The 72089-nt window shown below is 36.3% G+C and overlaps 1 protein-coding gene and 1 pseudogene across 2 annotated transcripts; both read left to right on the top strand.

Annotated features, from left to right (window-relative positions):
• Positions 1-22980: 22980 nt before the first annotated feature.
• HSF2 (heat shock transcription factor 2) lies at positions 22981-54677 on the top strand. 2 transcript variants are annotated; one of them, XM_037844344.1, is made up of 13 exons: positions 22981-23153; positions 35181-35289; positions 35445-35572; positions 36447-36571; positions 39033-39108; positions 42014-42075; positions 42961-43048; positions 44483-44631; positions 45039-45278; positions 45945-46050; positions 50301-50354; positions 53106-53190; positions 53636-54677. In XM_037844344.1, the coding sequence occupies exons 1-13, from the start codon at positions 23061-23063 to the stop codon at positions 53926-53928; spliced, it is 1608 nt and encodes a 535-aa protein (XP_037700272.1). In that variant the 5' UTR covers positions 22981-23060; the 3' UTR covers positions 53929-54677. The 2 variants fall into 2 exon arrangements, with proteins under 2 accessions (XP_037700272.1, XP_037700273.1); XM_037844345.1 differs by lacking the exon at positions 50301-50354.
• Positions 54678-62113: 7436 nt separating this feature from the next.
• LOC119540503 lies at positions 62114-69724 on the top strand (annotated as a pseudogene).
• The last annotated feature ends 2365 nt before the right edge of the window (positions 69725-72089 follow it).

The raw sequence follows: 72089 nt of genomic DNA, 5'->3' as shown, positions 1-72089 counted from the left end.
TTTGAATGTAAGTGGCATGAACCCTGACAAAGGTAAGAGTACAGGGGCAAAAGCTGGCAGGTGGAAGAGAAGGTAGGAGAACTAAAGGGAAGAGCAGAGGCAGGGCCAATGTTTTACAGAATGGAATCAAAAGCACTCATAGTTTCGGGAAAGAAGAAATCAAGGCAGTGCAAAATTTAAAATGGAATTAAAGCCACAGCATATATTTTTGACAGAAGTATATTGGGAGATGGAGGAATGCTGGAAAGCGTGGTAAAAATTAGCCAAATCTTCATCTATCAAAGCAAGTAGTCAATAAAGAATATCTGAAATTGATAAACCTAGAAATGGGTATATATAAGCACATTTTAGAGATATTTTCAAGATTTACTAGTTGTGTAACATTAGCCAAGTTACTTAACTGCATTCTGCTTCAGTTTCTTCATCTGTAAAATGAGAACAATGATACATACTTCATGGTGCTTGTGGTGGGGATTAAATGAGTTAATCTATCACATGTATATATATATATACTCTCTTATAATAGTGTCTTAAATATTGTGAGTGCCACATACAAATAAACAAATAGATATGTGATACCTCCTGGTGAATAATACTGGTGGCAAAGAGAAAAGGAACCAGAGGGCTCTTAATTTTCTTTATTTAATCTTATTATATTTCTTTTAATAAGGGATAAGTATTCCTTTGTTAACAAAAACAGACATATAAAATAATTTGAAAATCATACTTTAACATTGAATAAAGTCAACCCCAAAGCCTAGAGATGCTAAAGTTAGATTTTATTCAACTAATTTTTAAGCTCTGCTATAAAACTAGGAAAAGACTATAAAAAGTCAATTAGGAGAACTTTCAGGGAAGAGTAGGGAGCTACTCCTCCTCCAAAAACAGCTAGTGGACAGGCAGAAACTGCCTGAAACAATGGTTCTGGGGCTTCAGAGACAGGAGAGCACGTACAGCATTCAGAAAAGAGTAGGGTAAGGAGACTGAGAAACTGCAACAAATAAACAGTAAGTGAATCACTCTGCAGCAGTGGCCAGTGCCCATCCTCCACCACTGATGCAACCAGTCTCAGCAATCTGTAGCTGACTGCTGTGCATAGAGAGGGGAGTGGGGGTCTTCCTCCCCAGGAAAAGAGGGGACATGTCAGGAGACAAGCATGGCTCTGATCAGCAAGTTTGGAACACTGGGTCCAGGGTCTGAGTTGCATTTCTAGCCTGCCCCAAGATGATTCCCCGAGCACATTATTTCAACAGTACCCCCACCAGGCATTAAGACTGTGGAAGTTGAAAAAACACACTCCCTTCTTAGGGCTGAGGGGAATAGCTTGCTGAAGAGTGCCATCTGCAGGGCAGTCCAGGAAAGCACAGCTTTGAGAAGCCGACCACAAAAGGCCATTTGGCATCTTTCCTAATGCTCTCCCCAGAGCCCTTTGTAACTGATCTGCATCCCCTTCATGGGCCCCTGGTGCTGTTTTGATCAGTAAAGCATGGGTGTAATTCTAAAGATCTAGAATGAGTTGAACCAAATGTCAAAGAAGAGATTTAACACAAAGCCAGTCAACTATCAAATCCTAGGTAAGAGAGAGAAACTTACCATCAGAGTAAAATCATCAGGAAAATCAGATGCCTAGATTTCAGCAAAAAATTACAAGCCATTTCAAGAAAAAGGAAGATATGGCCCAGTCAAGGGAACAAATTAAGAAGTCAGAGGAGACACAGAATTTGAAACAACTAATCAAAGATGTCCAAACAAATCTCCTAAATCAGTTCAAAGAGATGAAGGAAAATATGGCTAGAGATAAAGCATATTAAGAAGACAGTAGGTGAGCATAAAGAAGAATTTGAAAACATGCAAAGGAAAAATAACAGAACTTATGGGAATAAACAGCAGAATAAAAGAGATAAAAAATATATATACTAGAGGCTAGAGGCATACAATAGCAGATTTGAGCAGGCAGAAGAAAGAATCAGTGAACTAGGATACCTGTAAACAAGCAGGAGAACAGATATAGAAAAGAATGGAAAAAATTGAGCAGAGACTCAGGGAACTGAATGGCAGCATGAAACACACAAGCATATGTGTCATGATGTCCCAGAAAGAGAGGAGAAGGAAAGGGGGCAGAAAGCATATTTGAGGAAATAATGGCTGAAAATTTCCCAACTCTTATGAAAGACCTAAATATATATGTGTATATATGTATGTATGTGTGTGTGTGTATATATATATATATATACATATATATATATCTGCAAGAAGTGCAATGTACTCCAAACAGAATACATCTTGACAGACTTACTCCAAGATACATACTAATCAGAATGTCAAATGCCAAAGATAAAGAGAGAATTCTGAAAGCAGCAAGAGAGAAGCAATACAACACATAGAAGGGATGCTCAGTAAGACTAGGTTCCAATTTCTCATCAGAAAACATAGAGGGAAGAAGGCAGTGGTATGATATATTTAAGGTACTGAAAGAGAAAAACTGTCAGCCAAGGATTTTTCATCTGGCAAAACTGTCCTTCAAAAAATGAGGGAGAGTTTAAAATATTCACAGATAAACAGAAACTGAGAGAGTTTGTAAACTACATCTGAAGTACATCCAGTGATGTACTTTTGCTGAGAATGAGCATTTCTAGTGCTTGCAGAGTAGAAATTAGGAAATTAACCATTTTAAACCCCATTTTGAGTCCTTTGATGATGAGATTTGGGTTTCTTCAATAGACATTTCTCTTACATGTGATATTTTTCTTCTTTTATTTATTTAAGGCAACCAAAATATGCATTTACAAGTCACAGCAGTAACAGGATGTGAACAGCAGACGGAGCTGGAGGCACAGGCTAGCCGGTGAACGTCTGTAAAGCTCAAGTTTCACTACAGACTAACCCAACATGCCTTTTGTCAGAGGCACGGAAATGCAAAACTCCGCAGGGTGCAAGTGTGCCAAGCACTTTGATCTAAATAATTGCTAGATTTCTGGATTCCCAAAAGTATTAGGAAAATGACAAACTATCCTTTATGGAGCTCATTTTGCCAAATACTTTTACTTGGACCAATATAATCAGAAAAAAAAAGTATTGTCCATTCATTTTGAAAATATGTAGGAAACTGCCATCATCAAATATTCCTCCATCTTCATGATTCTTCTATGAGTACCGTCAACCATTCAACCATTGCTAAGAGTCTGGGCTCCTTATATGAAGACTTTCCAAGGGGGAGGGGATGGGATGGGGGAAGGAAATAGGCCAAAACAAATCACTTCATGTGTTACTTTTACTAAGAAGGACATCTGAGGACTCAATTTCAGACTTGTTGCTACAAATGGGTTGTTTTTCAGTTCCGTTCACTACTCTCTTCTTTGTTGTTCCATGTTTTCTCATTTCTTTTTTTTTTAATCTATTTCCTTTTCCTTGTATTTTATTTGCTTTTCATTTTTCTTTAATTTCCACAACCCCTTCTCCCAAATAGTTCCTAAATGCTCTTTCCTCTTTTGTTTACCATTTATTCCAATCACACTTATTCAACTGCCTTTCTTTTTTAGTGCTGTTTGATTTCTTTTTAATAATTTCTTCCTTTTTTTTCCCTTGTTCTTCATTTTTTTCTTCCATCCATGTTTTCCTTCTTCTAAGGGAATGCCATCTAAGCTGTCTAAACCACAATCTCAAAAATTTTTTTCTCTCCCTCTTTTCACGTTTATTGAGAAAGCTACCACTTCCACTTTTGTGAAATGGAAACAACAGTATCTTTGGCTGCATCCATTGATTTACCTGTTTTACAAATGCTGACTGAATGCCTGCTATATGCAAGAGAGGAACCAGGTGCTGTGGTTGGGGGATAGCAACAAGGAGAGAATGGCAGGGGTGGGTGGGTAAAGATTAAAAAAACATGATTCCTTTCTCTGTTACCCATACTATAATAAGAAATAGATGGTATATGTGAGAAATGAAGGCAGTATATGATCAGTACCATAAGAAAAATATAATAATTTTCTCTGGGGGCATGAGACTAACTTGAAGGCTGTTTATAAGGAGTGAGGGGTTTTGTGGGATGGATAAAATATCAATAAGTATAAATAGGGGATAAAAAAATATCCTAGGTATAGAGAACAAGAGGAATAATACATTGAAGCAGAACACAGGTAATTATTTAGTCGTACTGAAACATGGGGTACATGTGGAAGAAAGCTAGAGATTTTGTGCATTATTGATCAAACATTAAGAATGGTTTCTCTGCAATATTCATACTACATTCTGCCTTTTGGTAAACATCTTCCAAGTCTTCTGTAGGCTTGTTGTAGAATATCACAGTTACTAACCCTCACCCTTTCTTTTGCTCCTTTATAAAAAATGATATAAAATAGTACCTAATTCAAAGGAATTTGTTGAGAATTAAATAGTTAATAAATTTAAACTACTTAGGATTGTTCACGGCACATATTAAGGGCTATATGAGTTTTGTTGTTGTTGTTGTTGTTATATTAAGGGTTAATTGAGAATCATTACTGAGACTTCTTTATACTAGAGTTGCGGTTCTTGGGTCTTGGAATTTGCTTGGATGTTTTCAGTTTCAATGTTATTCATTAAATATGCTTTCTTCACATGACAGAGATTAATGGTGATTATTGACTATTCTTCTGTCTTTCCAAATCTTATATATCCTTCAAAGACCAATTCCAATGCTCTATATTCTTTCCATGAAGTTTTTACTAATCTTTCCAACTCACTCTAATTTTTATGTTTCATTGTACTTCTCGGCAGTGTTACCACAGATATCAGTTAATTACTGTCTAATTATTCTGTGTATTTTCATTTTGTATCTTCATTAGACCTAAGTTCCTTTGTGACAGGGACCACAGAATTTATATACTTGCTTGGTTTGATTATGGAACTAATGTGGTTGTGACAATTGTTAGGCACTGAAAGAAATATTAGCTAAACTAAAGCAATGCATCCTGTATCTTAGAAATGAATAAGCAAATAGTATGAAAGGGCAGCATACACGTTTTTAGTAGAATGTGAGAATTGTAAATAAGCTAAGAACTGCTCAAGAAAATAAACAGGCTGATTTAACAGTGTCAGGAAACATTTACTGGAAGCTACTATTACATATCTATTTATCCACAAGGCATTGGATTATTTAATTAAATTTTCACAATAACCTTGTGAGGTTAAGTGCTGTTTAACATTCTACAAATGAGTAAAATTCAGAGAGGTCCATGGTCACACTGCAATTAAAGACAGAGCTAAGGTCCAAACCCATATCTACAGGACTCCAAGCCTGTGCTCTTCCAAAGCATCTTCTATTGATATAAATAAGATATACTGGAGAAATCATTTTCATTTTTGGCCTATACAGGTGTACTACATGAACAGAACAATTATTGAGAAACCAAGTAAGAATAAGAAAAATCAAAATGCATTGTTTCCAGAGTTATCCAAGGAAATCTCTCAAATGTCAAAAAATTGGCTGATTGGAATTTGGAATGCTACAAAATTGCTGTAAAGTCCCAAAACATACTAATACTGAAATGTTTCAATGGTGAAACAAATGTTTCTTACCAATAGTATGGAAAATCTTGGACTACTGTTTATTAAGGTAATCAAAGTTCATAATAAGAATTAAAGTATATGGATTTTTATTTCATGTTTTTAAGGATCAACCTAAATCCTTTCTAAACCCTTGTGAGTGGGCCATTTCTTTGTTAACCTGGAGTAGCATTATTGCATCATTAAAGAGTCTGCCTTTATGCCAACTCCTTTAGCCAGCTCTGGTTCCTAACTTAGTTGACAGAATGGTGCATAAAAATCTGCCCCTCTCATTCATGCATTTGTTAATTTATTCAACAAAATATTTATTGAGCACCTCTTTTGTGTCAGGCACTTTTCTAGGATCTTGGGATACATTGGTGAAAAAAGGATCCTTGACCTGAAGGATAAAATTGAAGCTGGGATGGTTGCAATTTTACATAGGCCATAGGTCTCATAGGAAAGATGACACTGGAGCAAAGACTTAGAAGAGAGGAGGCAGCTAGCTCTGAAGATATCTAGGGAAAGAGCATTCCAGGCAGAGGAAGCAATCAGGTCACAGGCCCTAAGACAAAGTGTTCCTAATATGCTTGAGGAACAATGAGTCGTCAAGTGTCCCTGGAAAGGAAAGAGGGTAGTGAGAAATGAGCTCCAAGAAATATGGGTGGGCGGGGAAGGAGCAGGAGCAAGCTCGTGGGCGCTGGCAATCATTGAAAGGGTTTTGGCTTTTACTAGGAGGGAGATGGGGAGACTTTGGAGAGTTTTGAACATAGGAGTGACATGTCCTGATGTATATTTGCAGTTAAAAATAAATAGCGTAAAGCTACATAATGGCTTATTAAAGCACAATTTAAAAGTAGAAGGCATAAGAGTTGAATTTCCCATTATTCCATCTGTTTATATTGCCTATTATTTGGGTTAAACAGAACTTGTTTCAAGCAGTTTGCCCTTGTTTAAATATGTGATGAGAAACATAATACTGTAACTTAACTTGAGCCATAAACACATTTTACTATTGGCTTGTATTAATATTTATCAAACATGTTTTTGTGAATAAAACTAAAACCTAAATAAGTTTAGGTTAAACCAGTTTAGGTATAAGTATTTTGTGTTTTAGTGATGGATATAGGTAGGGAAAATGTACTGATTATGCTGTTGTGTTGAGAGACCAACCAGTGCATTTAAAAACTTGTGGTTACTGTGTTTACATCATAATTAATGAATGTACAAGCATGATTTATAGTTTGGCTTTAAGAACTGTTCTGGTATCAAGTTTATAGAAAAGGTATAGAAGAAACTGAAGTTTGGGTTATATTTTTATATTTGTAAAGTAAAAGTCTGATTAAAACAGTCACTGTTCTTTTTTATTTTATTGTCATTTCAATTAAAAAAATTAAAACAGAAAAAAAAGTAGAAGGCAAAGAAAAAAAATGGTTTGATAACATCCAAAATTTCAATGATCAATTTTTCTTCTGTTTTAATTATTACACCTTCTTTAAATCTTTTGTAGTCATGACAAATATCATGGAGCTAACCTTAATTTTAATATAAAGATATAATTCTCTTTTCACCTAGGCTTAGAGTTAATGCTTCATTGTCAGCTTTGGCTATTAATATAGAAAAGATATTAAAGACTATTAAGAACGTATTTATCAGTTTATCTGGCCATTATAAATGAACCAGGTTAATAAATGTTTTAAAGTTGCTTTAATATGCAAAGTAATTGGACTTTTGGAACCACCTGAGAATTTAGTATAGTTGAAGGTCTTGGACCTCCGGCTAAGAGGACTTAGCAGACTCAGCTGCAGGAACTCCAGCACCCTAAATGTGTAAGGGAGGAAGAGTTAACAGGCAGAACCAGGATTAGGAAAAAGAACACATGTGCAGGCCAGATGGGCGCGAGATGGTCAGTGGATCTACTCACAGTATTGGATGGGTGTGGTGAACTTTCCTGGGCCAACACTGAGACCTTTGAAAGGCAAGACAAGAAATAGTTGAGTTGCTGCAATGCTCACCCAGCATCAGCACCCAAATGGTCTATCTGGTCAAAGCAAGACACAGGGATGAACACCCAAATCTCTAACTAAGCAGTAAGCAAAGCAGGAAAACCAAAACATTTTTTTACGTATTTGTTCTGTTTTTGTTAATTGCAGATTTTGATACTTTCAGAAAGCATCAAAGCTCATCATGGAAAAAAGCAGAACTTTATTGCACTTTCTTTTACTTACTAGAATAGAGAATTGTTTTTATTTGGGGGAAAAGGTACCATTTTCTTTTCAATGTTTACCAGGCTCTAAAAGTCTTAACCTACCTGTGGCGGATTCCAGCTTAGGCTGGAGGCACAGCCCCCAGGAGGGGGATGATGGAAGCAGCCCAGCACCTGGGTGTGTAATGGAAGCAGGGGCTCAGCACCCAGCGTGTGAATCATAAAGTCCATTTACTAGGTCTAGACATACAAGGAGAGTTGGTAGAGAAGGCTACCACTTTGGACTTGGGGGTACCCAGCACTGCCACCAGGTACATGAGATACCACCAGAATTGGGATGCCAGGTTTGGTTAGGATTCCTTCAGAATCCTTGTAGGGTCAATCCTGAACAAAGTAGTGGAAAATCATAGGCTTTGAAGTGGGAAGTTCTGAATTAAAGCGTTATTTATATAACATGCTGATTGTGAATCTATGAGAAAGTGATGAAATCTCACTGGGCATCCAATAATTATCTCAGAAAATACTACATCCCCTTCTATTCTCTTCACACACCTGAATAGAGCTCAAAGAGACAATTACTGACAATTATTAAACTCATTGAACAGTAAACCAGAACTAGATAGAAGTGACATGAATATCTTCAGCCACTGTCTGCAAAGTCATATGTAATAAAACCTACAGTTTCCTGGTTTTGCATATTAGTTTTATGAAAATGCCAAAGAATAAAGGTATCTCCCTTCATTTCTATCCAAGAGCCAAAATTCACCCTAAGCACCAAATATCACTCTTCTTTGCAGGCTTAAACATTTGCTATTACCATAGAAGCAGGATGTTGACATTTCTGGTTGCCAGGGGTGTTGTAGCATTGGATGTGTATATAGTAGCATTCTGTTAGCTCAAATGTGTGGCTTTTTAATCAGTGGGACTTTCTTTTTATTTGCTAGTACAATAAAGGGCAAGTACTGATTTACCATGCAAATCATATATGAAAATCTGAACTCACTAACCCGGGAAAATGAAAGCACCAGTACTTACAGATTTATGTTTAGGATATTTTTTGTAACATCATAGTAGAAAAAATAAAAGTCTCAAAGCAAAATTGTTGACCATCAGTATCATAATGGCTGAACTGGTGCATATACATCATGGAATACCATGGAGCCGTTAAAGGGAGTAAATTAGAGCTATGCTATTTGAATGGAAAGAATTTCCATCAAGTATTTTCAGGTGATAAAAAGCAAAATGCATAAAAATGTGTATTTAAAAATAATGCCAATAAACCCTCTAGATGTATGTGAATACATATATAATAAAGTATAGGATTGTCAATTATGGAAAGAATTTGGAAGGATGGCACCAGGTAGTCAAAATGAGTTACCTTGTGTGGATATAAGGTAGGGGGATAGTATATGAGTCAAGTGGATCAAGAGAATAAATGGTACAGAACCCGGTGTAGGCAATGGGAGTTCTCCACAAAGTGGTGAGTGAGAGGTCCTTGTCAGCTGTATGTTTTTAATAACATATCTTGAAATATATCCATAGCCACTAATGCCTGCAAGATCACATGCAATAGAACCACAGCCCAGCACTGAACATGAGCTCCCCAGCCAACAGTTCAAGTGACCTTGAACTCAGAGTTCAATGTATGGATCTGTTTTGCCAGATTTACACTCTTGAGAACCACTCTAAGCCAATTTGGTTACTCACAATGCTTAAGTTATTTTGATAGCCTCAAAGAATGAGAGCAAGTTGAAGATTATAGGTATTCCCCTCCATAACCAGGTAGAATGCTACAATGAAAATAAGACTCAGTTTAAATTCTCACATACAAATGTGTATTAGGAAGATTTAAAAAAAGGCATTCAACCTATTCTATAAACTTGATGACATGCATAGCATAGAAGATGTTCCAGTATTCCAACAGCAGGTTTCAGATAATTTTCAAGACAGAGTAGGTGACAAAATCTACTGTAGGTAGCAGTACTGACTTACACTCTAACAAGAGGTGTCTCTGTCATGAGGCCAGCACTTTAGAGGGCCCTGAATATCATAAATGCACATAAAATTTATTTATTAAGTGACCTGGTTTGCTAATGCTGTCATTATGCAAAATACCACAAATGGATTGGCTTTTATAAAGGGGATTTATTAAGTTACAAATTTACAGTTCTAAGACCATAAAAGTGTCCAAAATAAGGCATCAGTAAGAAGATACCTTCACTGAAGAATGGCCAATGGCATCCTGAAAACCTGTTAGCTGGGAAGGCACAAGGCTGGCATCTGCTGATCCCGGGTTGTGTTCAGTTCCTCTCTCAGCTCCTGTGCATTCTTGGTTCTTTTTCCCAGGATGTTTCTCTCTAAGTGCCTGGAGGTCCTGTCTTAGCATATCCCGGGGCACAATCTGGGGTTCATCTCTTAGCTAAACGTCCTTCTGACTGCATCTCCAAGCATCTCTAAGCATCAGCGTCAGCTCCCAAGTGTCTCTGAGCATCAGCTTTCAATAGCTGTCTTCAAATGTCTCTCTGAGCTCCTTCTGTTTGTGAGCTCTTTTATAGAACTCCAGTGATTAAATCAAGACCCACCCTGAATGGGTGGAGTCCATATTTCAATGGAAATAATTTAATCAAACATTTCACCCACAGTTGATTTAGTCACATAACCATGGGAACAATCAGAACTTTAATGTGTGCCCTCACAAGACTGCATTAAAGAACATGGCTTTTGGGGGATATAATATATCCAAACTGACACATTAAGGAACAAATGGGCAATTCTATCACTGTGCTGGCATAGCGGGGCCTGTAACCGTAGACACCACTTGAGAGACTGAAAATATCCGGGCTCCCAGAAAATGCTTTCCTATGTCCTTGAAATACAAGGTACCCACAAGGGTACGTACAACATGGGTTGTACTACCTCCCATGTCAGAGACAGAAGCTGCTGCAGAATTTGTTTCAAAACAGACTTAATAAGATTTTATTAAATTTTCAAGATGTTAAATTTTAAATGTCAAATTTGTTAATTTTTATTTTAAGTTTTGAAATTTATTAATTATAATTTATATTTTAAATTGTAATTTATTATATAATTCTGAATATTCATAACTTTAAAACAGAAAAATATAACTAATTGTCCTATTTTTACATTTATTTTAAATCACATTTTTCTAAAACATTTTCTAATTTGATTTTTAAATATGGCTTCATTTTGAATAGAATTACAATTTTAATTCTCCGATATTTACCATCAGTAGAACACAAATTATGTGAAAATCTTAACTGTAGTAACATAACTGGTGATTTTGATGAAATTAGGCAAGAAAAATAATTTTATGGGATGAACTATAATGACATGAATTATATATGTCTTCATTTTATTACTTATCTAAAACATCACTGCCCATCAACAGAACACCTAGACAATAATCAAATTTGGTTTTGGATATTTTGCCAACTTGTCTTACAAAAGCTATGGTTTTACATATATCTTTCAATTTTGTTATTATGAACATATATTTGTCAAAGCAAGAAGATAGAAGACAAAGTTTGTTAACTTCATTTGCAAACTATAAATGTTTGGAAACACAGTATTTGGGTCTTCATTTATACTTTTGCCTCGGGTCACCCAAATGCGGAGCACTGGCCTGGAAAGCACTCTGAATACAGAAACTAAGAGAGTCCTAAGTTTAGGACACCTACCGAAGGCCAGGAGCTACTGGCTTGGGAGATCTGGATACCCAGTTTTGTCCAGAGCTGGAAAGCCTATATACTGTTTCTAGTCAATTCACATATCCTGAATCCTTTCCATTTCCACTCTCCTAATTATCAAAACATCTGGTGCTGATAAAAAAAATTTGAGATCAAGTCTCCAGAGAGTAGGCTATTTATTAGTCTTGTAAATGCTAACTAACCACCCCTAGAATAGGCATTCCCAATTGGGGTATTTCAAATGCTAACTACCCTTGGGAGGTAGACAGACTGCACTTTTTTAAATAGTAGTATTTTTAAGTAAATGATAGCAAACAAAATCATCACACATTAGTGCTTTATAAACCAGGAGATGCGCCATTAATTATCAATGCCGTAATGTAGTCTAGCAAGTCTTTGATTCAGACAATGCCAGACCTTTCTCTGAAAGGTCAGAGTCATTCAGTTCTGTCCTACGTCGTCTCTACATCATCTCTGGAGGAAGGCAGCTTGAACCTCTATTTGTTCTCCACTGTATGGCACTGCACTGTGAGCCCACAAACAAGGAAAGACATTCTTCCAGATAGTTTCTATACATTGCTAATAGGACTTAACTCACTAAACTTTAAAGAGGTTAGAAGTGTTCCAATCATTGCCACTGCTCCTTAGACATCTCTCAGACCATGGCACACACTGTGGCAGTGGCTACCTCCGCACTGAAGCCTTCTCCAGTTTAAGATGATATTCAAGCTATGGTAGGTTTCTGTACTCAAGCCATATAACCAAACTCATTTCAACTTTGTAGGGGCTCAGATCTCCGTTACCAATTGATTTGAACAAAATGATCACTTGAAACCAGTATCTTGGAAGATGAACTTCAAACATCTTCTATCTTGGCCACCATTTCTACTTGGAACAAGACCAGCCCAGGAGAAATGGAAACATGATGCTGCTCTAGTGGAAATGACAGAAGTCTTAAATCCCAGCCCATTTCACTAATCCACTATGTTTTTCTAATGCTTCCTGTCCTTCAAGTATTCTGGCCTTGAGTTTTCTTTCCTCTGCATGCATCTGATCCTTCAGAAGACCTTGACTGTAGGGTACAGAGATTACCTCTATTTATCAGGGGGGTGCCTGTGAAAGAGTACCTCCACTCTGCTTCCAGAAAAGCTAAAACTGCCTTAAAGTTTTTAGATGCCTCATCTACATTAGCTGCTATGCAATTACTTGGCTTAGTTGATAAGCCCCTACTCCCTGTCCAACATCAATACCTAAATAGAATAGGCTAGAGTTAGGGTGATCAACTGTCTTAGTTTGCCAGGGCTACTATGACAAATACCACAGAAGGGGTTGGCATCAATGACAGGGAATTTATTGTCACAGTTTTGGATGCTAGAAGTCCAGAATCAAGGTATCGCCAGGCTGTGCTTTCTCCCAGAGTCTGTACCATACTTGTGTTGGCTTGCCAGCAATCCTTGGCATTCCTTGGCTTGTGTTCCATTTTGCTGATGCTTCCAGGAGGCAAAATACCAGAAATGGATTGGCTTTCATAAAGGGGGCTTAGTTAGTTACACAGTTACAGCCTTAAGGCCATAAAGTGTCCAAGGTAATGCAATTGGGTACCTTCACTGGAAGATGGCCAATGGCATCTGGAAAACTTCTGTTAGCTGGGAAGGCATGAGGCTGGTATCTGCTCCAGAGTTCTGGTTTCAAAATGGCTTTCTCCCAGGACATTCTTCTCTAGGCTTCAGCTTTTCTCCAAAATGTCACTCTCAGTTGCTCTTGGGGCATTTGTCCTCTCTTAGCTTCTCTGGATCAAGAGTCTGCTGTCAAAGGCCGTATCCAAAATGTCTCTGTAAGTTGCAGCTCCTCTCTCAGCTCCTGTGTGTTCTTCAAAGTATCCCTCATGGCTGTAGCAAGCTCACTCCTTCTGTCTGAGCTTAGATAGTGCTCTAGTAAACTAATCAAGGCCCACGCTGAATTGGCAGGGCCACACCTCCATGGAAATCATCCAATTAGAGTTATCACCTACAGTTGGGTGGGTTGCTTCTCCATGGAAACACTCAAAGAATTACAATCTAACCAACACTGATATGTCTGCCCACACAAGATTGCATCAAAGATAATGGCACTTTGGGGGACACAATACATTCAAACTGGCACAGCTTGTAAATGCATCTCTGCCTCCATCACATGGTGATATATCATCTTCTCTGGCTCCCACTAACTGTCCAAATTTCCTCTGCTTATAAGGACTTCAGTCATATTGGATTATAGCCCACCCTCATTCCATCTGGCCATGCCTTAACTAATAATGTTCAAAGATCCTGTTTACAAATGGGTTCACACCCACAAGATGGTGGGTGTATGTGTGTATCTGTTTGGGGGGGTGGTTTAGGACTTGAATATGCCTTTTTGTGGGACAAAACCACATAACCACCAACACCAGACATCTCAGTTTGCCTGAGACTGAGGGATTGCCTGGGGCACAGGAGTTTCAGTACTAATACAACGAGAGTCCTGGAAACCAGGATGCAATTGGTCACCCTAGTTGTGAGACCTAGTTGTACAAATTTGACATAGGATGGAAATTTCATTTGCAGCTGTTGCAGCCCAAGCCTGGTCTGAGTGGTACTGACACATTTCCCAAGTACAAAGCTTCTCTTCCCAGTTCTTCTTCCACTCAGGGTCTAGCTTCTTCTTTGAGCTTCTGGAGAGGATTTAAGAAAGCAGCTTTCACTGTCTTCCACCTCTTTACTTATTCAAAAGTCTACCTAAGCAGAGTCTAAACTTGCATGTAATGGTGACTTAGAGTCTCCCCCTGAGTACCTCTTTGTTGCTCAGATGTGGCCCTCTCTCTCTCTCTAACTGAGCCTTCTCGACAGGTGAACTCGCTGCCCTCCCCCCTACGTGGGACCTGACTCCCAGGGTTGCAAATCTCCCGGGCAATGCAGAATATGACTCCCGGGGATGAATGTGGACCCGGCATCGTGGGACTGAGAGTATCTTCTTGACTAAAAGGGGGATGCAAAATGAGACGAAATAGTTTCAGTGGCTGAGATATTTCAAATGGAGTCGAGAGGTCACTCTGGTGGACATTCTTATGCACTATATAGATAACACCTCTTAGGCTTTAATGTATTGGAATAGCTAGAAGTAAATACCTGAAACTACCAAACTCCAACCCAGCAGTCTGGACTCCTGAAGACAATTATATAATAATGTAGATTACAAGGGGTGACAGTGTGATTGTGAAGACCTTGTGGATCACACCCCCTTTATCTAGTGTATGGATGAGTGGAGGAATGGGGATAAAAACTAAAGGACAAATGGGGTGGGATGGGGGGATGATTTGGGTGTTCTTTTTTCACTTTTATTTTTTATTCTTGTTCTGGTTCTTTCTGATGTAAGGAAAATGTTCAGAGATGGATTGTGGTGATGAACGCATAACTATGTTATCATACTGTGGACAGTGGATTGTATACCATGGATGATTGTATGGTGTGTGAATGTATTTCAATAAAACTGAATTTAATTAAAAAAAAAAGTCTACCTAAACATCCCTAAGCACTTTGACACTATCACTAAAGAGTTTGATTCACAAACATAAATAACCTCAAACCTGGACCTCCTATAGCAATCTATCGATGTTTGTCATTTCCAAGATTCTGATATTTTCTCTTCTAATAGCTGCTAAGTCATATGCCTTTCAGTTGAGCTCCCTTAAGCTCTCCTTTTCTTCATTTTCTTCCCCTATAAGTTACAAAGTTTATATGGACTGACTTTTAATAAGTTGTAAGGGGTTTTCTTATTAGGCAGAGTTTATTTTATCCTAAGGGTTTCAAAAAACTGAAATTATTCATTCAACAAATACTTATTGAGCAACTCCTTTGTTATTAATTGCGCTTAGTGCTAAGGATAAAAAAGTGAACACTGCACACATATTCTGTCTGTCTAGTGAGGGTTGCTGAGAAGTAAATGAGCAAGAGCAGTGGAGTAAATACTATGAAAGATCAAATTCCACAAGATATGGGAGCATATGGGAGGAATAACCAATCCAGTCTTGGGGAGATGAAAAGAATAGTTAGCACTTATCTGTTCATATAGTCATTGATTAATTCAACAAACACTTACTGAGTGTCTAATGTTGTGCCAAACTCTCTGAGAGCCATTGTATATGAGTAGATGGGAATAAGCATGAATATGACATGGTCTTCATGCTGAGGATTCATGATTTAGCATAAGAAAACACACGTAAAAAATCATTACTATATGATGCGATAAGTTGTCCCCAAAAAGGTGACCTCTGTATGAAACTGTGAAGGTTAAGAAAGAACTTGGGATGGAAAGGGGCAGAATAGTAGGCAAGGCCAGACGACAGAAAATCATTTATACCATGCTAAGGGATTTGTATTTATTCTGGAAATTATGGGAAGCCACTGAAAGGTTTTAAGTGAGGAAGTGACCTTTTCAGACTTAGAGAAAGATATCTGTAGAGATTGGGAGGGTAGACTGGAGGAAGAAGCAATTTATTCGATCCTCACAACATCTTGTTAAGTAATTACAGCAGATATTTTTAACATTTTATAGATAAGGGACAAGAGCTCAGAGATGTTAAGTGGCCTGCCTAAGTTCCCCTAACTCATTCCAAAATTGAGGAAAGTGAACACCTTGTCCAGATAGGAATACAGGTAGAAAGTTCTATGCAGTTCACCATTGGCTTCAATCATCCTATCCTTGAACTATCTATTAGTAGCTAGTTTCAATTATCCCTGGAATGTCTAGATTTTATTAAGAGATGAGGGGTAACAGCAAATCTGTACATGCTAGCAAGAGAAGGTCAGTTTACTAATTTTTCCTCTCTAACAGTGGTTCTTGCAGTGTTGTCCCAGGGTCAGCAGCATCTGTGTTACCTGGGAACTTGTTAAACAACCAAATTATCAGGTTGTACCAAATCAGAAAATAAATCTTGAAAAGCTGATTCTGGTTCCACTGCTGATTCTAAGTTTTACATAACTGATTGCACAGAAGTTGTTGCAATCTGAATCAGCTGCTTTGAAGCAACAAACTGCTCTATAATATGTTTTTCTATTTCTTGGGCAGAGGCCTGGGTCACTCATGTTTTCTAATGTTATTCTAAATCTTCTAGATCTTAAACTCCATGCAAATGATCCAAAGAAATATTACAATGTTGTTGTTTTTTTTTCCTTTGGAGTCAACAGGAGATAACTCACTTTAAGAAACTGATATTTTTATCCTCTAATATTGTGAACATTTCAAATCTGTTGGCACCAGCTCAGAACTGCTTCTTCTGATGTTTGTGGGATATTTTAGGTGGCAAATATTTGTGAGGTAAAAAGCTTCACTTGCTTTTCTTCCCCTCTCAGTTTTATAAATAAGTACAAACAAGCCAATAAATTATTATTTTCTTTTTCCTAAAAATGTGTCTAATCAATAATTAAAGTTTTCAGATTAAGCTCACAGAAAAAGAAAATAGTAGGTAGTTTCAATTATTCCTGGAATGTCTAGATTTTGTTAAGAGGTGAGGGGTAACAGCAAGTCTGTACATGCTAGCAAAAGAAGGTCAGTTTACTAATTTTTCCTCTCTAACAGTGTGGTTCTTGTAGTGTTGTCCCAGGGTCAGCAGCATCTGTGTCACCTGGGAACTTGTTAAAAAAGCAAATAATCAGGTTGTACCAAATCAGAAACTTTGAGGGAGGAAGAGAGACCTAAAGGTGATCCTGATGTACGATAAAGTGGGAGGCCCACTGGTGTAAAGAAAAAAAAAAATATATGCTTTAAACTAAGAAACATATGGCTTCAATTCCTACCCCAACCATGTGGGTTTGGACATATCACATCATTTAATTCCCCAGAGCCATGGTTTCCTTATCTGGTTAATAACTTATCCTCTTAGTTGGCCTTATGAATATTACAAAAACTACCTGATAAATGGCATTTGTTAATTTATTTATTGGCTGTCTGCGGTCTCCAAATGATTCAGATTCACGCTTAAATTGGAGAACCACTCATCTAGAAGATGTTACAGTTTTGCAGTGTGAAGTGAACACACGAGGTCTTTTGTTTAAAAATTAAGACTTTTGAGATGGAAGAAGAAGGCAGCACAGAGAGGAGTGGAAGCTAGTTTGTCCCCCCTGGAACAAGTAATAAATAACCAGGAACAACTAGTAAATAATCTGGAATAAATGGAGGGGGACAAAAGTGACTGTCCACTCATCACACACCAACCTGAATTGTGAGGAATGCCCAAGATCACAGCATAAAATCTGTAAGTAAAAACTGCGGATCCAAGCCAGGAGCCCCCTCCCCCCATGGCCCGAATTGCAAAGCCTCATGGTGCTAGAGAGAAGCTCTCTCCCAGCAAGTGAATATAGCTCAGCTGAGCTCCAACTGGGGTTTTAATTGACAAGCATGGACTGCCCAATACAAGCTATGAATCCCCTACAAGCGGAAAGAGGCTTTTGGTTACAACTCACATTGGAGAGCCAGAGGGTGTCCATGAACTGGCCCTGAAGGGGATTCTGTCCCTTTTTTGGCTCAGTGGAGGAAGCCTCCATCAATTTCAGTTCCCAGCGCTCTGATCCGGACAAGGGTGGAGACAACACCGGCAGAGACTATTCAAATGCTAATGACCTCTCCCTGGGGGGAGGTATCTTCCCTAAGAGGAGAGAGGTGGGGCCCAGCTCTACTAGCTGCCCTCCATTCATAACCAGACCCCAGAGCATGGCGGAAAATAGCCACAGTCCACACCTCCTTACACCAGTCTGGAGCTACAGCCTGACAGGCGCCACCTGCTGGGCAGAAAAGTGTGATGACTTGAGGCCTCACAGGGCATACCAATCTTCTAAGACACACCCTCAGAGAGACACCATACTATGGCCTTCTTCTAAGACTTGCACCCATTCTGGTCTGGGAAAACCTCATTGGGGTAACCAAGGAAACCAGATGCCTAGACAACAGCAAACTACAAACTACACTAAGAAAAACAAAGTTATAGCCCAAAGGAACAAACTTACAATTCAACTAAGATACAGGAATCTCGGTTTGTTCCTTGTTTTTAAAGGAACAAACTTACACTTCAACCGAGATACAGGAATTTAAACAACTAATAGTAAATCAATTCAAAAAGTTTAGGGAAGATATGGCAAAAGAGATGAAGCATATAATGAAAACACTGGACATACAAAAGGTAGAAATCAAAAGTTTGAAAAAACAACTGACTGAATCTATGGAAATGAAAGGCACAACACAGAGATGAAAGACACAATGGACACATACAACAGCAGATCTCAAGAGGCAGAAGAAAACATTCAGGAACTTGAGAACAAGGCACCTGAAAGCCTACACACAAAAGAACAGATAGAGAAAAGAATGGAAAAATATGAACAACATCTCTGGGAACTTAAGGACAAAATGAAATGCCCAGATCTCAAGAGGCAGAAGAAAACATTCAGGAACTTGAGAACAAGGCACCTGAAAGCCTACACACAAAAGAACAGATAGAGAAAAGAATGGAAAAATATGAACAACATCTCTGGGAACTTAAGGACAAAATGAAATACAGGAATGTACATGTCATTGGTGTCCCAGAAGGAGAAGAGAAGAGAAAAGGGGCAGAAGCAATAATAGAGGAAATAATCAATGAAAATTTCCCATCTCTTATGAAAGACATAAATTATGGATCCAAGAAGTGCAGCATACCCCAAACAGAATAGATCTGAATAGGCCTAAGCCAAGACACTTAATAATCAGATTATCAAACGTCAGATATAAAGAGAGAATCCTGAAAGCAGCAAGAGAAAAGCGATCCATCCCATACAAAGGAAGCTTGATAAGACTTTGTGTGGATTTCTCGATAGAAACCATGGAGGCAAGAAGGAAGTGGGGTGATATATTTAAGATACTGAAAGAGAAAAACCACCAACCAAGAATCCTATATCTGGCAAAACTGTCCTTCAAATATGACAGACAGCTTAAAACATTCTCTGACAATCAATGACTGAGTTTGTGAACAAGATACCTGTGCTACAGGAAACACTAAAGAAAGCACGGCAGACAGAAAGGAAAAGACAGAAGTGGGAGGTTTGGAAAACAATTTTGGGAGATAATAGCACAGCAATGTAAGTACACTGAACAAAGATGACTGTGAGTATAGTTGAAAAGAGGAAGGTTAGGAGCATGTGGGACACCAGAAGGAAAGAGGAAAGATAAAGACTGGGATTCTATAATTCAGTGAAACCTAGGGTGCTCAACGATTGTAATAAAAGGCACAAATATGTTGTTACATGAGGTAGAACAAATGAATGTCAACACTGCAAGGTGTTAAAAATAGGGTGGGATTGGGGGGAAAATACAATCAATGCAAAACTAGAGACTATAATTAACAGAAACATTGTATTATGCCTCCTTTAATATAACAAAGGCAATATTCCAAAGCCAAATGCATATGGGGGGGAGGGGACATAGGGCAAGGGTATAGGATTCCTGGCATTGGTGATTCTGTCTGACTCTTTATTCCACTTCAGTTTAATGCTATCTTTCCTTTTGTTGCTTTCTAGCTGTCATTTTTTTCTTTCTTTTTTCTTTTTCTTTTGTCCCTCTATCTTCTTTGACTCTTCCTCCTTCTTTGTGAAAGAAATGGAGATGTCCTTATATAGATAGTGGCAATGATGCTGAATACATAAATAAGTGACTATACAAGGAATCGATTGTTTACTTAGGATGGAATGTATGGTGTGTGAATAAAACCATCTTTAAACAAATGGGTTGATGAAGAAAACTTGAGAGCACTATATAGGGTGACATAAGACAGACACATAAGGACAAATATTCCAAAGTGTCACTGATATGAACTAATTATAATTTATAAACTCACAGACATGAAATATAAGTTAATAGGATAAAGAATGAGGCTAAAGAAGGGGGAGCGGTTGCTTATTATAAGCAGAATGTTCAACTAGAGTGAACTTAAATGTTTGGAAACGGACAGAGGTGATGGTAGCACGTTGTGAGAATAATTAACAATGCTGAACGGTGTGTGAAGATGCTGGAAAGGGTAAGCTCAGAGTCACATATGTCACCAGAAGGAAAGCTGGAGGTTAAAAGATGGGAATGTATAAAACAGTGAATCTTGTGGTGGACAATGTCCTTGATTAACTGTACAAATATTAGAAATCTCTGTCATGAACTAGAACAAATGTATGACACTATAACTAGAAGTTAATAATAGAAGGACATATACCTGTTGCAAACTATATACTACAGTTAGTAGTATTTTAACATTCTTTCAACAGTAACAAATGTACTATACCAAAACTATGAATCAATAATTGAGGGGGGGCTAGTTAGGGGTATGGGAGGATTTGAGGTTCCTTTTTTGTATTTATTTCTTTTCTGGGGTAATGAAAACGTTCTAAAATTTGAAAAAATTTAATGTGGTGATGGATGCACAGGTGTATGATGGTATCATGGGCAATTGATAGTACACTTTGGATCTTTGCATAATTGTTTGGTTTGTAAACAGTCTCAACAAAAAAAAATAGGACTTTCAAGACGGTGATAGCAGAGCACTAAACCAAGTGCAGGGCGCTACTAAACATGGGACCCTGTTTGACTGCACAGATTGTAGGCCCATGAATCTGGCTCTAACTGGAAGCTCTGCTAAAACAGCCCTACCCATCTACCCCAACTACCAATCTTACTCCTGGAGCCATTGCCCTCCATAGACAGACCATGCTCAGTCAACCTTCATGTCTTTTGTTCACTTGGTTGTCTTCCTTTTAGCTATCTAAATGCACTTGTACTTTAAGACCCAACTTGTGGTCCACATACTCCATGAAATATTCTCTTACCACTTTAACTCACAAACTCGTGTCTCTTCTGACCTTCCTAGTACTTGTTTTACACCTAAATTTAGCTTTTATTTTTAAATATTAATTTCTCATCATTGTGTTCATCTTGTTTCTTGAATTAGAACATAAGCAACTTGAGAGTAGAGATGGTGTAATCATCATACAATGGAAACAGCACAGGCTTTTGAGTTCAATGAAGCCTGGGTTTAAATACACTCACTCATGTACTAGCTGTAAATAAAGGCAAATTAATTCACTTTTGAGCCTCAGAATGTTCACTGGAAAAATGGGGTAATAAGACCTAGCTTATTGGGTTCCTCTGAGGATTTAGTGGGATAATATATGCAAAGCCTTTGGCATATATGAGAGCTCATCAAATATTAATTCCTATATCCCTCTCTACTCCACACATATGATTTTGCTTCAGGAAACAGAGTAGTGCTGAATACAAAGGCAGTTTTCAATAAATAATTGGTGATTGATAGAAAAATTCATTGAACTTTGTACATTTTATTTTTAACATATTATTCTACATGTACCTAGGAAGTAAACCAATCCTTTGCTGAATTTTGTACAGTGTTAACTATCATCTCTGACCGGTTTGTTTAAATTCTTAAGTGCACATTCTGACTTTTGTAGATAATAAAAATTATAGTTTTGTAGAATACTTTATATTTTCAAAGCATTTCATATCTATTATGCTATTTAAGTCACTCATATAAGCTTGAAAGGACAAATACCCTTATTCCCAATGAAGAGATGTGGAAAATTGGTCCAGATAGATTAAGAGACTACTCTCAGTTACACAATACCAGTGTAATTTAGTATACACTAAGATGTTCACAAAGCTGGGTCTGACACTTGAACCTGCTGACTTCTTGTCCAACATTTTTCCAATATACCAAACTATCTCAGGCAAACAAAAATATTCCAGTAAATCTCACACAGGAACAATTATTTTAATTGACTACAATAGTATGAATGAGGCTATTTCTTTTTGTGCTGGGCTCTAGCGGACACTGGATGTTCGCTGAATGGGAAGAAGAATACAACGTGCCTATGACAGTTCTTGGCTCATAATAACAGGTGCTTAGTAATGAACGAGTCATTTAAAGTCCTTTTTTAAATAAATATATTTTAAAGGAGCCATTTCCTCCTAACGAAAACTTAAGGACGAGGACAAGGTTCATTACTTTCAGGACTGTTTCCATTTGGAGCCTAGTATATCATGCTTGAAACGACTCCCTCCCACGGTGTAAACCAGACTTTGCCTGCCAAACTTATGACTCAAGGCCCTTTAGTGATTTTTTTTACAGGCTCTCAGCCGCAGGCCGGGAACCCAAAGCCAACTCCACTTGAACCAACCAAATAGCCTCCTAAACCTAAGGTCCGCTACACTAAGGTCTGCTGTATAAAAGGCGAATGAACAGGCAGCGCCCCCTTTTGCTCCCACCCCTTCACTTCTGCAGCATCCAATCACTTTACTGTGTCGCCGTGTTCGGCTCCTGGGATTGGTCAGAAGCGAGACCCGCGCGGGACTCAGACGCGCGGGTCTAGAGCGGAGACTTGTCTGTCACGTGCGGCAGCCGGGCCTCCCAGCCTCGCAAGCGCGCCAGTTGCGTCCGGCGGTGGGTGGGGGAGGGGGGCGGGGCCCGACCTCTGCTGCGCCTGCGTGGTGGGCGTTCTCAGAGAGCAGCTGCCGCCGCCGCCGCTGCTGTCTCTGCTGCTGCTACCTTCGGGTGTAGAATTTGGAATCCGTGCGCCTGGTTAACAATGAAGCAGAGTTCCAACGTGCCGGCCTTTCTCAGCAAGCTGTGGACGCTCGTAGAGGAAACCCACACCAATGAGTTCATCACCTGGAGCCAGGTACGGGTCGGGGAACGACGGCCTCCGAACCCCCTGAGTGACCGCCTTCGCTCTTCTCCCTCATCCCGGGGGTTGTCTCCCGCGGCCTGCGGCTCGACGCGCTCTGCGAGGCCCGGGGTGGCACGGGGCCTGGGCGATCGGCCGCGCGAGGACCCCTGGTATTGTTCTCGTGGGGGAGCCGCGGCGGCCCGGGTGGGCGCCGCTCGCCTCAGGCCGCGGTGGGGGAGGGGCGGCCCGCGCGGGGCCGGGTAACGGACCGTTGCCGGCCGCGTTCGGAACCGGCGCGGGGGCGGCGGGCGAGCCGAGGACGCGGGAGCCACGTTACTGCACACTCATCCTCCGTGCTCCCTCGTGGTTCGCGGGGTACGAGTCGCTGAGGGGACCGGGAGCCCCGGGCCGGGATCTCCGACGCGGGGGGTTGCCGGGGAAAATCTTCACCTCAGCCACCTGATTCTCCTCACTGAAACACACACCCGGCTTTGCGTCCGGAATCTTTGCGAGAACAGCAGTCAGGGAAAGTAGGCAAATGTGCAAACCTAGATTACTGCTTATCAATAGGTTTTTAAAATATTACACTGAAAATGGCAAATTATTCCTTGGGGAGTCTGGACAATTTGTACAGTTTTTTTAATGATTATTTTAATTAAAGTGTGTTTCAGTAACTTAGAGCTGAAATGAATCACCAAATCTCAGCGTTACGGGCTGAGTTCTATATGGATGTCTTGATTACTGATTTGATCCCAGCTCTGTCACTAAACAGGGATGACCTTAGTCGAGCACCAATCTTGACGAATCCTCTTATCAAGATGAGTGGGTTGCCTAGGAGAAATGGAAGGCCCTTTCCAGTTCCAATACTAAGATTCTAAGAAGGATGATTAGATATTTACGTCAACAGTGCATTTGCCTTAGAATACACTCCTAGGCTGTTGGGATCATTTTGTGAATGGGAGTAGGTTTCTCCTATTGTAGATTATCATCAGTTTGGGATATTTTCCTGTATGGAGTTCTTGAGTCGAGTAAGTGAAAACTACCTGCACAGTGCCTGGCACCTGTTATGCTGAGTAGACACCATATTGAGTACGTGGAGTTTGGGCTACTGTAACACCAAATTCTGCCTTGTATTTCTGTCATTTGTTCATTTTCAATCTCACTTCTAGGATTTAATTTTCTGGAGGTCAGTATGGTCAACTGGGTCATCTTTTTAGGCCCAGGGGACCTAACATTATGTCCTGGGTGTATTCTCTTCTTAAGCATTTGATGAATTCTGTGCAGTTGTACAAAGAAAGGTGAAATAAGGAAGCCAGCGCCAGCATGTACTTAAAAATAAGCAGATGTCTCATGCTTCTCATCAGTCGGGACTAAAAGTTGTCAAGAATGGATCAGCACAGGCTGCTGTTATTCAATTGTATGTTCATGATAGAGATTGGACTGAGATTCTCCACCACCCTGCTGCAAGCTGACTTGATCATCAAATTTGGTTTGAATAGGCCTTGTTTTTGTTGCCTAGATATGGTACCAAAATGTGTTAGTAATTGGTTTTAATTAAAGGATATTATGTCAGTGGCATATCTAATATATTCTCATTAGCCAAAATATCTTGATAGCATTCTTATTTTATGGAAAAATATCAGATGTGGAGTGTTTCATATTAATTCATAAATGCATCATTTATGAGTAAACAGCCACTTAAAATCATTCTTATTTATCCTATTACCAAGTCTAAATTTATGTTTTAACTATTCATTTTCTAATACACCATTGTGATAATTAAAATTTAAACCCCATGAGGGAAAGGACAGTGTCACAGCACCTAAGTGATACAATAGGTGCTTAATAAATGCTTGATGGGTCAGTGAAATCCCTATGGAAGATGTAATGGAGGTGGTAAGAATGATAAAAGATAATGAGCCTTAGAGATCATCCTGTTTAGCCTCATGCTTACATAGATGAGGATTTGAGGCTTACACAGGGTGGATTACTTATCCATTATCCAGCTGACCAAGATTGGAGGTAGGACTGTAACATAGATATCCTAGATTCCAGATAGGTTTTCCATCAACAGCACTACACCTAATGCCTGTTGGCACAATATTTAGATTTATACCAAAATGTCCCTCCACTTTCACAAGTCAATGGACAATTCTGGATAAATACTATCTAGGGTTAAGCTTAGTTACTTAGGCAGCTATCTCTGATTTTTGCTCTCTCATGCATTTTTCTAAAACCAGTGTTAACACTGAAAGGTAAAACTTGAATTAAACAATGATGTTAGATGGAAAAATAAAATAAGTTACTCCCATCTTTTAAAAATTGCTATTTATGGTTGCTTCTGGTCTTCTTCAAACTTGTTTTGCTAATGTTACTGTTGAGGTAATTTAGTATTTATACTATTTGAGCAAAAATCATATTAAGACTTTTTAGAAGTAGCAGATGTTTTGGGAACCAGGCAATCGTCTATGCAGATTTTTTCCACACGTGAAAAATAATTTACTTGTCTAGCTTGAGTGTAAATCAAGGGGAGTAACTGTTACCAACTGAAGTTTGGAAAGCTTGGCTTAATATTCCTGAAGATTTAGATAACTTTAGTTTTTGAATTTCTCATCATTAAATATAGAAATATATCCTGAGCAATCAAAATTATTCTAAATGTGTTTTTGACCCTAAAATAATAGAAACATATTTAGATCCAGAATGTCTTTAAGAAAACATATGTTGTACATATTTCAGTCTTTCCCATATTGTCCTTCAGGCTTTCCCATATTGTCCCCTGTGGAAATTGCTTTCCTTTTTCCCCCCTTTCCTTTTTTGGGACATTTCCTATAGCTTCAAAATTTTGCATAGCTATAGCTATTCTTGGCTCTGGGTAGGCAATCTATTGCCAGAATCAAGGATAGAGATAGTACTGTCAGAGAACCTAAATCTGTTTTAAATATAACAAGTCCCTAAAGAAAGGGTGCAGGTTTAGTTTTGAAACAACTGGGGAAACTTGATAGTCAGGAGTAAGAGGTTGTGGAGGTTAAATGGAAGTTCTTGCCATTAATAGTGAAGAACAGCCTTTACTGTTACTGAAATTTGATACTCAGTGTATGTTGAAATTAAGCAGTTTATAAAAGAAGGAAAGAAATGGAAGGTTATTGTTTGTCAGTTTTCTTACCTTCGTGTTTGCTCTTCAGATTGCTTTAGAAGACTAAGTGATTTCCTCTAAAGACCTTTACCCATATGTTTCATCTTTATGTGCTCTTTGACATCCTCAGCTTTCTTTTATGTGCTCTTTCTTCCTCAGCTTTCCTGTCCCTCTCCAATCAGTGAAGACAATCTGGAAATAGGTAGGAGGAAAAGGGAGCAAACAAGAATTTGTCCATTGTTTTCTAGCTGTCTTGAATTAATTTGACCTATAGGCCATAGATTTCCCAGTGCAAACACTGCATTATTACAATATTCCCAAGTGAAAATAAGGAAGGCCACAAAGTGTGTCAAAATAGGAGTAAGATTCAACTTAGTTGGGCCCACAGAGAAGTTGAAAGAGATTCAGTGTTAAGTACCTTTTACTTATATACATCAGAAAGAATGAGCTAGAAACTCAGAGTTACAAACTTGTTATGGAAGTGTTAGAAATTTCTGTTGTTAAAGGATTTCAAAGTGATGGGTCTGAAGTATTAGAGTATTGGTAATGAGAATATTTGGGGTGTTTTAAACCAAGAGTGCATAATGGTTAATTTGGGCAGTAATGACTGTTACACCTTTATAGAAGACTGCCAATATTTGTTGATAAGGCTTAAGGAGAAACTAACCATCTCTTCCACATCACTCAGTAATCTGCTTCTTGTAAAGTGTTTAGGGACTGGGGGAGTTTTGTGGTGTATTGCTTGAGCCTCACAGGTTTACATGGCAGTATGGTGGAATTTTATACTCCAAGAGGTTATTTACTAGTTTTGTCATGGAGACTGAAGGAGTATTGAGCAGAGACTCAGAATATGAGTAAAGGAGGGGGGTTTGTGTGTGCACAACAGAGAGCAGATATGAGTGAGATATTTCTCTTCATTTGGTATAATCCACTAGTTGAAAATTCTGAAAGTGTAATTCTCTCCATTATGACCAATAATGCATGCATTCAGTCAGTCAGAAATATTGTAAATCAGTATGACTAAGCAGTGTGCTAGGTACTGGGAATTCAGTCAGTAGTAAACCAAAGTCCTTGCCTTCATGATTGCATGGAACTGGAGAATATTGATAATTTAAAAGGGAGCAAACGCAAGTTATATAATTTCAATTAGTGGTAAGTACTACAAAGAAAATAAAGCAGAATAAAGAGCGAGTGTATCATTCAAGATCCAATCAGAAGATAAAAACCACTCAGTATTTTAACAGCAAAAATTTAATAGAATTTCTAACTATAATGAGGGAATTGGAGTAAAGAAAATTCTAAAGAACATAGGAATGGAAGATTTAAGGAGCAGTGACTACTGCTCTGCTAGGGCTGAGACAGAGGATCCAACTAAGAGCCTTCCCCCACGCTCCCCCTAACTAAGATCCAGAACTTGTTGCAGAGGGTATGGCCATGGCTCACTGAATAGCAGAAACTTTAGTGAGGTGCGCACTGGTGGAACTTATGGAAATTTGTCCTTCAAAACTTGCCTGGAAATATGACCTCTAGGGCAGGGGTTGGTAAACCACTGTGCCATCTGTTTTGTAAAGAAAGTTTAATTGGAACACAGTCATGCCATCTGTTAACATACTGTCATAGTTGGTTTTTTACTACAAAGGTAGACCTTATGACCCACAAGCCTAAAATATTTACTATCTGGACCTGTAAGAAAAAGTTTGTCGACACTTGCTCTAAGAGTACCATAGAAAGCTGTTCAGAGATGTCTTGCCAAAGGCACTCTCCTCTGAAACCCTCCAAGGGAGTATGGAGGGTGCCAGGGGAAGCTGTTGGCCATTGGATGCTGCTGACTACCATATGGAATAGGATGAGCTGCCTGCATTGCTGGAGCCTGCCAAAGACACACTGAAACCGGGAAGGAAAACCCCTTCCCCTTGCTGTGTCTTCCTAGTACCCTCTACTGACAAAGCTTGCCCCCTAGAAAAAGAAAGTTATTTAAAGGACACAGCACCATTTTTGCAGAGCACACAATGAGGAATGAATTGGGAGCAATAAGGTGATAACTGGCACATAAACAGTTTGGGATTTCTGGAGATTTTAAATAGGATGACAAGGAAAGTGTCTTTGAGGCGATGACACTTGGGCAGACACCTGAAGAATAGAAAGGATGGAACTGGCGGTGGGGAATGGCACATATAAAGGCTCAAACAGCATGTCAAGGAAGCAAGAAGGCTCATGTTGTTGGGAGTATCTTTCAAGAATGGGAAAATAGTATACAGTAAGGTCAGAGATGTATGCTGGAGCAGATAGCATAGGACTGGAGCCTGTGACAAGGAGATTGGAAATGAGAGAACCAGTTAGAAGGCTTGCCAGTTTCCCAGTATGGTATTGAAAATAATGGTGCCTGGGACTAGAGTAGCAATAATGGAAGTGGTGAGAAATAGTTGGATTTTATGTCTACTTTGAAGGCAGTGACATTAAGACTTGCCAATAAGTTGGCTGTATTTGGAGCGAGGGGCAGAGAAGAATTACTAATGACTTAGATTTGAGCAACAGGATGGATTATGGTACCATTTGCTGAGATAATATGGAGAAGTGCGGGTTGGGGGTTTTGTTTTGGCCATATTAACTTCTAGACTAAAAATGGGTCACTGGTATTATTTGAAAATTGTTTCATTCTGTTTAAATTTCATTGACCACACTTAGTCATATGACCGCACCTAATTTCAAAGAAGGTGGAGAATTGCAGGGTTCTGAAGGAGGAGAAGAATATTTTTGAGCAACTTAAATGACTTCCACACTCCAAGACGTCCAAGTGGAAATGTTGAATAAGCTGCTGAATATAAGACTCTTAGCATTCAGGATGGAGTTTGGAGCTAGAAATAAACGTTTGTAAGTGGTAAAGCTATGGGATTGGATGAGGTCATTGGGGAGACAGTATTGCAGTACTAAGAAATAACAGTGAGAAAGGAAGAAAACCAAGAGAGTGACATCATGGAAATTAGTGGAAGTAAATGGTTCAAGAAAGAGAGAGTGATCAGCCATGTCAAATGCTGCTGAGTGGTTGAGTTTGATGAGGTCAGAGAACTGACCATATGATGGATATCATTTTAATTAAGGTACAGCCATGGATTGTCTTGAATTCTATGTCAAGGAATTTGAACCCTGCCCTGTAGGTTTTGAAGAACCACTGCAGTTTTGAGGAAGAGAGAGATTGTTTCCAACCTGGATTTTAATGAAATAACCTTGTCCAGATTGCAGAGATGAGATATTGGCATTTAGGAGTCCACCTATGAGGTGTTAACTAGCCAAGGCAAACAGTGGTGGTTGTGTGAACTCAGTGACAGTGAAACATATAAAAAGAAAGGATGGCAAACAGAGCTTTTTTATGATTGGTTGGATATTGTGAAGAGAGGAGAGTAAAGGATGACCCTAAAGTGTTTGACTTGAGTAAATTTGGGAAGGGGAGATGTTGAAAATTGGTGCTGTTTACGGAGTTAAAAAAATAATTTTTTAAAAGAAATGAAAAGAAGTGGGATTCATTTTGGGGCCAGTTGAACATGAAGTCCCCGTGAGACATCCCAAATGAAATTACCCAAGGGTAGTTCAGGGAGTATAGAATCTTGGAGAATACCAACATTTAAGAGGTAAAAAAAAACTTGTAGAAATCAGTGTCCTGAAAAGCCAAGAATAGCATCCTATGGAAGAAATATCAACTACCACAGTAAAATGAAGTCAGTACCTCAAAGCATCTATTAAATGTGGCTATTGTGAAGCCGTTTTCCCTTCTTATTTTATAAAATATATTTTATAGATTCAAAAGAATAATGCCACATATATGTGTCATAATGCATAATGTAACAAATATCTGTACAGCTGCCAACTCTAGAAGGAGAATATTCTCTGCTGATGACATTTTAGTTTCCAGTTTTTTAGCAAATATAAAGAGTGCTGCTATGAACATTCTTGTATACCTCTTCTGATGTATATACCCACATATAAGAGTGGAATTGCTGGAAAATAGGGTATGAAATGTTCAACCTCAGGATATAGTGCAAATTGTTCTCCAGAGAGGTCAAACCAGCTTATACTCCTCCCACTAACCTCGCAAGAGATTTTTCATTAGTTCACATAGTCTTCAAAAATTGATATCGTTTTTCTTAATTTTTACCAGTCTAGTGGATGCTAAGTGTTATGTTACTGAGATATTACATTTCCCTTAAACGAATGAGTATGAACAACTTCATGTTTATTAGCCATATGTGTTTCATACTCTGTGAAATGTTTGCCTTTTGCCTATTTTTATATTGGGTGGTTTGTTTATTATTTATAGGAATTACTTATGTATTCTGGATATTCATTTTTGGTTTTATGTTATATATATCTTCTCTCAGTTTGTGGCTTATCTTTTTTACTTTTCTTTTGAAGAGTAAAAATTTTAAATTTTAATATAGTTTAATATGTCAGTCTTTTTTTGTGTGGTTTGTCCTTATTTCTTCAAGATATTTTCCCCTGCCTTTTCCAAGGAGAGTTTTCCATCTCTCTTACTTTCTTTGTGAGTTTTAAAACTTTGCATTTCTTATGTAAGTCCTTAATCCACGCGGCATTGCTTTTTGTGTGTGGAATGAGTGATCCAATTTCATTGTTTGCTATATAAATATATAGTTGTTCTATCCTCTCTATTGAATAGTTCCTCCTTTCTCCAGTGATCTGTATTGCCACCTTTGTCTTATATTAAAATTACATGTAGATATTATGGTTTTGTTTCTAGGTTCTCCATTTTGTTCCATTGGGCAATTTATCCTTGTGCCAGTTTCATACTGTTTTATAAGAACCATGTGCTCACTGATTGTACAATGTTGTACTAATTACTATAACTTTCTAAAAAGTCTTGATTTTGTAGGGCAGATTCTTCAGAAATGCTTTGACTATTTTTGGACTTTGCTCTTCCCTATACATTTTAAAATCCAAGTTCCCAGTTGAAAATAATATTGAGTATTCCCATGAACAAGTCATATTTCTAAATTCATTTTGTTTTTAAATAGTTTTATAATTTTTGCAATTAGGTCTTGCACATCTTTGTTAGATTTCATCCTGAGTATCTTCTAGATATTGTAAATGATGCCCCTTTTAAAAAAAATTACATTTTTTAGGTGTTGCTGGTAATTAAAAATGCAGATGTCTTTTGTATATGGAAATAGACCATTGAGTTAATCATTTTACTGATTTGCTTTCTGTTTTGTGTGTGTAAAGCCATAGCACCTATGAATGACAGCTTTGTTCTTTCAGGACCTTATGTCTTCACTTTTTCTTTTTTGCAGTGGCTAGAACCCTCAATTATGGTGTTGAATAGAAGAAATAACATGGGATTCTTACTTTGTACTTAATTTTAAAGGGGATTTTTTGTTTCCTTCTCCCTTACGTTACTAAGCGTTTGAATTTACAGTTTTAAATTTATCATCTATAATAATGTCAGATTTCACTGGATGGGGGAGGGGTTTGCTAGGATGGAGGACACAGGAAAAGGATGACTTTAAGGAAGTAGGAAGTGGGTTTGAAATAGAGAATGGGTTTAGAACATATTGAGATAAAGAATATTGTGTAAAAATGTTAACAGTTGTGAATTCAAGTATGAAATATGAGGAGGTCAGAAACAGAAAAATGTGATAATCCTCATGCATAATAAAATCAATAATCAGATACCCTGGTATGGATGAAATTCTCTAGAGAAAGTATGTAAGAGCTGTCATGATGAAAGATAGGACCTTGGAAAACATACCTACCTTTTACTGATGGGTGAAGAAAATTGAGAGATAGGCAACCCAATAAGAGTATAGTACTAAAGCCAAGAGAGTACAGCATTTTAAAGAGGACTATTATCAGGATTGAGAGGAAAGTAAGGTAGAAGGAGAATCGTTTTGAGATAAGAGAGACCAAAGTACCTGTAGTCTGAGAGAAGAAGACTCAGCAGACAAAGTGGAAGTAAGCATGAAATTAAGAGAGGAGAGAAATGGATGAAATTTTGTAGAAAATTCAAGGCAAAGATGAAGGAATTCTGCTAAGCTATTCAGTCTTCACCGGATTTGTACTTGAAGTTAGTTGCTGAGAGTAAAGGATCAAAGTGGATTTTGAGGCCTTGAGATGTATGTGCATGTGTTCAAAACAGTCACAATAGTAAAGATACGACCAACAGCATTGAAGGCCCAACTCAGGAGTAAAGTAGCTTTAATCCGTAACAAAGATGGATGACACTTGTTCACAAAAACAAACAGACTAAATGTAGTTAACTGTGACCTGTTGTAATCCCTTTAAGGGTTTTGAAATCAAAGGGTGATATTCTGTATTATTGGCTAGACTTTTCATAGAAAAGTAACTAGAATGATCAAGGAAGAAGCTCCAGTAATCACACAAAGGCTTAAAGAAGTTATGATTAATACAATAAATGGTAATATCATAAAATAGTGGAATTAGAAGGAACCTTAGAGACCATTTTCTTTTTCCTTATGTAATAGCTGAGGATGCTAAGGCACAGAGAAGCAACTAATTATCCAATATTACAGAGCTAGTAGATCTGGTTTTCTGAGACTCAGTCCCAAATTCTTTTAGCCTTACCAGATGCTGCTCTTCTCTGGGTTCTAGAGCTGAAAAGTAAATTATATAGAAAGTAAGCATTTTCATACCTTTTACTAAATTAAATGAAACTTGCCATTCCAAGGTATATCAGCTAAAATTGCAAATAATTTAAAACATGATTTTGGTAGGTAAACAGAGGATTCTTGGTTGAGACCATAGTGTTATTGTGTGTAAGTCTAATAAACAAAAGTAATGCATGCTGGTAACTAACAATTCAAACAGTACTGCAGGGCACAAGGAAGAATGTAAAAATGCTTTCTCCTTTTTCCTGTCATTTCTACTTGACAGGATTTGTAGTTTCTTTGTTGATTAATGTTTTCTTATATGTGTGTGAATTATTTCTGGGAATTTTCTGGGTATGCACAATTATGGATAGTTTGGTAGAGAGTGTATGTGTATACATCACAATCATTTTAACTCAGATAAGTTGGTTTTGTTTGGTGGTTTCTGGTGTTTTCTTTTGTTACCATTACAAACAGGGCTACAGTGAATTTCCTTGTGCCTTTTTTTTTTTCTTTAATTTGTGCAGATCTATCCTTTGAATTACGTTCCTTGCAGTTAAATTACTTGGGCAAAGATGTATGCATTTTTAAATTTGATAGTTAGTACCTAATTGCCAACATTGGTTATTGTCAAATGTTTTAAATTTTCCAGTCTTAGTAAGTGAAAATGATTGTTTCGGTATACATTTCTTCAATTATGAATGAGATTGGGCTCTTCTAAAATTTCCATTGGGATTTCCATCTTAATGATTGGGAATTTTTAGTTAATATAATTATCCCTTTGTCATTACTGTTTAAAATGATTTCCATTATGCTAATAGTCTTTCAACTCTATTGAATGATTTTTATTTTTGTACTCTTATCAGTTATGTTTAGGCTTAGACACAGGTAATAGAAATCCAATTAACAGTGGCTTAAATAAGATAGAAATGTATTTCTCTCTCACCTACATCTGAAGATACCCATGTACCTCCTGGCCTATTCAGCCAGACTTAATTACTCCATTTCACAAAGTGGTTGCTGGAGCTCTAGCCATTAGCCCCAAGTTCCAAGCAGGAAAATAGGGTATGGGAGTTGACATTTTGAAATTTTCTCCTTTTAGGAGCTTTTCTGGAAGTCTCACCCAGTATATTCTATTTATATCTTTATTTGCCAGACATGTATTCTTTGACCACCTCTGTTTGCAAGGAAGACTGAAAAATGTAGTTGAAGCACAAGAATGTGCTTCTGTTAGTAGAGGAGACTGGAGATAGGGTAGGCAGCTAGCAGTCATTAAACATTCTTCCTTAAAGATTTTCACTCCTGCTTCGCAGTGCCATCTTTACTTACTAACTTAATTTTCAAATATTTTTGCTGCTTTTTATGATCTCTCTAGCCTGTGCATTCATTTGACTATCCTTTCTTTAGTACAAAACTCTTGTAAATACCATGACTTTATCATTTGTTTAGGGCAGTATTAAACAAACTGCCCCCCCATCTTTTTCAATATTTTTTTGATTATTGTTACATAAATATTTTTAAAAATAAGCTTTAGTATCTAATGGGTCATGTGGGCAACTCTTCATCTCCTCTCCAAAGGAAAAAAAATTTAATTGAGCAAGAGTTGAATATATTGGTTAATTTAGAGAGAATCCACAGCATTACAACAGCACTGCATTTGTCTTCCTTATGTCCCTTTATAGTTTTAATATTTTCTTACCCCCAGTATATTTTTAAAAACTTATTTTTAGATACTTAATCTTCTATTATGAATGGGGTCTTTGATTTCATTTTAGTTTCAAACTTTTTTTTGTATGGAGGAACACTAATGACTTAATTTAATAACCAGCTATCTTACTGAATTCTCTTCTAATATTTCAGTATATTCTATGGTTTTAATTATATCTCTGCAAATAATGATAAAATATTGTTTTCTTTCAAAATTTATTTTATCTTATTTTTCTCTAATTGCATTGGCTATACTTTAAACAATGTTAATGATACTGGCTACGTAGTGTGTTTTTTTTTCTTATTTCTGATTTAATGGAAATTGTTCTAATATTTCACCATGGAGTAAGGTGCTGGCTTTTGATTTGAAACATACTCCTAAACTTTTGAGATTGACATCAAAAAGCTTACCTGCAATTTGGCACTGACTCTTGTTACTATTAATGGTAATAGAATCTTGGTCTGAAGATATCATGGAAGGACTGCCCACAAGAGTTTTTGAGTTCGCCCACAACAGTTGAGTTCATTATGTATCACCATGTGCCGGAGACTTTAAATAATTGACGTTTTGTTTTGTTTCAGAATGGTCAAAGTTTTCTGGTTTTGGATGAACAAAGATTTGCAAAAGAAATTCTTCCCAAATACTTCAAGCACAATAACATGGCAAGCTTTGTGAGGCAACTGAATATGTGTAAGTATGGACATCAGTTTATTTGGAGTGCTACTTTTAACCACTGATTAAACCATTTTTCCCATTAGGATGATAAAGAAAATGGCATTCCATGCAAGTTACACTAAATTTAACTTTTGTCCATTTTGGTCATCTGAATTCTGAATCTTTTTCAGATGGCTTCCGTAAAGTAGTACATATCGACTCTGGAATTGTAAAGCAGGAACGAGATGGTCCTGTTGAATTTCAGCATCCTTACTTCAAACAAGGCCAGGACGATTTGCTGGAAAACATTAAAAGGAAGGTGAGCTGCTATTAACATGAATTAATTAATTAGGGCATAGCCATGTTGTATACTTGGCCAAGATTTTAATTTCAACTGTTGCGATAAGATTTTACAGTAATATAGAGATTCTCCTTGTTGTGATAACTTATACTAATAAAGCTTTAAATTATTTCCCTTCGTTTAATTTTTTCCCTTTTCTCCACTATACTGAGGGCTCAGTCTTCAGATACTTTCTAGAGGAAAAGCAAATGTTTACATTATAACTGAGAGAGGAGTCATCCTCTGTAATGGGATGGCTCTCTCCTAATTTAGGTAAAAAAAAAATGTAAGCTCCTACTAGATTTAGAATGTCAGCTCCCTTGAGGGCTTTGTCTGTTTTTACTGCTGTATATCCAATACCCAGAATAAGTTCCTGGCACAAAGTAGACACTCAAGAATACACTTTTGAATAAGTGATAGTTTGTTGAAATAAGATATTTTTAAAATATTCATAAAAATGGGAGGTAGAAAGGGTGGTGGACCATGAAAACAAATGGCATAGCATGCAGCTGTTTACTATGTGAATTTAATTAAATGTGGAATGTGGTAATAAAGAGGCTTGGGGAAATTACTGAGAGTTTGGCAGAAGGAAAACAAAAAGCCCCTAAGATGTTCCTATTCATGGAAACCTTTCCACATTTTAACAACAAACAAACAAAAGCTCTGATTATTCCTTGCCTCCTCGCCTTTTGAAACATGAAGTTTATTCTTTCCCTAGAATCCTGTCCTAGGCTTTTTGAAACCAGATCTCTCTTCCTGAACATACTACAAAACCTCATATAATAGGGAAGATTTGAGTTGTAGTCATGGCATTTAGTATTTGTTTGACTTCCTAAATTTACTCTTTGAAAAGGTTTCATCTTCAAAACCAGAAGAAAATAAAATTCGTCAGGAAGATTTAACAAAAATTATAAGTAGTGCACAGAAGGTTCAAATAAAACAGGAGACAATTGAATCCAGGCTTTCTGAATTGAAAAGGTAAAGAATTATTTCCGAATATAATCTTAATATGGGAGTTGGGATGTGTGTGTGTGTGCATGCACGCACATGTGTAAAGGGAGGTTATCTGGGGTTTTGTTTTATGTACTTGTATCACCCTGCTGAAGCCAAGACCATAGGTTGTTTCTCTGCAAAGATTGATTCCTTTTACTTTGATTTCTGGCTGATATTACGTTTTAATGATCTTAGTTAAAAGAATAATATGAACTTAGGCACATCAGAACAATTTGATGCACAAGTCTTATCGATGAAAACAATCTTTAAATTGGTGTAGGAAATATGATTCTACTTAGGTTAGCTTTCATAGGAATGTCACACACAAATGATGGTGCACAAGCCATAAAAAATCCTGCACATATGTTACCCATCCATTCTTTTATGGAGGTTTTTTAAGACTTCACTATGTGGCCTACACATAGGCCTGTTCCACAAGTTACTTGCCCTACTTGATTACTTTTTTTTTTTTACATAGACTTCAGAAAGTGCTATTCAAACATTTTATCTACAGAAAGGTGCTTTTTTGTTTGTTTTACTACAAGTCCGGGCGCCATTATTCTAATTTGCCACAGTAAAGCCCTTAATACGTAGGTTATCTTTTGATGACTTCTCAGCATTATCAGTGCTGCTAACATTTTATAACACATTGCAGTTTAAATAAAAAATGGAGATTGAAGAAATACTATTGCTATTACATAAATTGTTGGTTTGTAATATTACTAGATATGCTTTTTTAAAATATAAAGCATTTTAATGTTTGCATATGCTTGGTTTGAAACTGATCTCAAGATAGTTCTTAGGATCTGACAGACTTCAACACATGCTAATTCCTTTCTTGAAAGATTTCAGAGAAGTTTAAATAAATAATACACATGAAAGTTGTAGGATAGTGCCTAGAGCAAAGCAGATGCTGGGTAGATGTCACTTTCCTTTAAAAATTGTCTCCTAAGGTGTTTACAAACCCTGAATTCACTTAGTAGTCACAGTTGAAAGGTTAGTTTATTTTTTTAGACATAAAGTAATGAACTGACATTTTATTACGCAGTGCAGTATTAGACTTTACCCCAAAATATGAGCAACAAAAGAAAGTATAGATAAATTAGACTTCATCAAAAGTAAAATCATCTGTGCTTTAAAGGACATTATCAAGAAAGTGAAAAGACAACCTACAGAATGGGAGAACAAACTTGGAAACCATGTATCTGATAACTATTTAATATTCAGAATATATAGAGAATACCTACAGCTCAACAACAAAAAACAAACACCTGATTTAAAAATGGGCAAAGGATTTGGATAGACGTTTCTCCAAAGAAGATACACAGATGGCCAGTAAACACATGAAAAGATGCTCAACATCATAAGCCATTAGGGAAATGCAACTCAAAACCACACTGAGATACCACTTTACACCCTCACTAGGATGATGGCTGTTATTTAAACAAACAAACAAACAACAGAAAATAACAAGTTTTTGGCAAGGGTATCAAGAAATAGGAACCATTATGCATTGTTGGTGGCAATGAAAATTGGTGCAGCCACTGTGGAAAAGTATGATGGTTTCTAAAAAGAGTTAAACTTAGAACTGCCATCATGTCTTGGCAGTTCCATTTCTAGGTATATACTCAAAAGAATTGAAAGCAGGGACACAAACATAATTTGTACACCAGTGTTCATAGCAGTATTATTCACAATAGCCAAAAGGTGGAGTAACCCACGTGTCCATCAATAGGTGAACGAATAAACAAAATGTAGTATATACACAAAATGGAGTATTATTCAGTTGTAAAATGGAATGAAGTTTTGATACATGCTACAACATAGATTAACCTTGAAGACATAGTGTTGAGTGAAATAGACACAAAAGGACAAATACCGTATGATTTCACTTAACTGAAATCACCAGAATATGCACATTCATGGAGACAGAAAGTAGATTACAGGTTACAGGAGAAGGAATAGGAAATTAATACTTAATGGGTATAGCATTTCTTTTTGGAGTGCTGGAAAAGTTTTGGTAATGGTTGGTGGTGTTGATAGCACAGTATTGTGATTATAATTAATGCCACTGAATTGAATGCTTGAAAGTGGTTAAAATAGGAAAATTGTGTGTTGTATGTATGTTACCAAAGTAATAAAGAATAAATAAAAAGTAACAGTGGTCAAAATGGTCAAAAGGAATAAATCACCTACTATTGTTTGCATTTGGGTAGAGTCTTAAGTTTTTGTGTATGGCCATGATTAGCAGATACTTTGATTATCAACAGATGATTCTGGAGTTGTATCAACAACTACATACATTACTACGTAATTTAACCGAAGTATTCCTGGTCTCATAAAAATACAAAGTAAAAATAAATATAAGTTCTATTCTTAAAAGATATTGAGGCCTGGGTTTCAGACTCAGTCTTTGTTTTTGTTTTTTTAATAAATGATAACACAGTGAGAATGAATCCCTTTGGAAGGAGGTGTCAGAATTACGAGCAAAACATGCACAACAGCAACAAGTTATTCGAAAGGTAAGCTTTTTTCCCCATTTGTTTAGTGTGTAACATCTGTGACCCAAAAAAGTTTTTGGTAGCTAGTGATCGATCTTAAAATTTTAAGTTTCTTATATACTGGATACACATTTAGAAGTGAAATTGTAAAATCAAACAAATAAAGCTAAGTGTTATATTCCATTTTTAATAAAATGATTTTTCATTAGCTAAATGTCACCATTCTGTACTCTCAGATAGTATTATCAGTAGCTTTTAATAAATGACCTTTTGCCTGATTTAACTTTGAGGTATTTTATTCCTAAGGGCATAATTAATACGCTAGAGATGTCCTAACACTTTTTATTATAAAAGACGTAGAATCAATTCGTTTTTAATATTTGTTATGACACAAGACATAGTTAACACCTTGGGAGATAAAGGACTAATATTTTCAAACCAGTTGACCAAATTATGTGTTCAGAAAACTGACTTATCAATGTGTGTCATTATTAGTCTATGCAGAAAAGCAGTTAATATCATGTTATAAAATTAATCCTAGATTTTATATCTAAGCCGAAAATTACAGGGAGACTTGAAAATGCCTCTGTTGCAGTGTGTCCTTGTGATTTAATCTCTGCATATCAACTTTCACATGCTAATAAGAGGTAAAATAAAAAGTAATTAACCCGGTTATTTTTTGCTCATGAGTAAACTGGGCTTTAGGTTGGAGCAACAGGTTTTTTTTTTTTGTTTTTTTTTTTTTTTGAGCATAAGAGGGATGGAGGGAAGTTCCAGCCTATTCCTGCTCAGAAGGCTTTTGAGTTAAAAATAGGTTTGTGACTGACAGGATCTGGCAGTGGAGCAGGTCTTAAAACAGAGGTGAATGACAGTTGTACTCTTTGGCCTAGGCCAAAATAGATATGCTATTTTTTTAAAAATCAGGATGCAAATTAGAATTGTATATAGTAGAATTTAATTTTAAATGTTTAATCCATACTTATATTTTCAAAACTTTGTAAGATGATTCTAGAGTGCAACCCTGTTAAGAATATCTTCTTTAAAATGATAGATGTGCATTGACCTATACTTTATAAAATATCTATTAATCTTTTTCTGAAAACAGTATTTTGGTTGAATTTAACTTGTGATACATGGAAATTTGTAGCTTTTTTCCCCTAAAAGCAAGGATAGTTGGTAAATAGTTATATTACATTGAGGTTTCAGTTTTCCATCAAAGCTAATGTACTACCTGTTCAAATTTGAGTTTCATTCTAGGTGTTTTGTTGTGGGTGAGAAGTTTACATAGTGCCTGATGATAGCCATTGATTTTTAATCCATAAGGAATTGGTTCCTAACTCTGCCATTTACTGTTTGGTCTTGGATTAATTGAGAATGGTATGTGTGAGGTATCCTTAATAAGACTTTTCAGGTATAGAAGTTAAGTGCTCTAAATGTTAGATGTTTTGTCTTCCCCCTTAGGAAAAAAACAACGTGATGCAGAACTACCAAAAGAGAACTGAAATGTAAAATCAGTTGCAGAAGAGACTTAGCCAGTGATTCATGTTTTTATAAATTCAGCGTAAATGTTTTTACCATACCACTTATTTATAAATTAACAGAAACAAAGTTGAATTATTCTATAGACATCTTTAAGCTTAAATATTGTATTTTCATTACCTGTCACTGTTTTCTTTTGTAGAAGCAATTTAGTGGCTAACCCTCTTTTCATAGTCTCTAATGACGTCTAACTCTTCTGCTGAAATGCCAGTGTTTTTCTCCATTGAAACTTGATGTTGATTGTGAACCACACCATTTGATAACACTCTTTTGGGGGAAAGGCACAATATTAAAGTTATACAATATGTATTTTTAACTGACAGTTCCCTATTTTAATTATGTAATTATACTTCACAACGTTTATAAGTATGTTTTCATAGTCCATGTAATCCTCCAGTCACTTTTGGCCTTATTCATAGCCTCTCTGTGACATACTAATTTTCGTAGCTCACCATATGATCCTTATGATTGACCATTTTAGGCGATTGACCATATAATTTCAAGGCAGACCCTAAACTAGTGGTTCTAACACTTTAACTCACATCAGTATATCCTGAGGACTTGCTAAAACATGCATTGTTGGGCCCCATCCACAGATTTTCAAATTTAACAAATTTGGAATGGGGCCAAGAATTTGCATGTCTAATAGATTAGGCCCATGCTGTTGGTTCATGGACCACACTTTAAGAAATAGAGCCCCCCCAAAAAATGAAGGTTTGTTTGCATGTCTTGATCTGTTTAACTAAAAGTTATTTCCTTTAAATTTAATCATATTTTGCAAATTAAACTAGCTTCTTTTGACTGTCAGCAGAAAGCTTTGACTGACTGAACTTAAGTGTCTCAGCAATAATCTGCGTGAACCACCCAATCAACTTTTCCTAACTTTGAAAATTTAATGATCTGTTCTAAGAAGAATTGGCAATTTTATGATCTGTTCTGAGAGAGTTCTTTTACCTCTAATTGTATTCCAGGTATAAGAAAAATGTTACCTGCCAAACACCATTTTTCTCTTTTGCATCATCATGCAATCTTATTTAAAGTATTTTAAATAAAAAGTAAGGATCTGCATACAGGCAAGTTAGTACTTGCAGCCAAAACAAATACCTGAAGTGAAAATTGGATAGATAGATGCCTTGGCATCACTATGTCCATGCACAGGTAGCAACACTTTATTTCAGCTTATTCTTCTAGCCTGGTATGTTTCTTTAGACACAGACTGTAAGATGCATCCAAATTTCAGAAATATTAGTGTGTGAAAAATTATGAGCTTTAGAATAGGAAACATCCAGTATTTGCATTAGTTTTAATAGACTTGGTAATGTGAACTACAGACATGGATGGGAGTCTATCATGGCAGAATTTTTATTTACTTATATCTTTCTTTTAGATTGTCCAGTTTATTGTTACATTGGTTCAGAATAACCAACTTGTGAGTTTAAAACGTAAAAGGTAAGGCTTATGATAAAAATATTTTAGCCTGTATGTAGACAACAAAACATACAGTGTTTAATCATGAATGGGCCTACATTTGATGATTGAATGCACTCTCTTAAATTGTGCTCTCAACATCTCAAGAATGGTATTCTTTTCTACTGCTGTCATTGTGATATTTTTTAGAGATAAAGCCTACCGGTCACTTTACAGACACATACAGTTAGTAAAGAGTACATTTTTTATTCAGATTAACAATTTAAGATCATAAGGTCTGAGTGAAGAAAATTCTAAAAAAAAGAGGCCATATTTTGAAAAATTTTAAAAAATTTGCTTTGCTCACTGTCTCTTATGTTTAATCAACTCATAAAAGTATTTTTAAACTCGTGTATCAACTGTGGGTTATGACACCTTTAAATGTCAGTAGCTGCCATTGTCACTCTTAAAGCATAAGAAGAATAGTGGGCAAAAGGGATAGTTGGAAGGAGACATAGATTATCTATAAGGCTAGGATTTTGGCAAAGCTTGATTGTGTCCAGAATTCTGTGACCTTTACTCTGTTCCCACTAACTGGTTCTTATGATACGACTTATTTATTTTATATGTAAGTACAGTTCATCAGGAGTTGTGTAACAAATTAACAATGAAATATATTTAAGGGAGCAGTTTATTATATTATAATAAAAATAGTACAGAAGAATGGCTAAATAAAAGTCCTAGACACACTCATCTTCCAATTTCTTCTCCTAAGACATAATTTTTACGTGTTCCTTGTATGTCCTTACTGAAATTTTTAATTCATTGTTAAAGTGAGTCTGTTTGTGTGTTAAGTAGTAGTAGTTTAGTTTAAATTTATTTTTTATTTGTTTCACTGAACTGCATGGAAATTCTTCTGATTTTCAGGCCTCTACTTCTAAACACGAATGGATCCCAAAAGAAGAATCTGTTTCAGCACATAGTCAAAGAACCAGCTGATAATCACCATCATAAAGTAATTTTTCAGTTAAATACTGTTTCATATTTGTTATTCTCTCAAGCTAAATTTTATTATGGCAGTATTGCATGCTCATCCCCAAGTTTTATCAAATCATGACATTTTTCATTATCTGTTTGTAGATTATTTTTACGAAATAAACCATTTACAGATACAGTTTCCCAGTTGCTCCTTCTCAAAGCCATTACTCTCCATTCACCCTTTTTCCTTCTCTGCCTTCCCCTTCTCTTTTCCCATCTCCTCTAGAGGGAGTCAACATTTTAAATTTAGTTATTTGCCATTCCCAAGGCTGTTTTATATGTGTGTATCCATAAACAATATATTTGGTATTATTTTTGCATATGTCTAAGCTTCGTTCACCTAAATGGTGCTTTATATATTTTGCATTGTAACTTTTGTCACTTGGTGTTGCTTTTAAGATTTATTTAAAAACATACATTTAATTCATTCATTTTAAATGCTACATAATATCAGCTTAATGTTATGGTAATGTAATTATGCATTCTCCCTTTGGGTATTTTGTTTCCAGCTTTCATTATAGTGGACACCAAGTAGGCTAATTTTTACAATTAAAAAAAAAACTTTCTGTTTACCTTCATTTTTGTCACAGGCTTTCTGGATTAATTCATCAGACTCATACCCAATGGCAAATTAGTACGTTATGTTAGACCTCTTTTAAGATCTGATTATCAGAGTTACTTTCAAATCTTAGAATTCTAAGTACTGCTACAGATTAATGAAAATGTCAGGATTCCAGTTCTCAGACAAATCAGAGTTAACCCAACCTAACACATGTAATTCTTCTTCCTACCACTGTTTCTAAGTAGTCACTCACATTTAACTATTTTGTTTTTAGGGTTGAAGTCCCATGTAAATGGGTGAAGTTTTAAAATTTAAGTGTACTTATGTATTTTAAAGTACTTCACGTATCTAGTGTTGGAATTTATAGATTTTTACACTATAATAATGACTTGAATTTGAACTATTTAATATATTGGAATAAAACATATCCTGAAGCAGAGTAGCTTGAGATGAAATAATTCCCATCAGCACAGTGGCCACCAAGTTATGCTTGGAATTTCTAATGATCTAAGAATTTTTTGTCCTTTGGGTATAAAAAAAAAATTTAAGAATTTGAAGATCTTTCCACAGAAACACTGAGACATGTCATCTTCAGAGGGTCCCTTACAATAAAATTAGTAGTTGCATATGCTGATAATGCACCTCATACCTCTGTGAATTGGTACTACTACTACCAATTAGTTTATACATACCATAAGGGCGGAGAACATACCTGTTTTGATCATCTTTGTATCCTCAACATTTAATAAAGATTAGATGCTCAACTAATATTTTTTAATGAGATATTGTTTGGAAATTGTTAATATGATTTAGATTTTTTTGATATATTTTTATCCCTCATATTTTTAGGTTCCACACAACAGGACTGAAGGCTTAAAACCAAGGGAGCGGATTTCTGATGACATCATTATTTATGATGTTACTGATGATAATCCAGATGAAGAAAATATTCCAGTTATTCCAGAAACTAATGAGGATGTTATATCTGATCCCTCCAGGTAAGGAGATTGTAAGATAAAATTTATGAAAATATTGGTTATCTTTCTTATCAAAGAACTAAATTTAAAACAGCTTTGATCTTTGATAAACGAGTAATACCTAACATAGTATTAAACTGAATATTTAAGCAAAGTTATACAATGAAATTAAAGACCTCCCATTGAAATGAGAATTAATTCTGTATTTTTTAAGAAGTGGGAGTGGTTCATTACTTTCCATTGATTCTTTGTGGCTTCGTATCCTATGAAGTATCAATATTTGTGATTAAGCTGCTTACCCAAGAAAATTTAAGCCTTTTGCTATGTGGTTTGGGAAGTGAGTTTTCATGAAGAATGAATGGATGGAATAAATTTATTGAATTTGTCTGAAAATGTAATTATTACCTTTTACTCATTAATGAATCTAGCTGTAGCCAGTACCCTGATATTGTCATTGTTGAAGATGACAATGAAGATGAGTATGCACCTGTTATTCAGAGTGGGGATCAGAGTGAACCACCCAGCAAATCCCCAAGTTCAGGCAATGATGGCAGCAGCCCACTCATGTCGAGTGCTGTCCAGCTAAATGGCTCTTCCAGTCTGACCACAGATGATCCCGTGACCATGATGGATTCCATTTTGAATGATAACATCAATCTTTTGGGAAAGTGAGTGCTCGTATAGCTATTGTCTAAAATTATTTGCTTTCTTTGGTCATTTCACATAGTTTATATCTCTTTGAGTGAGCTTCCTTTCTCATGAAGTTAGAAAGGAACCCTTGTAGTCCGCCTTCTGTTTTTGCCGGTCAGGGTCACATTCTGCAAATAGTATTTTGAGAGGGATTGAATCACCCCAAGAGCAGTCTTGGGATTTGCTTGGAGTTCTCAGATTTCTTTAAATGAAGTGCTTGTTTTGATTGTTCATAAAATATGTGTGCTTGCATATATTTGTGTTTGGATCAGAATTGTGGGATGATAGAATATTAAACTTATCATTTTATAGCATAAGAAAAGAAAACCAGTAATTTAATACTAAAAACTAGTAATAAAAGGTTAAACATTTTATAGTTTATAAGATTGAGGAAGAAGGTAAATCAGACTGTTATTGCAGAACCTTTTTTCTATAAATACTGAAGGTTTTTGTAAAGGCTCTGATTACTCAGCAACCAAAATTTTCAGGAATCCTATATATTAAATAGTATCTTTTAGGAATAAAAGCTGGTAAGGAGTCAGCATTTACTAGGAATATTTTGTCTAGCCATGTTACAGTGTGATTTTAAACATAAAAACAGGGAAATCTAATATTTGATTTTGTTTTTAATCTTTTTTCCTTAGGGTTGAGCTGTTGGATTATCTTGACAGTATTGATTGCAGTTTAGAGGATTTCCAGGCCATGCTGTCAGGAAGACAGTTTAGCATAGACCCAGATCTGCTGGTTGATGTAGGTACTTTGGATAATCTTTGCTATACTGATAATTTGTGTTTTATGTATGATTTATAAATCAGGGCAGCATTTTCTTGTATTCTACATTGTTGTTTTGTATTTTCTTTTTTTTTTTTCAATTGTCAGAATGAACAGCTGTGTTCAGGACATTGAAGGAGGGTAACCACTATCAATCTCTAAAGTTCAGTTGATCCCCTCTAACTGTCAACTCTATTCAACAGTACTATTTAATCTAGATCTTGTCTGAACTTATTGCTGTATTATGTTTTGCTTTAGAAAAAACTGCTACTAAATAGAAACCTGAAAATTAGCAGTAGAGGTAGTACTTAGCCAGAAAATGGTATGGAGACACTTCTTAATAGTTGGAGAATTAACATTTCCCCTCAAATGAATTCTTTTTTTTAATATTTTCTTTATTTTTTATATTTATATTTTTAATGTACTGTGATCCAATTTCCTCCACCACCTCTCTGAACTTGACTCCACTATTATCTGGACTGTCAATCCTTACCTACCCTTTCTGACACTGACCATCCTTTGTACTCTTTTCCCTCTTGTTCCTACCCCTCCTCCCTCTTTGACCTAAAGCCTGGTCCCTTTCAGCTGAATCTTGTTCTCCCCTCATTTCCATATTCTGTTGTGAACAGGTTTCTCTATCCTTTTTCTTCATTTCTTGCCTTTAAATGTAGCTTCTCTCATATAAAAAGATCTACGGTCTTGTGCTTTTAAGAGCCAAAAGGCGTTAGTCCTTTTCTTACTCTTCAGTCAATTCTTACTCTGCTGGTTCATTGCTTTAACCCAATCCCTCTCTGCTTCTTGTCAGTCTTTATCAATGTTACATGATTTTATACCCTTTCCAAATTATTACTGCCTCATAGGATGGATTTCACTGTCTTTGAAGATCTCCTTTCATGCTGACCTGGGTAACTGTTTTAAGTGAACTCACCATCCATACTCATGACCTATTCAATGGGTTAACTTAACAGTTGACATGACATCCCTTTTTGATTCTAATCACTCTGTCTGTGCTCTGAATCCAGAGACTTTTCAGAATATCTGCCCCTTAGATCACTTAGAATGAAGTATAATTCCATAATTTGGCCCTCTGCAAATCTTTGCAGTCTTCAGGTAGGTCATTATGCTATTTTGCTATCTGTTAACTAAACCTTAGAACATTTACCACACTTTCTTGTCTTAAAGACCTCATCCAGCCAACTTCTCTATTCACAGTGGATAATTCATCCTACCCTGGTTCTCTCTTAAACTGTGGCTCTATTTCCAATCTCTTGTACTTCTATTTAAGAAGAAGTATTTACTTCCTCTTTAAAACCAATTTGTCCACCTGGCCTCTGCCTCTCTAGTTTTTCATCTTTACCCTTGAGTTTTTTCCAAAAAGTACAGGTCTTCTCCATCTTAAAAAAAAAATTTTTTTTTAATAAATTTGCTCTGTTAATTACCATTCTGCTTCTCTTTTTCATTAAAAGCTCTAGAAATGAGTGGTTATATTTGTTGTCTCTTTTTTATTTTGTACTTCTGAAACCTTATATTTTCTTGATTTTCCACTCTAACCTTGTGCTTCCTCTGCTGTCTTGATTTATCCATAGTAAGCCAAGTTTTTGTTTCTTGCCAAATCATATCATTGGGCTAGTGGAAGAATGCTTTGAGTCAGACAGATATTGGTTCAGTTATTGGCTCATGTTACTTGCTAAGTATGTTACTGACCTTGGGAAAATTAACCTTTCTTAAACAGTTTCCCCTTCTTTCACATGTGGTGAATTCCTAACATGAAGTGCTGTTAGAAATATTATAATTAACACTATTATTTTTTACACTATTGGGTATTCTACAGCAGAAATTGTTCTTAGAGACACTGAACATCTTTGCTCTCTTCCTTTCTCCCTAACCATTCTCTGTTTCCTTTAAGGGATTTTTCTTTTCCTGCTATATTCTAGTTGTGGTATCTACCCAAGGTGTCCAATCTTTTATCTACTTTTTTTTTTTTTCCTCTACTTTTCTTCTCTGTCCTCTCTCCCTTTATAAAGAGATCCTGGCTTGTATGATTGCCCTCAAATCTATATCTGTAGCTCTTAATATTTTTTAAAGTAAATTTGCCTGAATTTTAATTCTTTGTCCTTGAGATCATCAGTTAGATCTTGTCTTAGCTTATTTGTGTTTAACCCAAACTTTTCTTTGTTCCCTAAACTATCTACCTTTTTAGGTTTCTTATTTTCTTTAGTGCTATATTTCTCTCTACTCACCTAGGATAATTGTCACAGACTCACTTTGGTTTCCTTGTCTTCTTTATCTCATCACTCACCATATCCTGTGTATTCTCCAAATAGCATTCATAAGCCATCCCTGGTTTCTATTTCCACTGTTGTCTCTCTCATTTAAGAACCTCAAGTCTCTGAATTATATGTAATATTGTAACTAAGGAATCTGCCTGTATTCTATGAGACAGCAAAGATGGTAAGGATATGAATAAGTGGGCTGAGGAGTTCATGGGTTCTCTCTGCAGAGCTCAGTTCTAGGAGACCCAGGTAGAGGCCGCAGGAAGGGACTAATCTAGAATTGAACCAACTGTGTCAGCTCCTCATAGATGATCTGCTTTTTTCTACTTCATGCCGTGTTTCTTCCAGGCATTACACAGTAAGGTGTCCCAGAATCAGTGGATAGGGTGTGGAGTAAAGAGGCGGAAAAGAAGAGCTCACACTGCTGGCCCTCCTCAGACACTACTCTCAGTGGGGATAATGTTTGGTCAGGCCTCTGAGTGGTACGCTGACCAGCTGAGATTGGTAATGATGTGGAGCTGTCAAGAATTTGAGCTTTCTTCCTCTTCATGGATGCATAAATGGAATGGAGGAAGAAAGAAAGGAAAGGAAAGGAAGAGCTGGGGATATTTATAGAGCTACCAGGAATGAAGAGCTTTAAGAGAGGAGTAGGTTTCTAGAGAGAATAGAGGAGAGTTCTACCTCTGGCCACACTGCATTTCATTCTATCCTGCGAACCATTTGGTGTGCTTGTAACTCTAAAATGCTGATTTAATCACTCTGTTTTATCACTCTGGACGTTCTCAGAGCTATTATTGTTGATAGAATATACTCCAACTCTCATCTACTTACTGGCCTTGCTCTACTTTTAAGAATCTTATGTATAAAACTTATTATCTGACTCAAAACTTCATGTGTTATGTGGTCTGGACTTCTTATCTATTTCCAGAATATACTCCACAAGCATTCCTTCTTTGTTGTTGCTGGTGCTGTACTGATGCTCATTTCCCTCTGTCTTCTCCGTTCCAAGTCCTAACCATTCTCTTGGGGCTGACCATATTGTATACCTTCATCAAAGCCTTTCTTTTCCATCCTGTGTGCGTGAGTGTGCACATGTACACGTGTGTGTGCCTGTATGTGTGTGTGTTCCTCCCTTCTTTTAACTCCTTAATCCTTTCAAACTTCACCACCCATTGTTATAATGCTGGATTGTACCTGATTGTATGTTGCTATGTAATGTTGGTCTTATCTTGTCTTTTAGATTGTAAGCTCCTGGAGAGCAGGAATAGTGTTGTCACCTTGTATTCTTCATGATATCATTTATTTATGAGATGCTCAGTAAATCCCTGTGGAATGAATGACTTAAGAGTTATATATATGTAAATTGGCTGAACTGAGGAGTGCAGTAAGCAATGGTTTTAGCACTTATTGACTGTCCTTACTAGGTAAGGTGACATGAACCAACAAGTAGGTAGGTATGCCATCTTTTCAGAGAGCTCCCCTTGAGGTGTAGTTTAGGAACCATTGTCATGGAGCAGATTCTAAAAAATTGTCACAAAATTGACAGGTATTCAGTGAAGGCTTAGCATCAGGGCAGGGAACTCAGCTGCTCCTTTGGGTGCCACTTAAGGCCAAAAGCATTTAGGGAGAAAAAATCAAGGAAATGAAACTGGCTGGAGAAAATGAAGGTGAGAGGGAAGGAAGAGAGAATCACCATTTGTCTCAAGTGATTTACCCCACTGTTTCATAGAGAAATTCTTACAGTGGAATTCCATCTAATGCATGGGCTTGCTTGCTCTGCTTTTGTTTCTTTTTCTTTCTGCTTTTCTCTTCCAAACTTGTTATACTGTGTGGAAACTTTCCTAGTGCAGGAGCTACATCTCTTCACCCAACATGGCTGTATGAAAATTGTGAACACACAATTAATTCTTTTTTCATATTTTTTAAACTTATGATCTTTCTTGTTTGGTCTTTCAGCTTTTCACTAGTTCTGTGCAGATGAATCCCACAGATTACATCAATAATACAAAAGTAAGTTTTAATTCATGTTGCTTAGGTCCCAAAGCTGTAAGAATCTGGGAAAAACAAAACAAAAACAGCCCTAGTAAGCAGAGAGCAATATCACCTCAAGTTACAAAAAGCATTTTACTTTCTTACTTAATATATGTGATCAAGCTAGTAAAATTCTAGATGAAAAATTAGGTTTTGGTTATGGGGTGAATCATTGTCCAACTCTGTTGGCATTATGGGATTAATTACCAGTATGAAATAAGCCCTTTTTTGGTGCTGGAAGCTCACCTGACTGAACTTGGGAGTATTTAAAGTATACCATGAAATAAATTATTAATAATATTATTTCTTCATGTTTTATGTTGCTGCATTTTTACATTCTTACAGTCCTTCTGTAAACAACTTTTCAGCATTGTTTTTGAAAATTTACTGGTACCCATATTCTTCTATCAGTTCTTTCTTCTTATTAGAGTACAGTAAAAGCTCAGGAATTTGTACTAATGGGAGATAAGGCAAGTTGAAACAATGAAATATGAATTTTGGACTTTATTTTTTTTTTAAAGTAACATGGTTTTTGTTTTTGTTTTTTAAAACATAGGAACTCCAGTTGGGCCTAGCAAAGTGTTGACAAGAGATTCTTTAGAACTGGTTTTTATTGAATACTAAGGACAATTTGAAGTTGTTAGAGCAGATGTTCATAAATCATTCTATTATTTTATACATTTACTGTCTTAACTAGGTATATGCTCCCTTTGTCTTATATTTATACCAAATTGCACAATGGCCCTTGTTTTTCATTGAATACAAAGGTAAATCAGGTCTTCCAGAATTTCGGATTAGTACAATCTGAATTTTCTTTTGATTCTTGTTCTATGTAGTCTAAAAATGAGCAAAATCTCAAATATGAGTCTGTGGGAAGCGAGGGTGATCTGACTACTGTCGTGTGTGAGGATATCCTGACCTTATTTTCTACATTTTCAAAGTTACTCGCTGGGTAACTTAAGCTTAAAGAATCTGTGACATAGTAGTTGATTATACATTCAGTATTTGGGTATTAATATTAAGGGTTGGCATACTTTTTCCTGTAAAAATTAACTTGTAAATATTTTCTAGAATATGGGCCATGTGTTTTCCATCATAGCTACTCATCTCTTTGTAGTGCAAAAGCAGTCGGAGATAGTACATAAAAGAATGAGTATGACTGTGTTTCAGTAAAACTCTATTTATGGAAACAGACACCATGCAAGATTTGATCTGCTGATCATAGTTTGCCCAGATTTAATAATATAAAATTCTTTGCACCACCTCCACTCTTTGTTTTAGTAAATATCATATACTGTTGTTAAGTCATGGACCCTAAATTGAAAGGACCCATGTTAATATTCATTTAGTGAGTGTGTTTTCCTGTTTGTTTATTGCTAGACATTGAGCCATTCTTTATTTTTGGATTATTTTCCTTATTCCAAAAAATCAATAGTAATTAAAACAGTGAATTGCATATTGCTCTACAGTAGTATGGAAAAATTAAATTTGAGAGGACTTTTCAGAATAAGTTATTCTAGAATCTAAACATTTTCAAGTAATTGGCACATCAGCTGTTATTCCCTTGCCTGTGACAGATCTCTAAGGAATTATAACACTCTTTCCTAATAAATCAGGAAGCCTTATACTCTTCAGTACAGCAATCCAGGTAGCCACTACTAATGAACCATAATTTGCATGGGAGATTAAACCCATTTGTCATCCTAGTTCTTGTCTGTTTTAGAACAACAGTGGCATCCTTGGAAATTACCTCTTTTAGGAAGCTTAAAAATAATGATATTATTGCATTAATGTTTATTTATTATGGATGCTAAGTGAGAAAATATTCTTATGTAAATGTGTGTGGTGTTCTTTTTTCTTTAAAGATTCACTTTAAGTAGTTTTTATTATATCTTGGCACCATCGTGTTCTCTGTGTCCTGGAAACTTGTACTGCTTCATTTTAGGAAGAATATCAGGGCGATTATAGAAATTAGTATACAGATGTTTGTTATACCATATATACTTAACCAGCATGCAGAATTCTGGAATTTAAATAACCAGCACTCAGATATCCAGGAAAAATTGTGAACCTCTGCACCTTGGAGCTTGATCATCGCTGAAAAAAGCACCGAAGAACTTAACAACATTAAAGATTTAATACCCCTATCATGACATGTCAGGAGAGAAGACAGTGTTTGAAAGAAGTGATTTAAATTTGAAAACACTTGAAAGAGCCACAAAAAGGAAAAGAAGATACAGCACCTCAACTTTGAGGCTTCCAATATAGGGATAAATAGTTTTAAGGATGTCACCATACAGCTAATCCTGAGCTATTCCAGATATATTCACTAATGTTAAATATTCTGTTTATGAATGAAGGGAAAATGTTTAAAATTAGTTTAATTGCTTAAATAATTAAGTCTTTTAATTGGCATTTTGAACCAGTCATCTCTGATTCATTTCCATCTTTTATCCTTGACAGAGTCTGTTGTACATTGAAATACCCCCTCTTTATGTTACTTACCTTTATTATCCTAATATGGTTTGTTTCATCCCCTTGATGACAGTGATAGTTTCTTAGCCAGTTTCTATATCTTTACTCAGATCTCTTCCTCAATCCATCCTTCCTGGTATATTTCCCATATATTTTAGATGTACCAATATTTATATACGGTACCTATTTTTTTGCTATTTTCAGGAGCATAAAAAATGTGAAACAGAGGTATTTTTATACTTTTTTCTCTTTTAGTCAGAGAATAAAGGATTAGAAACTACCAAGAACAATGTAGTGCAGCCAGTTACAGAAGAAGGAAGAAAATCTAAACCCAAACCAGGTAGGTGTAAATGAGAGTATTGGTTTCTATAGATTTGTTAAGGTTAGTGTCCTACATAAAAGCTAATGCAAGCCAAAGAAAGTCTTACCATACTTAACAATTGAACACAGAATATACTGACTTAAATTCTGTGCACAGCATGTCAGGGTTCCAGCATATAGAGAAATTTGAATTGGCGATGTAACAGTTCTTAAAATTTAGGTTATGTGTCTTATTTTTCCTGTTTGATTTTAGGAGACTTAACCCTCATTTCTTAATTGTCGAATACAGACTATCTGTTTCAACTTGCAAATTTTTAATTTACTGACACAAACTATCATATGAGTTTCTTATTTGGCATATAAGGGTGGTGATATGTATATGTGCATTTGTTTCCATTTTTTTTCTCCTTTCGGCTTGAGCTCTGTATAAACTGGTATAAAAGTGCTTTTTCTTATCTTTGTAGATAAGCAGCTTATCCAGTACACTGCCTTTCCACTTCTTGCATTCCTTGATGGGAACCCCACTTCTGCTGTTGAACAGGGGAGCACAGGATCATCAGAAGTTATGTCTTCTGTAGATAAACCCATAGAAGTTGATGAGCTTCTGGATAGCAGCCTGGACCCAGAACCAACCCAAAGTAAGCTTGTTCGTCTGGAGCCATTGACTGAAGCTGAAGCTAGTGAAGCCACACTGTTTTATCTATGTGAACTTGCTCCTGCACCTCTGGATAGTGATATGCCACTTTTAGATAGTTAAATCCTCAAGAACTGGACTGTATGTGTATATATTCATCAAAATGATGAAATATTTATTTTGAAGTATCATTTGGTACTTTTTTTGTAAATTGCTTTGTTCTGTTTAGTCAGATACTGTGGAATCTAAAGCACCTTTTGCTTTTCTCCTAACTGCACACTGTTACAAAGCTCTCAGATGTTACTCAAATGCATAGCTACATGAGATTTAATGCACATTATTGGCATAAATGTAGGTTGGATTCAAATGGCCATTTTTCTCCAATTGCAGCAAATTAGATTTCTTTTTTACATATATGCCTATTAAACCCAGTTTAACTTTTGTTTGTTTTGTTTGTTTGTTTTACTTGTTTGATGCTCTTTGATTGCATTGAGTGTAAGTCTCAGAACTAATGGTTAGAACTTCTAAAGCTTTCTCTGTTCCAGTTACTTTTATTAAATATTTTTCACTTGGCTTATTTTTAAAACTGGGAACATAAAGTGCCTGTAACTTGTAAAACTTCATCTGTCTCCCTTGGTTCAGAGAAGTTCATTTATGTTCAGAGAAGTTCATTCATGCTCAACAGGAGAGGCAAAGTGTTCATTAGTGCTCACTGTCTGATATGGTTCCAACTCCATACACATGGAAAGAAGAAGGATGGGATGGAATCAGCCCCATCCACTCAGTTAGACTAGTTTTAGGTAGAAGTTTTTCTGGTTTGTGTTTTTTTGAACAATACTATTTAGTAAAATAAATATAATGAATGTTGAGTACCATTGTCTGTTGTGTGTCTTCTTTGGAGGTAATACCCACATGTAACAATTTTTCCTTCTTATAGGAGCAGATGGACTTAAGATTGTACCCGTTTCCCATTACTAATATGAGTCACACCAAGATCTTTCTGCTTTGTCTCAAAAGATAGACTGTCTATTGCAGGAAGAGAGGAATATATGATGTCTCTATATTTAATGTCTTAAAGTTCTGTTTTGCTGCTGCTTTTTTTTTTTTTTTTTTTTTTTTTTTTAAAATATACTGGCTTGCTTTCTATGTTTCTGATAAAGAACTGAGAGAAGTTTGCCTCTCATTGTCCACAGTAAGGTAAGAACATTACCACTGGATGCCACTGAGGGCCTACGCAGTTTTTGCCCTGGGAGATTAGACAAACTGTCAGATCACCTCTTCCCTTTGGAACTGTTCCTCACATGAGGATTACCTTCAGGGAGAGGGCTGGAAGCATTGAAGTTAATATCTGAATATTGTAATAGGGCTATTTGAAATTACAAGGCCTTCCTGTTGGCCTTATTCTGTCTCTTGATGTCTTGGAATTTCACTGACTATGATGTCAAGATTCAGAGTAAGGCCTAGTACAGAGGAACAGAAGCCCTTCCTTAGCAGATCCTAAAAATTTGACTATGAGTGTTGGATCCTTTGTGAATGAATGCAGAACCCCAACACTTTTCTGCATGAGCTGAAAAGGTTACTTCACTAGAGATGACTGTTAAAGAGAGAGGAGTTTATTGTCTGAGAAGAGAGAAAATTTTAGGGGCTTTTTCTTTCTCTTCTCTTTGTCGCTGTGGGATATGATAAGTTTCTTCTCCTTGTGGACATTTTGGAGCTCTAATGCTTGAAAAACACTCAAAATGATTTTGGAAAGCCTTAATATCCCCTGCAACTTTTTAAGTTGACATTAAAATTTCTCTTTGTAAGTATAAATAGTTGGAAGGACCTTAGGATAATTAGAATATTATTAAGACTGATGTTCTAAAATACAATTGTTACCTGGTTCTTTTAAATGTATCTAAAGGAATCGAAACACCATACTGGTTTGATATCCATCATGACTCATTCCACTTCCCCAAAGAATTTTATTTTATTATTATGCATGAAAGTGTTTATTGATGATCCTCTCACACCTCTCTGCAACTGAATTTGAAATTGTTTCGTATAACCTTAAGATTTTGAGTATTTAAGTTCTTCTCCAATTATAAATACCAAATTTATCGAAATAGTACAAATACATGTGGCAGAGACTGTTAACCTATTGCTAAACCTTTTCCTCTATCACACAAGTTAGACTCTTTCTGCCTTCTTTGCCATTGAGTTAGCCATGTGACTGAGTACTAACAAATAAAACAGGAGAAGGGCTGTACTGCACTTTCAGGTCTGGTCTGTGAAAAAGAAACCATCAATCCTTGGTGTCCTTTACTCCTCTACTGGCTTGATGCAGAGGAGTATGTGGTTTCTGAGTATATACTCAAGATGGAAGAAACTTGACTTCCTGAATCACTGCGTAGAGGAGAATCACCACTTAGAGGACAATCACCCATCAATCCTGGATGCCCATTTTAGATTTCAAGTGAGGGGACAAAAAACTATTATGTTTTTCCTCAGATTTTTGGAATTGATCTGTTAACAGCTGTTATTTTTTCACTAATAAAGTAAAGTATAAATTTTGATGAATTGTTATTAAACATAAAAAGTAAAATTTTATCAAAGAATCGTCTTTTATTAGATAAACAGGGCTTGGTTCTTTTTTCCTATTTTTTTGTATCTGTAGTTGCATGTTATAATATTGCTTTAATAAGGGTTATTCTGCATCAGTTTTAATGCCATATTTTGTTTTTATAGAGGTAAAGGCCTAAGAATATTTGTTCATAAAAATAAGTGGATGAGAATGGAAGGAGTTAGGTTACAGCAGTGTTTACTCAGTTCTTTGAACTCCTTCCGAATTATGTACCAGAATTTTATTTTTTATGCTCTGTCAATTAGGTCATCCTTCAATTAGGCTGAAAGCAAAAAATTAGAAACCTCCTGAATTGCAAAAGTATTCTTTTACCCTATCAATGTCGTTCTATTTCTCAACAGTATTTAAAATTTTCCCTTTACTTGGTGTCTCTAGAGATTTTATCCAAAGTGCCTGAGTAAGATTCAGAATGAGTGAGAGGTTTATCTTTGCTTCGTAAAGTATGAGAACAGTGATTTTGAAAAAGGCTGAAGCCTTGTCCTGAAGCACGTTTTCAGGCAGATAATTTTAAGAAAGTGTATGTGTTGAAATTGAAGATCTGGAAACTAATTCCTTTAAAAATAGTCTTAACTTGTGTCTACCAGAGAAGGTCTCTGCATAGTCAGTACATGGGAAACAAGACAGTGTGAATGAAGATCACTGACTTTTATAAGAATACATGTATCTTCCTCCCACTTCCAGCTTGCTTTCACCTCAGAAGACTACAAGTAGGGGTATAGAAGACAGTTTTTGACCTACAGAGATCCAAAAGTTTTTCTTTTTTAAGAGTATGGCCAGTATGTGGTTTGCATATGGCTGTTATACTCAGGAGTTCAGTGATTTAAGTGTAATAACAAAGAGTGCAGACTAGGAAAATGCCATAATGGCATCTATTATAATGAGCATACATCGAATACTACATCCAAAAGTACCCTTCTTTCCTTGCACACATGAAACATTTTTTTGAGCATTGACTACAAGTCAACAATTGTCAAAGAGTTGTTACCAGACTAACCACCATACAAATAAGCTAGAAGCCAGTATTGTTTAGAGGTACCTTAAAATTTTTGAAAATTGAAAAGGACTTTCTAAATGATTTATGGATCAAAGAAGAAATCAAATTGGAAATCTTGACATTCATGGCTAAAAAGTCTAGGCACCAACACTTGTGAGATGCAAATAAAAGGAAGGAAAAAATTTGATCTTAAATGCCTTTGTTAGAGAGGAATAAAAAATGAACTAAGCATTCAAATTAAGTCAGACAGTAGAACAAAGCCAAATGAAATGGAAGCAAGGATATAAAAGATGAAGAGTAGAAATTAAAGACAGAAAACAAAGATGCAATTGATACCATTAAACCAGAATTTATTTTAAAGGACTATAAACATAAAAAGTAGAAAAAGTCTTAGAAGATAATTCAGGAAATAAAGCACAAATAATAAAATACAATTTTGCAGGTACTGCTGAAGTTTAAAAATACAATGAACAATAAAGTTGTAAACTGCCAAAATGAATAAATTCCTAGAAAAACATATACCCAAAATGTTTCAAGAAAGATAACATGTATAATCCTGTAACTACTAAAAAAAATTGCATTGGCAATTTAAAATCTCTCTTAAAGAAAAGACCATATCCAGGATTTATTACTAGTAAGTTCCATCAACTAGTTCTTATATGAAATTAATATAACCATGGTACCAAACTGGGCAAGAACAATAAAATGAAAAACGATTACAGGTACACTCATGAACACAGATGCAAAACATCCTAAACAAAATATTTACAAATAGAGTCCATCAGTATATATGAAAGCTAAAATTTATTGCAACAAATTTGGGTTTAAAATAGTGGAAGGTTGACTGAAGACTTGAAACATCTATGATAGATACATCACCATGTTAATAGGCTATAGGAGAATACCATATTATTATCTCAGTATATATGGAAAAAAAGAGTGTTGCTAAAGTTTTATGGCCATACTTGAAAAAGCTTAGTAAACGACTAATATAAGAGAACTTAATGTGATATTTACAGAAACACCTTCAGCATCATATTCAAATGTAACAATGAAAAGAATTCCTTTTAAATCAGGAATAAGACAAAAATGGCCTTCTCCATGAGTATGTCGTTTAGTATACTACTAGGACCTCACCAAAATTAAAAACTTTGTGCATCAAAAGATTTTATCAGGAAAGTAAAAAGACAACCTACTAAAAGGTAGAATATAATTGGAAACCACATATCCTGTAAGGGTTTAATATCCATAATATATAAAGAAATCTTACAATACAACAAGAAAAAGACAACCCCATTAAAAAATGGGCAAAAGACTTGACATTTCTCCGAAGAAGAAATAGAAATGGCTGATAAGCACATAGAACAATGCTTGACATCATTAGCCATTAGGGAAAAGCAAATCAAAACAAAATGAAATGCCATTTTACATCCACTAGAATGGCTACTACTAAAAAACAAAACATTACAAGTGTCCGATTACGCGGAGACATAGGAATATGCATTCATTGCTGGTTTGAATGTAAAATGGTGCAGCCTCTGTGAAAGGCAGTTTTGCAGTTGTAAGCAAGTTAGATATAGAGTTACCATATACCCAGCAATCCCACTTTTGGCTATATACTCAAAAGAATGAAAGCAAGGACTTGAACAGATACTTGGCAGTTCTCAAGTGCCAAGAATAGAAGCAATCCAAATGTCCATCAACCAATGAATGAATAAACAAAATGTGGTATATACACATACAATGTAATATTGTTCATCTGTAAAAAAGAATTAAGGTCTGACACGTGACAACATGGATGAACCTTGAAGACATCATGTTGAGAGAAATCAACCAAACACAAGGACAAATAATTGTATGATCTCACTAATAAGAAATAATTAGAATAAACAAATATAGAGAGTTAGAAACTAAAATATAGGTTACCAGGGTCCAAGGAGAGGGTAGGGAGTTGATGCTTAAATAGTACAAGTTTCTGTTTGTGGTGATGGAAACGTTTTTGGTAATGGATGGTGGTCATGATAGCATAGCATTGTGAACATAATTAAACAGCACTGAATTATATATTTGAATATGGTTAAAAAGGAAGATTTTAGGTTGTTATATAAGTTGCCAGAATGAAAAAAAAGACATAGGATTGTACAAAACAAACAAGGAACTGTAATGTAAACCATGGACTATAGTTAGTAGTACAATTATAATATTCTTTCATCAATTGTAACAAATGTACCACATTAAAGCAAGGCATTACTAATGGGGGGTGGAGGGTTATATGGAAACTATTTTCTGCATGATTTTCCTGTTAACCTGGAATTTCTCTAATAAATTTTTTAAAAATAAAAATGTGCTAGACCTTCATGGAAAAGTTATAAGACTTTTTTGAAAGAAGATAAAAATTAAAAATGGAAGACAGTGTGTTCAGAAATAACAGAAGGATGTCAAATTGCTATATAAATTCATTGAAATTTCAATCAAAATTCCAACAGGGTTTTACATGAAACTTGTCAAGTTGGTTTTAACATTTACAAGGAAAAGCAAAGGACCAGTAACAGCCAAGGGAAAACAGACGAGCAAAATTAGAGAGCTCCAACATCCTATATATTTAGACTTATTTTAAAGCTGTAGAAAATAAGACATTCTGTTTTTGGCATAAGGATACACAGATAGACCAGTGGAATATAGAAGTGAGCCCAGAAAATCCCATGCATATGTGAAACTTGGTCACAAGAAAGCCTTGTATTCTAATGTGGAAAGGATGAGCTCTTCAATAAATGTATAAAGGTAATAATTTATATAAAAACTTAAGTTAGATGTATATTTCTCACCTTAGACAAAAATTAATTCCTGATAGATTATGGATTTAATTGTGTGGTTCATAACTTAAAAAGTTTTAGGAGAAAATCTTTCCAAAACTACACTGGTAGTGTGTATGTATAATATATATTTTTTAAATGTGCTAGATCTGTTTGGAAAAATACAAGGCTTTTTTGAAAGAAGATAAAAATAAATGGGAAGAAAATATGTTCAGAAATAAAAGATATCAAGTCCTCTCAAATTTCTATATAAATTCATAATATATATAATGTATAGTACATATAAAATTATAAATTATATACTTGTATCTACTCAAAAACATATAATACATTAGGTTTTAATCTTTATTTCTTACCTATATGTTGTATGTACTCATGTATGATATATTTAATTAAGTATTGATTTCAAATAGTCTAAAAGTGTATTCTAAAAAAACAAAATATCTTATTGGAGATGTCAAAGTATAAGAAATTCTTGAAAAGTATGTGTGTGTATCCTGAGGGAGAGAGATTACTCTGAAAAGTTAAGAAACTGAAACTACACTGAAATAGGGTGGATGCCACACAAGTAATAGCATTTTAGTTTGTTTTAAAGTATTCATTTTATTTTTCCTCATAATTTCTCTCAGAAAAATATCTTAGACTTAGTGAATTGGGGCTGGTAATACCCTAGTAAGAGATAAAAGAATAATAAAGGAGCAGAACCAGAATAATCTATGTTTATCAGACCAGTGTTTCCAAAGCCGAAATCCAGAAAAAAAGTAAAAAAAAAAAACTTCTGCCGAAAACAGGGTGAGTATTTTTTTTTGGTAAAAGTTCCACATGAGTTTGTTATGAAATTTGTAGTTCCAGATTTGGGGGTTATTAAATGCTCTTGATTAAACCTCAAAATTAACAATTAGTGTTGTACAGTCATGCAAAGATACTGAAGATATTGCAGAGAAGTTTAATATTCCTTAGTAGATTTTATTAACTGGAGTTGCTAAATATGCCACACACATGGCATATTTCATTATATATAAAGATGAAGAAATTTGCAACAAAGATAAATGACTGATATTATCTATGACTGTAGCTCTCATTCTAACGTTATACTATATTTATTTGGGGTGGAGTGTGTCTCTACATAATATGAACATGAAAATGTGCAATAGACAGGTACTATAATCCAAAATTGTTTTTGTAAGCTAGTTCATATGGAATGAACCTGTAAAATATATATATATATATACACACACAAAAATTGTGACTTGCATTTCAATGTAGAGGTGTAATATTTGATGTTTCTTCAATAATATTAAATAATAGTATTTTCAAATGCTATTGATTTAGGCTAGAAAAGCACACAGCAAAGTGGAATTTAAAAACTAAAACTGCTGGGGTTTTTGATTGCTTTGGGATCGGTAAAAAAGAAATACGAAGACAACTATAATTGATTCAAATGGTGAAATAAAAATAATGAGGCCTGTATTTTGGCCCCAGGAATGAAGTTCTAGAACTCGGTTATTTTTCTGATCTATTAGTTTATTAGATCCTCTAAGGTTTTGTATTCTCCACATTATTTCTTGGAAGAAATTTGGATTTTTCCTTCTTTTTTCAGATAACTCAGATTTTGTGTTTGTTTGTTTTATGTTATGACAGATCACAAGGACTTATACATTGTTCCAAGACATTTGGGTGGAGGGTCTAAAAGGGAAGAGATACAGAATTGCCACACTATTCCCATGTATATTGTATCTGTGTATTCTTCCTGAGGCCAGCCAGAATGCTGGTATGATGTATACTATTGGTATTATGTTTTAAGATATTTAAATAATAAAATTATTTTTAATTCTTAAATTGAGGCTTCTAAAGCTTTGAATAAAATAGAATTTAATCATGTTTGGTGCCATTCTGTATGTATGTCGGTTTATCAAAATTGGTAAGAGGATGATGCCTATAACAGGAAGGGAAAAAACTATAGCTTCTATAGAAAGAGAAGGAAGTGAATATGAAATCTTTTATAGTAAAATAAGTCAAGAAAGGACTTTGGACCATTTGGAACATTTATATGTACTCCTAAGACACTGTCCATGCTGTCACAAGAGCAACCCAAGCAGCCTGTGTTATCACCCTGCCTACATCCAGTAGTCAAGTGCAAAATTCTTAGATGTATCCCAGCCTACATTTCAACCTGTAATAATATTCTCACTAAAAAAAATAAGAAAGAAAGGAAAAAGTTCCTCCACACGCAGGGCACGTTCTGGGATGGTAAGCGTGCAACGAATGTCCTGATTCAGTTCTTCAGGCTGCCATTAGACAGACTGGCACAGACGTATATGTCCCCTTTATGTGCAAAAAGGTTACTTTGCTCCCTCCAGACCGGGACAAAGGACCCATACTGGGAGCATATGCCGGTTCTGTTCTGCACCAAACCAGTGTGGGCATGGGGGAGGAGCCAGCAAAGGTGCCACAAGATTTTACCATTAAGTTACTTAATCCTTGGTTCAGCCCTCACCCTGTTATTACAACCCTTTAACTTTTTCAGAGCTTTGAGGAAGATGTTTCTGCCAGTTCTTTGTTGCTTAAATCTTCAGTGGGGGAAGCAGCACCCTGGAGTGTCTCACTCCACCATCTTCATCAAGGTGGATTCCATGCCTGTTATGCTTTCTTTTTGCTCATATAGATGGTAAGTGATCACAAACTAATTAGGACATCTGATGTGTATGTGTTCCCAGATGAATCTTCTTTTATTAGACAACTAAATCAAGAAAGAGTTCAACACAGGTGATATTTACCAATGAGAATTGCTATGGCAAATTTGCTGTGGCAAAGAGTGGTAATGAAACTAGTGTTATCTGAAATGGCATCCTCTTTCAGTGGTAATGTGTATCTTTTTGAAATGCAGTAGCTGTCTGAAATATAAACTGTCAGCCCACAGAAATCCCAACAATGACCTTTTCTTCAAGTTACCGTATTTATTATAATACCTTATTATAATGCCTATACTAACCTCATTGAAAACTTCAGAAGTGCTTTTGAGGTGAAATCCTGCATTAATAGCAGTTGTAAGCTGCTCAGTTTACCATCCATGTGTTTCTTTTCCTTCAGTGATATAATTGTTACTATTTGGAGCCTTAATTCTTCACTGGCTGTGAGTGTAGTATGTTAGGTTATTGGGAGGCATGCTTAGAAATAAGGAAGAAAAATCACCTGTTGTTTGTTACTAATGGGACCCCTCCTTTGACATCAATGAATTAAATGCTATTCATTATTAAGAGACTTAGTGGACAGTAAGTTAGGAATAACTCTTCTTAAATAATTGCCTTTTTTCAGGGACCTTAAATTATTTCAGCACATGAGCCTTGCTGACAGTTTTATAAAAACCATGTTACAAAACTGTTTTCTATTTGATAGTAGAAACATGAACTCCTATTTATTTGAGTTAATAAATTTATCACCATTAGTTAAGGACATCTTTATGTTTAGTAGGGAGAAATCACTCCACAGAAAATGAATAATAGCACATTTTTTAAGGCTTATAATTTTAAATGTCAAGGTTTTTTCGCCAGTAAGACATCTGTCCCCCAAATACTTATGACTAGCACTTTGAGATGTTCAGTTGACTATTAGCTCTTTGTTTGGAAAAATTGCTTTTAATGAGGCACAGTATCAAGTGTAGTTTTGCAAAAGTCTGATTTTAGCCTCTAGCAGTTAGTTGCCTAGCCCAATAACCATTCTTTTTTCTTTATTAGTAGAATCTAATTTTGCATGGTTGTGATACGCCTGAATAAAAAACATCTTTCCAGTGTGTGTGCAAATATGGTTGACTTGGACCTAGCTGTGGCCAATGAGATAGTAAAAGCTTAATGACTGGGGCTTTCTTGAAAGCTGATTTTTCCTCCGTGAAGTGCTTGCCCTTCACCTTTTACCCATCCATCCTGCTTAAAAGGAACTAAATGATAAACTGCGGGAGCAGAACTTTGAGGGGATTAGGAGTGTCCAAGCAGAGAGGCCTTGCCTGCCCCAACCCTAAACTCAGCCCTTTCTCCAAGGAGCCTGGGATCTTTTTACTGGAAAATGGTATTCAGAAACCAAAATGTGGGTACTGTGTTCATTCCTTTTAGTAGTATTGCTGCTCCCATGCCCTCTTGGTGGCCAAAGCTAAGGAATGTACACACAGACACACAGACACACACACACACACACACACACACATACATCTGTATTTACTTCTCCATGTATTTTTATATTTTGAAAACCCTGAGTCCACACAAAATGCTTATAAGTCTTTAAGGTTTACTTTTGCACATTTAGATATTTAATCTACTTTGAATTGATTTTAATATATGCTATGAGTTAGGGACTCAATTCCGGTTGTTTTTTTCCAGCATGAACTAACCACTTATTACCACAGCAATATTCCTGAATTATACCTTTCCCTACTAAGCCAACATTCTACTTCTGTCAGCTATTAATTATCTTTAGATGGGTGTGTATTTTTCCAGCTAACTTTATTTTCTATCCTTACGACAATACCTACCATTGTAACTTTGTAATGAATTTGATATTTGATAAGTCCCTAAACCAGTCTCTGTACCTTTTTATGCAAACTTTCCTGGATGTTTCTGGCTCTTCATTCTTTCATATAAAGTTTAGGATCAATTGGTTAAGTTTCTCAAAAAGTCCTTGGTAGGATTTTTTTTAATGTTTTTTATTTAGAGAAGTTGTAGGTTTACAGAAAAATCATGAAGAAAATACCAAGTTCCCATATGCTACCCTGTTATTAACGTTTTGCATTAGTGTGGTACTTCTGTTGATGAAAGAATATCATAATTGTACTATTAACTATAGTCCATAGTTGACATTGTGGTGTATTTTGTCCCCATATACCACTCTTTTATTAACACCTTGCATTAATGTGGTACATTTGTTATAATTCATGAATGAACATTATAATAACTGTACTATTAAGTATTGCCCATCATTTATAACGGAATTCACTGTTATACAGTCCTATGCTTTTTTCCTTTTAATTTTTATTCTAGTAACATATATACAACCTACAATTTCCCCTATTAATCACATTCACACATATAATTCAGGCTATTAATTACATTCACAATGATGTGCTACCATCACCACCATCCGTTTCCAAAATGTGAGAAATCAACTCAAATTGAAATTCTAGACAATTTAAGCATTAACTCATCATTCCCTACCCTCAACCCAGCTCCTAGTAACCCATATTCTAGATTCTGACTCTATAAATTTGCTTATTCTAATTATTTCATATCAGTGTGATCTTACAATATTTGTCCTTTCGTGTCTTATTTATTTGACTCAGCATAATGTCTTTAAAGTTCATCCATGTTGATGTATGTATCAGACCTTTATTCCTTTTTACAGATGAATAATATTCCTCTGTATGTATATACCATATTTTTTTTATTCATTTATTAGTTGATGGACACATGGGTTGCTTCCATCTTTTGGCAACTATGAATAATGCCACTGTGAACATCAGTGTGCAGATATCTGATTGAGTCCCTGCTTTCAATTCTTTTGGGAATATACCTAATATATCCCTGGGATTGTCAGGTCATATACTAGTTCTATTCTTAGCTTTCTGAAGAACTGCCGAACTGCCTTGCATGGTGGTTGCACCATTTTTCATTCCCACCAGCAAAGAATGAGTGTTCCTGTTTCTCTACATCCTCTCCAATGCTTGTAATTTTCTGTTTTTTTAATAGTAGCCATTCTAGTGGATGTGAAATGGTATCTCTTGTGGTTTTGATATATATTTCCATAATAGTTAATGATGTTCAGCATCTTTTCATGCATTTTTTAGCCATTTGTATATCCTCTTTGGAGAAATGTTTACTCAAGTCTTTCAGTCATTTTTAAATTGGGTTGTTTGTCTTTTTATTGTTCAGTTGTAGGACTTCATTATATCTTTTGGATAGTAAACCCTTATCAGATATGTGGCTTCCAAATACTTTCTCCCATTGAGCAAGTTGTCTTTCCAGTTTCATGATAAAGTCCTTTGATGTACAGAAGTTTTTAGTTTTGATGAGGACCCATTTATCTACTTGTTTTTCTTTTGTTGCTTGTGCTTTGGGTGTAGAGTCTAAGAAACCATTGCTTAACACAAGATCCTGAAGGTACTTTCCTACATTTTCTTCTAGGAGTTTTACAGTCCTGCTTCTTATTATTTAGGTCTTTGACCCATTTTGAGTTAATTTTTGTCCATGGTGTGAGATCAGGGTTTTCCTTCATTCTTTTGCATATGGTTTTCCAATTCTCCAGACACCACTTGTTATTCTATAGACCTGTGATGTCCAGGCAGTGATGTCATCATATTGAAAGTACTAACTATGGTCAGAAAGATGACAAGATTTGTGATGCTGACCTATTTCAGATGGAAAATACAGACTGTTACCTCCCAGATGTCTTAAAAATTGTAACACAAAGGTGCAACAATCGAACCCAGTGCATAGACGTTACTGGGTCGGTTGTATTTCCTGACCCATGTTTTGGAACATACAAATACCTTGAAGCCCAATGTGAATGTGTCCCTTATATTTTTGTTTTCCCTGCAACCTTGAAAGCAATTGTGTACTCACCATGTATAGAAGAAGTAGAACAAAAGGCAGGTGCCCTGCAAGGACCCTCTTCAGGCTGCAGATAGAATTGTTTCATGCCCTTGACTCCCTGTCATTCTGATATTTTGAAAGACTATGCTTCTTTAGAAGATTTCCAAAACAGTTGCCAAACAACAACATACAAATTTCCAAATCGAGTAGATGGATTTGTGGTATATGATGGTGCTCTCTTCTTTCACAAAGAAAGAACAAGGAATACTGTGAAATTTGAAGACTAGAATTAAGAGTGGCAATGCCATAATTAACTATGCCAACTACCACGATATCTCACCATATAGATAGGGGGAGGAAAGACTAGTATCGACCTAGCAGGAGAAGAAAACAGTTTATGGGTCACTTATGCCACTGAGCAGAGCAATGGAATGATAATTAATAGCCAACTGAATCCATACACTCTTCAGTTTGAAGTGATGTGGAAGGCTGTGTGTAACAAACATGCTGCGTCAACTGCTTTTATGATATGTGGAGTCCTCTATGTGGCCAGATCAGTTTATCAAGACGACGAAAGTGAAACAGGCAAGAATGCAATTGATTACATTTACAATACCCAATTAAATTGAAAATATGTTGATGTTCCTTTCCCCTACCAATACCTGTATATTGCTGCACTGGGTTACAATCCAAGAGATAAACAACTCTTATATGTGGAAAAATAACTTCACTTCATGATATTCTCTGGAGTTTGGTCCACCCGATCCAGCTCTCTTCCACAGCTGTGACAATGTCTTCAGCTGAGCTGTTCAGAACCACAATATCAACCACAAACAGCGCTACACAGAAAAGCTCCATGACCACAACTGTAACTGGATGGCAGGAAGGAAGCAAAGAGACAAAACCACCTCCAGCAGTTTCTACAATTAAAATTCCTCCTGTAACAAATTTTTTCCGCTGCCAGAGAGATTCTTCAAAGTGTTAGAAACAAGGGGGGATATGGTGGCCTCAGACACAAAGGGGAATGACAGTTGTATGACTGTGTTGCAAGGGAACGAGAGGAACTACCTTGCACCTCTGCGTGGTTTCCACTGGAACCTGGAACCCTACGATCAGGGCCCTGATCTTAGCAATTGCACCTCACGCTGGGTAAATCAGTTGGCTCAGATGATCAGAAGTGGAGAACATGCTGCTAGTCTTTCCAATGGAATGGCTAAACATACCAAAGGGCCTGAGTTTGTTGGGGATGTGAATTCTTCAGTGAGATTGATGGAGCAGTTGATGGACATTCTTGATGCACAGCTGCAGGAACTGAAACCTAGTGAAAAGGATTCAGCTGGACCGAGTTACAACAAGGCAGTTGTTTACACAGTGGACAACCTTCTGAGACCTGAAGCTTTGACATCTTGGAAACATATGAATTCTTCCGACGAAGGGCGTACCACAATGATGTTACTCAATACACTGGAAGAAGGAGCTTTTGTCTTGGTGACAATCTCTTAGAACCAACAAGGCTCTCAATACCTACAGATAATATTGTTCTGGAAGTTGCAGTACTCAATACAGAAGGACTGGACTTCAAATTTCCCTTGGATATCAAAGGATCAGGCATCTCAATCCATCTTTCTTCCAGTACTGTCAAACTGAACAGCAGGAATGGGCTTGCAAAATTGGTGTTCATCATTTACTGGAGTCTGGGACAGTTCTTCAGTACAGAAAATGCAACCATAAAACTGAGCGGTGACGTTATAGGTTGCAGTAGCACCATTTCAGTGATTCCTATGTCATTGCAGTTTCAATCAATAAGGAGTCCAGCCAAGTACACCTGACTGATCTTGTGCTTTTTACCCTACTACACAATGATCCTGACAGTTATTTAAATGCAAACCAATCCTTCTGGAACTACTTAGAGAGAACTATGATGGGATATTGGTGTACCCAGGGCTGCAAGCTGGTTGACACTAATAAAACTCATGCAACTTGTGCATGCAGCTACCTAACCAGTTTTGTAATTCTCAATGGTCCACAGGGAAATTGCATATAAAGATTCAGTTCATTAATTACTCCTTACAGTTATCATTTGGGTGTGAATTATTTCCCTTGTTTGCCTGGCTATCTGAATCTTCATCTTCTGCTTTTTCCCTGGTCTACAGAGTGTCCGTAATACTATTCACAAGACCTCTGTATCAACATTTTCATTGCTGAATTTATTTTTCTTAATAGGCATTTATGAAACAAAATGTATGATTACATGCCAAAATTTGCAGGCATGTACACTTTTTCTTTTTGGTGGCTTTTGTTTGGATGTGCTTAGAAGGTGTACAGCTCTATCTAATGTTAATTGAAGTATTTGAAAGTGAATATTCAAGGAAGAAATGTTACTATGCTGCTGGTTATTTGTTTCCTGCCACAGTGGTTGGAATCTCAACCACTATTGACTGTAAGAGTTATGGAACAGAAAAAGTTGCTGGCTTCATGTTGATAACTATTGTTTATGTAGATTCATTGGACCTGTTACCTTCAAATTATTCTGCTAACTATTATCTTCCTGGTGATCACATTGTGAAAAATGTTGAAGCATTCACAATACTTTGGAACTAGATTCTACCAGGTTGGAAAACCTTAAGCCTTGGGTTCTTGGCACTTTTGCTCTTCCATGTCTTCTTGGCCTACCTGGTCATTTGGGTTACTTTTTATTAATGAGGAGACTATTGTGGTGGCATATCTCTTCACCGTCTTTAATGCTTTCCAGGGAGTATTCATTTTCGTTTTCCCCTGTGCTCTCCAAAAGAAGGTATGAGAAGAATATGGAAAGTGCTTCAGACACTTGTATTGCTGTGACAGCCACCCCACTGAGAGCTCCCACAGTTCAGTGAAGGCATCAACCACAAGAACCAGTACACTATTCCTGTAACGATAGTGTACCAGTGGCAGACTGTGGACTAAGTCTGAATGAATGATATTGCTTTTGACAAAATGATCGTTTCAGAATTAATGCACAGCAACCTATGGGGCAGCAGGAAGACTCCCAACCTTGAGCTTACAGTACCAGTCAAGCCTGTGATTGGAGGCAGCAGCCGTGAGGATGATGCTATTGTGGCAGATGCTTCATCTATAATGCATGGCAACAACCCAGGGCTGGAGCTCATTATCAAAGTACTCTAGGCCCTGCTCATTCCTCAGTGAACTCTCTCCCTTCTGTAACAACCCAAGTAGTAAGTTAAGCCTGAGAGAACTGGAAGCTATATGCTGGTTTAGATATATTATGTCCCCCAGAAAATCTATATTCTTTAATGCAATTTTTGGGGGGCAGACTGATTAGTCTGTTCATGAGGATGGAAAATTTGATTAATTTCCATGAAGACATGGACCCCACTCATTAAGGGTGGGTCTTAATTAAATCACTGGAGTCCTTTAAGAGAGCTTACAGACAGGAGTTCAGAGCAGCTGAGACTTTTGGAGAGAGGATTGGGAGCTGACACTTAGAGTTTCTTGGAGACATTTGGAAATGCTAGCCTAGAGACATTTTGGAGAAAACAATTTGAAATGAGAACCCCGGAGTAAAGGATCAGCGGATGCCAGCCATGTGCCTTCCCAGCTAACAGAGGTTTTCCAGACGCCATCAGCCATTCTTCAGTGAAGATATCCTCTTGTTGATGCCTTAATTTGGACATTTTCATGGCCTTCAAACTGTAAATTTGTAACCTAACAAACCCCCTCTATAAAAGCCAGTCCATTTCTGGTATTTTGCATAACAGTGGCATTAGCAACTGGAACAGTCCCCCAACAGAGACTCTATATACAAGCATGCCCAGTCTTAGAGACCCTTCTATCAAGAGAGCACCCCGATGTGGAAGAAGACCTCTCTCCCTCCAGGAGGAGTGAGAATAAGGACATTCACTATAAAAGCATGCTAAATCTTGGAGCTGGCTGTCAGCTTCAGATGTGCTACCACATCAGCAGGGGCAATAGTGATGGTTATATAATTCCCATTAACAAAGAAAACTGTATTCCAGAAGGAGATGATAGGTAAGGACAAATGCAGCTGGTTACAAGTCTAAAAAGTGCAGCAAAGGGATTCCAATGGCCACATGCAAGCATTAATAAATAACTAAAGACACCAGTGGTGCTGTGCAGGCTCCTCAGAATCTGCTTGAAGAGACAACTCTGTTGACCTGTGGTTCTTCAGTGTAAAAAAGATGATGGAATCTTGCAGTTCTGTGAATTTTCATAGAACATACAAAAACTTTGTATTTATACACAGTATACTAAAATGAATTATTTGTTATAAAGAAAAGAGATGCCAACCAGGTATTTTAAGATTCTTCTGCTTTTAGAGAAATTGTGAAACAGATGAAACAAAACTTGCCAGCCATTTTGGTGCAGCAGTTTGTGAACTAAATTTGTAAATATGGCTGCGCTGTTTTTGTAGGCCTGCATCGCACTATATACAACACATAGGCTTTACAATCCTGTGGGACAAGTTTACTGTACCTTACTGTTCCTGACAAGACTTGGAAAAGCAAGAAAGATATTCTGTATATCAGTTTGCTGTTCACTGCAAATCTTTTACATTAAGGCAAAGATTGAAAACATATTTAATCACTAGCAATCAAGCCATAGGCACTATTTCATGTTTCCTTAGCTGTACAATTAATATTCTCATGAAAAAATGGCTAAAGAAATTATATTTTGTTCTATTGCTAGGGTAAAATAAATACATTTGTATCCAATTGAAATATAATTGTCATTAAAATAATTTTAAAGAGTTTGAATAAAATATTGTGAAAAGCTCTTGGTTGCACATTATGAAATGTTTTTTCTTACACTTTGTAATGGTAAGTTCTACCATTTTCACTTATTTTCCACTGTATACAGTGTTCTGCTTTGACAAGGTAGTCTTTATTACCTTTAAATTTCTTATTGCTGAAAGAACATGTTTTATGGGGAGGAAACTCTTTGGAGCCAGTTATGCCATGCACAAATGTGGTGAAATCTAGAAAAGATTGTGCCTAAATTTATTCTTAAACAGAGGGCAATGAAGGCACTGGGCACTTCTCACAAACTTTCTAGTGAACAAAAGGTGCCTATTCTTTTTTAAAAAATAAAATAAACATAAATATTACTCTCTCATATTTTTTCTGCCTATATTTAGTAATTAACTTATTGTATGATAAAGTCCTAATGAAAATTAAATAGTTGTATCAAAATTCTGCTTTTCTTTTCATCCCTTTGTACAAACCTGTTAATGATTAGTCCATCACTCATATCCAGTGTAA

Source organism: Choloepus didactylus, chromosome 7, assembly GCF_015220235.1.
Source record: "Choloepus didactylus isolate mChoDid1 chromosome 7, mChoDid1.pri, whole genome shotgun sequence".
NCBI classification, from domain to species: Eukaryota; Metazoa; Chordata; class Mammalia; order Pilosa; family Megalonychidae; genus Choloepus; species Choloepus didactylus.
This window is presented reverse-complemented; position numbering and strand designations above follow the sequence as displayed.

Bases quoted from the DNA above. Each gene is read 5' to 3' on its own strand.
- HSF2 (XM_037844344.1), top strand. From the start codon at position 23,061: ATGAAGCAGAGTTCCAACGTGCCGGCCTTTCTCAGCAAGCTGTGGACG. The intron at 36,572-39,032 runs GTAAAGAATTAT...ATGATAACACAG, and splicing joins AGGCTTTCTGAATTGAAAAG to TGAGAATGAATCCCTTTGGA. The intron at 46,051-50,300 runs GTAGGTACTTTG...TTGGTCTTTCAG, and splicing joins ACCCAGATCTGCTGGTTGAT to CTTTTCACTAGTTCTGTGCA.